Below are 59,559 nucleotides of genomic sequence, written 5' to 3' on the forward strand. Positions count from 1 at the left end.
CGTAAACCCAACAAGACAGTAAACACAGGCCCACTCGAATGGCTGGATGAAAAAACAGGTGGGATATCACAAACATTTTGCAAACTACAACAGACTTCTAGGCCAATTAAACATGGTTAGCTTTGAATAGGAGAGGAAATAGTTTTCTTTGCTGTTAAATGTCAAAAAAAAAAATTCCTTGAGGTATAAAAGCCCAGTTAATTCTTGGAAACTTGCTAAGATTAATCAACCCTGCATGAACTTTTAACCAAAACAAAACAACAAAAAATGTAGAAATATATAGGGGAATATCACTGGAAACACAGAAGCGGAAAAAAAGAGATTTAGAGTTATACAGTACTTAAATGAGTAAGAGCTTTTTCTCAAGATGACTTAACAAATCAGCATGGAAAACATTTTCTTGTTAATCTCAGCAGAATATGAAGTTGACAAAAAAAAGGGTTGTTTTGTTATTACTACACTTTTTAAAGTTCAAATGCTATAATGAGAAGCCAGGTTGAAATATTTTTTCACGGCAAAGCAAGTCTGCAACATTTAAATTTCAAACTGTTTTCTTTTTTTTTTTTTTCTTACGAAGCAAACTTAAATTTCAACACCTGAGAACTGTGATTTGCCTTCTGTGAAATTCATTAAGATGACTGCTTACCAAGGAGGAAATGCCAGTCTAAATTATTTGTCCCTTCTGCTTTAGTGTGACTTCATTTTAAAAGGGAAGAAATCACATTTGAAAGCCCTCAGAATAGCGAGCTACCCCAGAGTTCAGGCATGCCAAGTTTCCTGCACTGATGCATGTTTAGCTCCTTCGAAAGCCTTCATCACATAGCAAAGTCAATAGTGGCCATCAGGAAGTAAAGAAAACATTGGAGAAATTCAGTTAATCTATCCTAGTAGACGAGGTCATGACAGGACCACGTGCATAAATAGCAGAGGTATTATTTTCAGATGTAGATGTCCCAAGCAGGAATGGACCAGCTGGGCAACGGCTTCCTTCCAAGTCCCCTGAATAAATGGCAGCTTCTGGCTAGGGAGACTGTGGGCTGGGATGTCATCCTTTTCTATCAGGGTCAGCTCAAGGGAAAGTGGGAGCAAACCATCACACCAAAGACAAAAAGAAAATCTTTTCCACTACACCTGAAGGGCAGTGGTGCAGAGGAATGGGACAAATGAAGGGGAGAAGCTGCTTTTTTACTTGCATTTGCTTTCATTCTCATTGTCTTCTTTTGTCTGAAGAAGAGACATGTATAAGTACTCAGCCTGCAGTTTGCTGTGTGGCTTTTTCATACTGAGCTCAGATGGGCTCCTTCAGCCTGCGCACATGAGATCTGCCCGATTCCATGCACTTTAATTCCTTGACAGTGTAGGGATTAACCACCTAGTCTCTAAACCAAACAAATGCAGTCAGACCAATGTCCTGAAAGTTTTTCAGTGATTCTGTGGCATCTGACATTTTAAAGCATTTGGGCTTAGATTCCCTTCATACTCTGGACTTGCAGCAGCAACCTGCAACCAAAGCATTTCTGTTCCCTCGAAGCCGCTATTGCAAACACTTTTTGCACCGCTTGTCAGATGTGAAGAGAGGATGATATAATTGAGCCTGCTTTAAAAAAAAAATCAAACTGACATAATATTGCTAGTAACTTGACAGCTTTATGTAAAGCCTTCCCCAGAAAACCCAAGCTGATCACACTGCTGAAGACAAGCAGAGGTTAGGGACAAGGTTTAGGCTCTAGGACTCCTAGACTTAGCCTTTCAGAGGTTCAGCCATATTTAGCTTGCCCTTTGACATGAACCGGCCTTAAACAATAGCTTTGTGGGTATGCTAAATGGCCACGTCTTGCCAGTTGCTGCCAAATTAATGAGCCCATGTCATTTTTAGTTTACAGTTCAGTCATAAAGCAGCCAAGTGGAAAATGAGGCAGGGACCGTTAAGGAGTGTCACGCAAATTTTCAAAGAGTATAGTCCCTAATTCCCCACTGCCCCTTTCAGAAGTCTCTAATCATCGTTGTCTTTCCTCCCTTTGCTTTCTTCAGATCCTCTAAAGAACCCCTTCACTGTGCAAAAAAGGCTGGCCAGAGAAACTAGGTGCTGGTGGCTTAATGCAAGAGAGTCGAGGAAGAGTAAAATGCAACCTGCACTCATGATTTGCACAAAAACTAAAACAATCTGAGTGGTTACCTGAGCTCCCCAGCTCGCGGCAGGGGGACATGGGCACAGCAAAAGTGTTTCATAACTGGAGGGGACAGAAGCAAGGGAAGCTTTCATGTAAAAAAGGATTGTGTTAAAGGGAATCCTATCCAGAAAAATGCTCAGAGACAACACAGTGTAATTTTCCACTCCTTTACATCATTTACAGGCAGGAGAAACTTCCTCAATGAAACATAGCTTCCCACCCCCACTCTCAAAACTGTTTTCTTGGTCTGTGGTTTGATCAAAACCCCAAAACTCAGTTCAGAGTTGAAAAGCTTTCTGCTTCAACCCTTCAATGATACATGTCCTATGCAAGTGGCTTTACACCCTTTCAATCTGAAACCACACAAATCTTGCAAGTTTTCCAGTTCAACTTTGAAATTTTGAGCAGTGTTGCTTTTCCCCATCTCACTCAGCTCCCACCTGTGGTTTACCTCCTCCCGACTGCTGTACTGGCATATTTCCTCATTCTTAATCCTTCTTCTTCCATATCTTCTGTCTCTGTTTCTCAGTGGCTGTAGACCTCATCCTTCCACTCCACAGCCTGGTCTTCTACCTTGGAAATGTCTCTGCTCCTCTAAGTTTGGCTGTTGAATTTTCTTGTGTGTGGGCTCACCCAGATGCACAGGACTCTCTCCTTCACAAGTGTCAGGGATCAACGTTCACGTTATCCTCAGGCAGCCTCCCTGGTTCCCTATTCAACTCAAATTTGTCCTTGTTGTTTTTAAAGCCCGCCTCAGACATGCCTCAGGCTCTCTCATGCAGTTTGTCTCTTTCTGTTCCTCGTCTGGCTCTTCCTGATTGTCTAGCACTCTGTTTCCTGTGTCCCTCCAGGAGCTAAGTGTATTCCTTGAAAATTTTTCTAGGACTATTCATTTGAAAAAAAAAAGGTTTTACTTCATGCTGCATTCACACCCCTTTGGCTCAAGAGTTCAGAATGAATTTGCTAGCAGGAATACTTGCAGAAGCAGCAAATTCAAAGAATATATGTCAGAATATTCTCAGAATATGAATGCTGGGGCCCTAAATATGAGTATTTGCAAAGAAACACAATTCTAGGAGGTGCGTTCTTCCAATAGGGAAGCAGGGTGGTTGTCACATGACCTCCGTGCCCATCCAAAATTTGAAACACATTTCACATTTTAAACACAGAATTTTCTCACGGAACCTCTTGCAAACCATTTACAGGCCCTGGGTTAGATTGTGGTGCTCTAACACATGCCCTAAATAGAGAGCAATTCAAGGCCACACAGGAAGAACCAAAGAGATTGAGCCTGCCTAAGAAATATTCTTCACCAGGGCTGCTCCCTATGTGTGGAGGTGAACAGTTGGCATGAGCTGGTAGGAACAAGAATATTTAGGAGTACAGAAAAAGTTCTTCAGACTACGCTGTCTGTCTTGGGGTGTGCCTCAGGTCATCCTTCTCTTGATCTGAGCAAGCTTCCCCCAAAAGCAGCTATGGTCCTGTCCTCTCCTCCTGCTCCAGCCAGGAGCCCATCACAGCACCACACCCCTCTGAACCTGAGGAAACCTCTTCCAGTTCCCAGCCTAACCTTTTTCCTAGATGTTTCAGACTCTTGTGTCTTTCTGATAAGAATACCATTAAGCTGTCATTAAGCTATTTTTTCCTTCTTATATGCCAGCCCTTGTGGTTGCTTGAGCAGCAAACAGATCATCTCTCAGCCTTTGTTTTGCCGGGCTAAGCAAGCTGAGCGGTTCTAGTTTTCTTTTGCAAGATCAGTTCTCTGTTTCCCTAAGTGTGCTCCCAGTCAGCCTTACTTGGCCTCTGTTCCTGCTTGACTTCTTCTTCCTGAAAGACAGGTGCCCAGAAAGGCACATTTTATTTCAGGGACCTCACTAGTACCCAAGAGAGTAACAGTGGTCCCTTTTTTTTTAGGGGAAATGCCTCTTTTGACATAGACTATAACCACACTTGACTTACTTATTGCTATATCATGCCCATATCTATTTTCTATTCCTGTTATTTTCAACTGACAAGCTTAAATTTTATCACAAAATCCCTGTTACTTAGCAGTAAATACATGATCCTGCAATTTGCACTAATGACTGTTACCCTATTTCTATTACTTCAAACCCAAAGTAATTCTGCTTTTCTTGTCATATATTCTGGCTCACTACCATACCCCCTTCTTCTGTGTTGATAACAAATGTCATTAGCACACTCCCATGCTTGCTACCAAGTTATTATTGCTATCATTAATTAAATGCTTAAAAAAGTTTAGCTCAAGATTCATCCTTGAAGAGCTCTCTCAGTAACCTTCAGCCAGCCAGATGCTTCCCCTTTCCATATAACTCCTGTGGTTGTCTTGTTGTTCTTCCACTAGTTCCCATATCTTCTCCACATAAACTGGTAATTTCTTATATAATACCATGTGACATGCTTTACTGAAGTTGAGATAAAATAGATCACTCATTTCCCTTGTTTAGTAATGTAGTTATCAAGGAAAGTAATTATTTTAGTTTGGCATGTTTCACCTCTTTCTAACTCTAATCCTATTTTTCACTAATTTCCATCTGTGTAACTGTTCTTGTCTTAGAAATTTTTTGCAAAACTGGCATGCTGCTGAGATCAGATTAAAAGGACTAGTTTTCCAGATTACCACTTTCCTTTTTCCTAAAAAAAAATGTACTACATTTGCTATCCTCTAGGCAGATGCTACCAGATTTGATTTAACACATTTATTCAGGATCCCATCACCTGGAAGTGCAGTCTCACCTATCAGTTCCTTGGGGACTCAGGAAAAAGCTATCCCTTCCCAAAGCACCTTGTGCTCTCTGAATCTTGTTCCTCCTCGGAGATGGCAAATTTTCATGCTCATACCCTTATTCTTAATTGGCTGCCCTGCCCATACAAAAACAACCTTATGGAAAAGGAGGGAAAACTATTAGCTTTTCAGAGCACATTCAGACTATGTGAAGTCTCAACACCCCTTTCTCTTCAGCAATACCTGGTCTTATTTTTTTGTTCCTCCTTGCCTGCTTTCCTCCCCTTCCATTTCCTTTGGCATAGACTCAGCTTTGATCTCAGCAGTTTTCACCCCACCCCTGCACTGGTGGTGCTGGTACGTGCCTCTTTGCTGCCTCCCTTGGTCTTGCACAGGACCTCAAGCCCAATGTGCTAACCCCACTCAACAAAATGTGCCCTGACACCTGTACCCAGGCCATGTCTCCTCATCTCGCTGTTTTTTCAACCCTTTCAAACACCCTGGTGAAGTAGAGCATAACTCCTGTAAGCAGGTGCTCTACAAGAAAGGAGGAGGTATCTGCTGGTTTAACCCCATTGTACAGCTGTGGAGATGATCACAATCTTCCTTCAAGGGCTGCTTTCAAAGATACCATGAAAGAGCTTGCGAGCAACGGACAAACTTGAGAGAAATTGGGGTGCATGCATGAGCTATACCCCAAGAGAAGAAGGGAGACCAATAATTGGCATGAATAAAACAATAGTCACGTTACTCACTCTAGTCTGTACAAGGTCTTTCTCTCTCTTTCTCTTCCCCTTCCCCTTTCTCTCTGTTGTGGTTTAACCCCAGCCAGCAACTAAACACCATGCAGCCGCTCACTCACTCCCCCCCACCCAGTGGGATGGGGGAGAAAATCAGGAAAAGAAGCAAAACCCGTGGGTTGAGATAAGAACGGTTTAATAGAACAGAAAAGAAACTAATAATCATAATGATAACACTAATAAAATGACAACAGTAATAATGAAAGGATTGGAATGTACAAATGATGCGCAGTGCAATTGCTCACCACCCGCTGACCGACACCCAGCCAGTCCCCCAGCGGTGATTCCCCTCCCCCACCTCCCCGTTCCTATACTAGATGGGACGTCCCATGGTATGGAATACACCGTTGGCCAGTTTGGGTCAGGTGCCCTGGCTGTGTCCTGTGCCAACTTCTTGTGCCCCTCCAGCTTTCTCACTGGCTAGGCATGAGAAGCTGAAAAATCCTTGACTTTAGTCTAAACACTACTGAGCAACAACTGAAAACATCAGTGTTATCAACATTCTTTGCATACTGAACTCAAAACATAGCACTGTACCAGCTACTAGGAAGACAGTTAACTCTATCCCAGCTGAAACCAGGACACTCTCTCTCTCTCTCTTTTTTCTTTCAGCTCCTTATTTCTCCATCACTATTACTATTCACTGGATTTCCCTAGCGCTGTTAGAAAGCAGCTCAGAATGGCATCCCTGATGCTGCACTCTGAAGTCGTGGAGGTGTAAGGTACTGCTCCCCTACGTGGTGCAAGTTATCAGACCAAAGCCGGTACAGGCAAATGCTGGCACTGGTTTCAGCCACTCCTCTTCAGTCCAATGCAGGGAACAGTGGTGTCACTTGAATCCTTCACAGTAGTTATTTCTCCAAAATTATCATCATTCGTGGAGAGGAGTAGGGGCTAGGGAGGGCAGAGATGGACTGCTCAGAAAAGAGATAAAATTGGCCTCAGAGAGGTGTCCAGAACTGACCATGAAGATACTGCAATAGTATCCATACAAAATAACTTTGATATTATTTGGCATCAGAGAAATTTAAACCACTGCTGTGGTACCAGCTTTCTGTGTGCTGCTGCTGCTGCTCTGTGACCTACAGGGAAAAGCTCTTTCATCAGTGGTGTAGCTGGGCTTTGTAGGGGACCTGCCAAGGGGTGGGCACATGCTCTGTTTTGTTGCTCTTCCAGAGGGGCAATAACCTCCAGCACCAGAGCAGAGCAAGCAGCTGGGAGTTGTAACTCCTTAAACAGAGAGCAACAGTTGCCAGAGGAGAAAGAAAAAAAAAATACAAACCCCAAAACCACAGCCAGGTCTATGTTGTAAAATGCCTAGTGGAAGACTGACTTTCTTCATTTGAAGCCAAAGACCTTGCTCCCACTGATGATGTCATTCACAAGACAGGCCTGTTGCCCTGACCAAACACATCTTTCTGTGCAGTTGAATTTTAGACTAGTCACATATTCAGTAGGATGCAAATCTTGACTTAGAAAGTTACAGGTGGAGCTTTTAAAAGGCAAATACATTTCTAATGACAAAAGCTTATACTCAAAGTCACTGAAGAACTGTCTATTATATCGTATTTTCTCACTTAGTGGGTATTTTATCCCTCACCTTGTGCCCTTGACAACACTGCATAGCAGCTCTCTCATTGAACTCTATCCCAATTAGTTTCTTAGGACCTAGACTGGTGTGGTCGATTGGCTTGGCATCTACAGTCATTCAGCCATAACCTGAGCAGCTAGATTTGCTTTAATCCCATAAAAAGTAGGCAGGAATACAAATGTGCCAGATTATCAGCTGAGGCAAACTAGCTCTGCATCACTGGGTTCAGTGATGCTGTGTTGATTGAATCCATAGAAGCATTTGGCCTCAATATATCCTAGAGAAACAGTCTTTCAGAAAAATAATCAATGCAAAACAATGTTGTCTTTGGACGCCTGGAACTGCTGCAAGTTAGAATTATTGGAGTTCTTTGGTGTGATATTTAAGCAGCAGTGCTTGAATGCCAGGGAACTAGAGGCCAAAGAAACTATTCCAAGTTGGATTTGGTAAGCACGAGGTTTTGCTTTAAAGCACATTAGTCAGACAAGTTCAGTCAAAAGTCATATGTAGGATTATTAGCTCTTGTGCAGGGGTTTTCTCATTTGTGTTGGCTCTTCAGATGCTGTGGAAGCCTTACTGAGCAAAACACTGAACAGCTGAAGATGGTTGTGCTGGAGGCGGGGGTTTTTCCATGCCTTCCTCACTGTGCATCCGCTTGCTATTGGAATCCCACAAGAAACAAATTCCATTCTTACAATCATAGTTTTGGAAAAGCAGTTTAAAAAAAGGAAGGGAAAAATATTACGATGAAGCCTCCTTTTTCCAGCTTTCTTATTATTAGAGACAATGGACCCCGTGGTGTCTCATACAGTAAATAAGAGAAAGGACCCAGCAGTAATGAATAGAATAGTCATGCTAAAAGAATGTTTCTAACCCTAGGAGTCCAAACTGTGAAATGGTCACACAACCTTAACTCTGCCCCTCGAATATATTGTGAGAAAGCCCCTAATTAGCTGATTACTTATTAATCCTGTCACTGAAACACATTCATTAAATTAGTTAAAACATGATTGAAGCCAGAAAGAGCAGAGTTTGAAAGCCAACAGGTGGCCCTTATAAAACTAGGAGCTTGGGCTCATGGAAGTGTGGGCAACCTGCAGGGGCCAGACAGTTCAGGACCAGCAGAGGCTCCTCAACAGCATGCTGAGGCTCCCAGTGACGCAGGGACCCACAGTACTGGAGCAAGGAAAGGTCTAGAGCAACTACAAAACTTGAGGCTAATTGGACACTTTGAACACAGGGCAAGCTGTGATCAATGTAGCCTGGCAGATGAGCTACCTAGCTGAGTGCCTCGCAGATCTATCTGGCCCACATTAGGTCCTCCGCAGATAACCCAGTGGCAGGAGCTTCTCATGGGAGTATTGCCTTGTTCTCCTGTCCTTCCCTTAGCATCTGTTGTAAGATACGAAACTATATGGACTTTGGTCTGACTGGGTAAACCTTGTATTTTGTGTTCTCATTACTTTATCCCAAGTGCACCAGACAGGTTGGGTTGGGGCCTAACTCACTTCAAGTGTAGCAGATACGCTAGGAAAGGCAAGCTACGGCAGATCCCTCCTCCTGGGCAGTGAAAGCAAGAACAGCTAAATGCATCTTCCTGTCTCTAACACCACGGCTTTTTCTGCTCTTTTCATTTTATTTTCATACCTCATATCCCAAGTAATATCTGAAATCAAGTTCATGTTCACATCTGACTAAGTTATCTTTTAATTAACTTTTTTCTGGATTGGCCCAAGGCTGAGCTGCCATTCATAAACAATGCTGTCAGCACTCCTGTGGAAGGAAAGAGGGAACAAGTACCTCTCAGCTCAGACTCCCTCTCCCTCCCTTTCCTGCACAGGCAGTCTCAGCTTTCAGCTGCACTGGCCTCCTAAATGGCCTGTGGGTGTCTTCGGGAAGAAAGCCCAAGCAAACATTCTGAACATGGCTTAGGCACAGCAGCCCGTATGACTCTCTTCTGTACCATTCTCTGCTTCTGTATTCAGTTACAAGCATTATTTGGCACTGAAGCTAAAGGACTTGGAAGTTACCTCCATTGCATTAATTTTATTTCAAATCATGTGGCTCTAGAACTAGATTTATGCCTCCCACACATCAGTGTCTCTCAAGGCATACCTGAAGACAAAGCTACACTTCAAAGCCAAGTTAAAGGTGAATGTGAATACATAAGCATATGTGTTTTCCCTTTTTCCCCAACCTCCCCAGCTAACTGTGGTGACAAGGACAGCACCCTGATGACAGGTCAACATGCTGTCATGCAGTGGTTCAGAGCAGATCCTCTCACTAGATGGGAGACAGGGAGTGGGGCTGCACCGTTCAGTTACACCACCTGAAGCAAATCCTTCTGCCATCCCGAGGAGGGGAATCCAGCTCCCTTCACTCCCCTTGGTCTGAGGCTTAGACCTCTGGCTCACTTGGCTTTTTTTTAACCCACTCCCTAGCCAACTGATGATAGATATCAGAAAATTCTGAGCGAGCTGCCTTATGATTTCACAACATGCTGGCCAGTCTAACACAGAAATGGAGGCTGGAAGTGAACCTGTTGGAGTAAGCATCGATAAGAAATACAAAGTGAGAGAGAGAAAAGGTCTTCTTTCTCTGGTTTACAAAGGGCTTTTCTATTTTTTTAAAACAAAGTCACGAAAGAGAGCGACTGAAGGGAGTTGTTAGAAATGTGTATTTCATAAACATGAAAAAAAAATCCCCTTCTTCTCTGCTCACATTCTCTGTACTCACTAACCAGTAACCATACCTGGTTACAGACCTGAAATTACTGATTAGCATCTGGGACTTACAAAAATACACAATGCACAAACAAGACTGTCAGTGTATTCCAAGCAGAGAGATGTTAATGATTATCATGTTTATAGCTTGAGTTAAAATGAGAAAGCCATAAAGACAAACCTCGGATAAGGCAATGCACACATCCCAGTGAACTGTGAGTTTTCTACTGGGCACCTCCAATCTCGTTACTGAGTCACATAGACAAGCTGCTTACAGGAGTGGGTATATGACAAGGTAGTTTAACTTAGCAGTGGTCAGTGGCTGCAGCAGCACTAGCATAACTGCTTGCTTTGGTCAGCTGGTGATGTACTAGACCTCCCTCTTAGGTGTAATTCTAAAGAGGTGGGTTTTTTCCCTTCTGTTTACTCTAAAAATCCAACAGACCCTACCTAACAAGAACCGGACATCTCTAAATTACAGTATGCGGTTTGTATGCATGTTGGTGCAAACCATGTGTTTGCTTCAGCTATGTCATGCTGAATAGACAGGTCTTTCATCAACAGCATGAGAAACGGAAGAACCTGCCAAAGTCAGAAAGGGACCTTTGTCTTCAGATCCCAGACCTTTAGTGGTAACATGTGCCGTTGCCTCTAATACTGCAACTGGGGTACCCGTCTGCTCTGTAGCGTGTTGCCACAGGTGTAGTTTGTTGTTGTTTCTGACGTTTTACATATGCTCATCTAAACAACTGGACAAGTGTCTTTTTGTTTCACAAATGTTGTGAAGTCTGTTATTTTCCCTGCAGCTAGTGCTTTGTGTAGCAAGAACCTCATGCAAATCATTACTGAAATACAAACAAAGATCCCCAAAACCTAGCCTGATCACTCTTGCAGTCGCTGAAATTGGACTTGGAACTCAAGTCTTGGAACACAGAAGAGGTTGGAGGGTGTGAGATCCATTTCACCTGCTAGAAAAGAAAGCAATAGCCAGCGGAATGGTATCACTGCTGTTGCCTTAAAAATTATAGCTAACTGATTAGGATGAATGGTTACAGACAGCAAAAGAAAAGAGTGAAGAATAACTACAAACTTCTGATAAAAGCTGTAATTGTGTCACACTTTAGATAGAAATTAAGCCCTGTAGTATTTCTGCACACATTGACCTGTGTCTAGCAAAAGGATGAAAGTTCTAAACCCCGGTTTAGAAGTTTGAGAGGTCTCAGGACACTGCAGAAAGCCAACAACTGCTGCTGGAATATTCAGTCCTTTTCTGTGTGTCAAATCTTGAAAGGAAAAAAATACAAATAACATGGAGGTCAAATGGAATAAGCAAGCATAACTCTTCATTCAGTAAAGCTCTGCAAGATGAAAGAGCTGCCTTGCAAAAGCATGGATAATGAGATAGACGGAGTTATGATATTTTACAAGATGAGAAAACAATTATAGAAAATATTTTCTACTGCTGCTTATACCATCATAACTCTGAGAAACAGTAATTGACTGCATGCGAGCTATATGGGTCTGTGTATCACGTTTATGCTTTGCTAGTCAACACATTGCAGTGAATGGTTGGGTTTGATTAATTTGCTCATGTGTTTTTGCCATCAAACTACAAGTAAGGAATGCATTTTAAAATTACTGATATCTCTTAAACCTATAAAATATGTGCCACATGAAAACTGAGAAGAACTGTATCTGTAATTAGAGGACTCTCAATGGCATTGTATTATTTTGCTTTTGGCACAGCTGGGAACTGAAAATGTCTTCATTGGCAGAAGCATCTTAAGTCTCAAATGTGAAAGTGTTTTATTACCAATTAGTATTTTTCAGTTCCTAATTAACTAATGACTCTCCAAAAATAATCAGAGCAAGACAAATGCTGTCCCCATGTTACAAAATCAGCAGAGGTAGAAGAACAAGGATTGTACTTTACATACTTGTTCTTTTTTCTTGTGGTCTGATGACTAGACCATGACATCAAGCAACAGTCCAACAATTTCCAAGCGTGTGACTCCTAGCCACTTGCTAGGAGCTGGTGTGGGTTAGTGGAACATGCAGTTCTTGCTGTCTTTTTTGTTTTTGGCTGTCATCATTGCAGAGATAAATTTGGAGCTCTACAGAATCCAGCTTCACAGTCTCTTGGTGATTGTTAATAAGCAGGAATGGAGCCAGCTTTGGGGAGTGGACCCACCAGTGAATGCAGGGTGGCTAAATACCACAAAGTAAGGCCTGCCATAGGGAGAATGGGAAAATCAGCAAGGCAGGCATGAGAGATATACAGAGGAACCAAATTAGCCAATACGAAAGCAGTAAATTAGGAAACAAAGAAAAATAATTGCAAGAGAACATACAGAGAAATATCAAACATGCTACATTAGAAACAGCTACAACTACCTACTCTTCTAAAACAACTTTGTTTTGCAAATTAATGCGCTAATTACCACAGAAATGTTACACATCTATGATAGGGAGGGAGAATGTCCAGAACTTTATTGTTTAGATACATGAACATGAGCAGTGCAATACTGCATGAGCCCACAGGTTTTTATGGCTGAGAGAGGACTCTCTCTCTGCTTCTGGCTGGGGGAAAATATCAAGGAGAGGAGTATGAAAAGCCAGGCAAGGATAAAGTGATCCTCCTCTGGCATCCTTTATCTTCTGGTAGCCAGCATCCTGGGGATTTCCTGAGCCAAAAGTTGCATCTAAGTCATCATGAACAATCCTCTCTAGAACCATCACCACCTTGCTGGGTCTTTGGAGCCACTTACTGGGACTTTGTTCCTGCCAAATGTTTGCCACTGGATTATGCCTTCTGTGGAAGAGTCCTCAGTCTAGCTGGTACCTGAGTGCCATTATATTTTGCTCTGGATATTTAAAAAATCCCTGTGATCAGGTGATCTGTACATAATCTGGGGGAAAGCCCAGCTGCTTTATTTAAACAATTATTCAAGTAAAGGAAGTTTCACAGAAGGTTTTAACTTTCTCTGAAATATCAGATTCTTGGTTCTCCAAAGAAAAAGGTATGATTATGTCACTCTTCAGCAGATCCTGTGTTAATGGGTGTAAGTGTAGATTCTTGAAGATGGGCTGAAGCATTTCAGGAGATTTTAAGCCCAAAGTGATTATATTTCTTCTAGTTACAGGAGACTAAAACAAACAAACAAAAAAAACAACCCATGCTTTAATTAGGCTTCTTTTTATATCTGTGTAGAAAATCTGGACTGGGCAGATTTTTTTTCATTATAGCCTCCTAAGGAATGATTATTTCATGTTGTAGATTAGTCAAGTATAAAGTACTTATAGACGTATTATCCAGTTCAATGTGAATTATTGTTCATGCACTAAGAGAACTAAAGACATTTTAGTAAACAAATTTATGGAGAGTTGGAGGTGGTTTAATGTGCAATAGATTTATAGAGTTTGGATGAGGAAATCGTGTAAATCATGTTCTGTGCACAGGTAAAGCAAGTACTATATTCAGTGAGTTCACACAGTAAAACATTTTAATGTGTCAGTAAACTTAACTTTAACATTAAGCTGCAGAAATGGTATGGAATTATCAACATAAAGTATGCTTAAGGAAATTAATCATCTAGTGTAAAGTTTAGAAAGGAGAAAAATGTACAGTTGAAGACAAAACCCCTACTGCTTTGTACTGTGGATGACATTTGTAACTTCACTACATCTTCCCTCTTGCACCTAGAATATCAGAATATTTCTGAACCCATTTTATTCACTTAATGCATAGGAATTGTATTTTTTTTGCTAGTGATGCCATGCAAAGAGATGAAAGGAATTTCAGTACAAACCATCCCTTCTGTTTTCTCGGTTTGCTTAGAATTCCAACAAAATACTTTCTTCAGCCCGTAGCTGCATACATCTGGCTAAAGTCTGAATGATTTGTGTGCATGTGTGTGTACATGTGTGTGCATAAAAGTGCCCATGTGCACAAAAGCTGGTAGGAAAAACACCTCTGTAAAATAATAAACAGTATAATACCATCAGGTAAAGTTAATATTCATTTCTGAATATAGATAGCTGAAAACCAACACTTTGTGGCAAAAGCTGAAAGACCCTTTAAGTTTAATACAGCCCTAACTAAATATAAATTAGAAATTAAATATGAAATACCTTGTGTAGATGACTAAATCTGGATTTAGGTGTCCCACATTGATTAGGTAGCCTAATCAATGGAAACACTGCTATTAGCAACCTGTTCTGGTGCCCAGTGTATCTTGCCTTCTGTAGCTGACTTCTGGACTCCACCTTTGCAAAGCCTCTGCAAGCAAAATGGGTGCAGATGCTTAATAATGCTGACTAGACTCTTCTGTGGGGATAAGAGCAATCTATACATCACCCTTTATTAAACCCTCACAAAATCAGGTTATTGTTACTAACAAGAGATACTGTATTGTGAAAACTATTTACATCTCTGTTTCACAGTTAACAGAAGAAGATACAAGGTGTGTGCTGAAATTATAATGCATATTGTCAGTTGTTTTTTGATGCTGGCATGGCAGAGTAGTGGAAAGATTATAATCAAGCAATCAGGATCCTTCACTGAGATCTGTGTGGCTATTGCCATCTGCCCTGTGGGGAAGCAGAAAGGGTGAGATTTTGAAACTGAGTCAATAACAAACAAAATGGTAGAGGTGACTTCCTAGGGAGTCCATCTTATGACCAGTTAAACAAGGCAAGCCTGAAACAGAAAAGTCACCCTGACTAGGAAGGTCATTCAGACACCAGGATGCCTCAGGATGACCTTCAGCAAAATGGGAACATGGGGCAGAAAAAGGACAGCAGAAAAAACACCCAGGAAAAGGCTACGGTATTACCGCGGGCAAGGGATGCTCTTGGGACTCAGGACCCTGAGATCCCCTTTGGTGACCCAGTTTCCATCACCTCCTCTCTCCAGATATTTTCCAAATTGTGACATATTTCTGTTGCTCTACAACTCAAAATGGAAGATAGCTAACTCACTGGCAGTGACTCCAGAGAAAAGAAATTCTAGCACTAACAGCACTAATGCTGTTTAGACTTCTGATCTCATTAAATTGGGCTCCTTTTGATATCTCCTGTTGTCTGGAAGATGACCCAACACAATTCCAAATTTATAAATGTTATTGCCAAGCGATTCTAGTAAATATATATTCACACACACTCTCTTTTTTTTTATACATATATATATACACATATGCTTAGAAAACACTTAAAGTTGGTGTAAACATATACAGAGTATACCCAAGTGACAATATACTCAGTAACAATCGACCACAGGTGTTTATAAATACCTGTGCTCTCTGAATCAGTCTCCCTGTCTGTATCGGTCTGTCACTCTATCTGTGGAGCTAGAGCCTCTCTGAAGGAATTATGGAAGACGCCCTGCAAGACAAATAATTATCAAAGCAATCTGACTGAGCAAAACCGTTTAACTGATGGCAAGCTGCTTCACACTGGGCTACATTATGTTTTACCAATCAAATGCCTCAGTGGTTAAAATGAATTCATTGAGCTCCACATGGATTAAACAGGCTAGAGTGCATTCATCCTCTCCTTACGCAAAAGGAGAAGATTTGGTTCAAATGTTGATTTGCAACATGTCAGGAAATGTTTTCTTCAGTTAAGTAATCTCATTTTAAAGTGAGTTCTGTGCCAGAAAAACAAACAGTTCAACTTTTCCACACATGCGCAGCACTTACATGCAGGGTACAATCTTATGATTTCTGGGAGGCTGCTCTTGAAAGCCAAGTAATTTATATTTATAACAGGATCAAAGCTACAGAAGTATTAGGCAAATTCTGCTTTCCGTTGCATCTGTATACATCTATCATAGCCAATGCATTTCCAGCAGATGTACACTGATTTACTGATCATAACAGAGACTCTAATGCAAACCCATGTATTTCACATTGGAGCTCTTTAGTGAAGATGAATCAGTCCATAGACTTTTCTTCACACAACCTTCATTATTTATAATCCTTATATGCAGCTTAATTCCTCACAGAAGGTTTTTTTCCTCAGATCAGAAACTAATTGACTGGAATAAAAATAATCATATAATGATTACTAAAAATAATAACAAACGTGTCTTCCCTAGTCTTTACTAAGGAGATCAGAGATACAAGATACTCACACTCCTAAAATGGATCAGAGCAAAACAAGAACACCACCACTGGCCAACAAAAGAAAGCTACAGAAAAATAAGTGTGCTATCTGGTTTTATCACAGCTTCAAGCCCAATGACTGGGGGTTGACTACATGCATCCCAAAGTCAATGTAGTTACAGCAAAGATGGTTTTTGGCCTTGTGACAGGGAGTTTGGCTGAAACTAGGACATAGGTAAACTGGACCTAATGAAAATATTTTCACAGACCTTTGTGATGGCATAGCTGACCAAGAATTATGAATGATTACTGCCATTATCCCATCTGAGAGCCCAAGCAGTGCACTGTTATGCTGCATGCCAGATCTCCTGTGAACTTGAGGGTAGGGCAGCCTTGCTTCTCTCTGCAGCTTTGCTCACCCAGCTGCAGTAGCTGGCATGCAGGGGAAGGAGGCTGGGCTCATCGCTCTGCTGTGACACACACAGCAGTGGAACAACACCCTGGGAGTGTGACCCTGAAGGTGGAGGGAACCCTGGGAGTGAGGGAGCCTGCACAAACATATTTTCCAGGTCATCATTTGGCCCCTTGATCTAATTTTTAGAATGCACAAGCTAAGGCTTGATGGTTGGGGTTTTTTTGGAGGGGGTTAACACATATGAAGTAGCAAGTGAATCAGCACTTTGTTTCGTATTTTCTCCAAATAAAAACATCAGTTATTTTCTGTTACTTATAATGAAAAGAACAAAATAAACAATTAAAAAAAAATGCAGCCAGCCTAAGTATCTACCATATCTATTGATTTGCCCTTGCTGTCACTCAGGGGGAAAAAATGCCAGAGAAACTGATCATCTATCAGGTGCTAGATACCCCACCAAGCAAATCAAATAAGCTCTGTTGGAAGCTTTAGAAGCTGGTGGTCTAATCCATCCCCTACCGCTCTGAGCAGGAACTCAAACATGCTGCAGAGTTAATGCCGAGGAAGGCTTATGACACACCATAATTCCCCACTGCTGGTCTTACACCATCATCCTTGGTGTGATTCCACTGAGGCCAAACATCCTGGCAGAACATTACGCATCAGCTGATGCTCTGATTCAAGGGCTTCATCCATACCCATTCCGTAAACCCAGCCCAGGAAACAGGCTCAGACATGGTCCCTGACCCATACATGTGTTGATACCAGCCTCACAATGCCTTGTGGCACACAGTCAGTGTCCTCTAGGAAAAAGCCTGAAGGTGTTGCCCATATGGATGAAGATATATAGTTGCCAGCACTGACCGGCTGTGGAAGTTCAGGATTTCCTCCCATCTTTTCCAGTCCTGGAATTTGTACAGATGCTTAAATGTGAGCAGGTATTGAAACACTTTGGACATGAAGCAAATTTGAATTCAAGTGCAGCAAAAGGTTTGCATTCATATGACAAGCTAGATGTAGTGAAGCAGCCAAGGATCCTGCAAGAATGAACACAAGTATTAATAAGAGCATCTAATCAATCAAGTTATGACTTAATATACAATTACTTAATCACAAAATTACAATGGATTTTTAAATGAAGGTTAAAAAATAGTTTTTAAAAGAGTTTTAGATTTTCCAGACACTGTGGAATCTTTGAATTTTAAAGAGACCTTCTTCATGGGAAAAGGAACCAGCCCCTGCTGGCTACTGGATTCAAGTTGGTACCACTGCCCTGCACAGGTAATCTGTCTGAAGTAACACCTGTCCTTGATTCTGCTTTGCCTTCTACCAGAGGAGGCTGAGCAAAGTCAGTACATTTTCTTCTTGCCTGTGACTGGCTGTTTGGCTGGGGGTAAAGCCTCATTTTCCCCTCTGTGCATAGGGCTTAATTTGCTCTAACCTTTTCAACAGAGATGTTGCAAAGACTAAGTGCTGTTTTGTGCACCATCACACAAGATCTGGGTAGGATCCATTAAGCAGCTGACGGTGAATAGCACAGGTAGCAGTGCAGATAAGGCAAGGCTGGCTGCCCCCTAGCAACCTCTTTCCCTATCAAACTTTGATGTTTTGTTCCAGACAAGCTGTTGGCTGCAGAATGTACAGTCCTCTAAAGTTCAACACATACACACACATACACTTTCCATTTCATTTGCAACGCTGACGCCCTTTTCCTACAGTCTGCAGATACTGGGATTTGTTTCAGTGGTTTTAACTGGGCCACTGCTTGTTCTCAGTATCCTGTTGCTTCGATCATGGGTTTCCAGCTCTCCTCGAGTAAATTGTATCCTCCAAGGTGGATTTTCCCCTTTCCTGTGCTGGGCCAAAGCATCCAAGTGACCTTTGATTTTTTTCTTCTTCTCTCTCCTTTTTTTCCCTTTGGCCTTTTTTTTGTTTTGTTTTGTTTTGTTTCTGACTCACCATATGTGAGATAATTGTGCCCACAGGAATTCCTTTCAGAGTGCCTAAGCACAAAAGAAAAACACCCGGCCAGCTCTTTTTCTGGAGCAGTACAAACATTTCCTTAAACCTAAGTGTCTCAGGAGGCGCATTGACAGAAAGCTCCTTTCACCCAGAAAACTCGCTCTGTGCTGAGCTGCTGGTGAACCCTCAGCCGCCTCCTGCATTTTGACGTCACTGATGGAGCGAAAGTTTTGCCAATAAAAGCAGTCACGTTCTTTGATTCCAGCTTTATGACAATGGAAAGGAGGCCACAGTCAATCATGTTGTGGTGGGATTTATTAATGGAAAAGGGCAGTAGGAGCCAGTAACTTTGGCAGCTCTGCTCCTTTGACTGCTGTCACCCTGCATTGCGCTTGGTGGATGGAGAGCTGCAGGGTCTCCTCTGCAGTGACAGACTTCCCATGCAAATAAGCTCCCCAGTAAGAAGCCCTGGACTAACATTAGGAATTTACACAGCTTGGGGAGGGCAAAGCAGATCTTAAAATCACCCATGTGATTTGATGGCCATGAGGAACCATGCTAAGAAAATATCCCTGTACTCTGAACTCATCTTATTAAGGGAATAAAACTGATTTCTTCTTTGAGCTTTCCTACCCTGGGGACTGAACTGCTAACCTCTTGGTTTTAATAGATGAGTTACGTCCCTGGACAATGAAACACAAATTTTAGTCCTATCTTCAGCAGTTTCCAAGAAAATGAATTGTACCCTCTCCCCAGCACAGCTGCACTTCAGGATGTTTCTGTCCATCACTGCACTAACAAGAGATGGGGTTACCAGGTAGCTTATCAGTAGGTCATTTTTCCCAGGTTCAGCACAGTTGTGCGGTGAGGAAAAGGGCTTTTGAGTATGAATCCCACTTCATGGAAAAGGCAGCTAGGTGTTGCCCTTCCTCTGCTTTGTCACTATCACTGCTAGCAAATGCCTGGAGACAAATCAAAGTAAAGAACAAGACAGGCCAGAGCTTGGCTGGCAGGAAATAAAGAAGGGCGAAATACCAATTTGTTGGGAAAGAAGCTGGTAGAGTGGCTAAGTGGCTCCTTCTTGCTTCAGCAAGCAAGTCTCAGAACAGGCGACAGCGCAGAAGCCCAGGGAGTTCCTTTCCTCTCCACTTTGGGATGCAAAGCTCAGAACTGGGCACTCTCAGTGCAGTCAGCAGTCACCCAAGTTGGCCAGTTGTTCACAGAACTTTGGTGGACACCAGCAAGGAGGCAAGCACATAAACTACATCCTGAGCAGTACACTCCCAAAAGCACCTCCCAAGGAGGCTGTAGCCATAGAGGATATGAAGTTCCTGCACAGAAGACTTTTGCAGCACAGTCTAAGATAATGTCAATAAAAAACTGAATAAGCACAGCTCTGTAGGAGCCCATGCTTTAGGGCACACTTTGGGTGTGATGGTTTTATTGCTGTTTTTATAAAAAAGGAAAGATTTCATTTGAGCTAAGCATCTCCAGCATTTGCAGTTGTAGAAAACAGATTTCAGAAGAATTCTTGCAAAGAGACTGTACAGATAGGAAAACAACAATTTATTCCTCTCTTTGTCTGAGAAGGAATAAAACATCTCTCTCCCTGAAATCATAGCACTTTAGGTAACTAAATCTTTTTGGAAGTGCATAGAAAACCAACCACATTGAAGTATGATTTATTAATTGGCATTTGGGGGGGGCGAGGGTGCTAAATGTCCAGGGATTTGGAATTTTTATGACATGGAGCCAGATTCATACAGGTAAGTTTGATATATGTCGGTTTTATTGGGGGGGGGGCGGCGGGGCAGTGTATAAATGCTAATGTTCCCAATATGCCATTCAAGTTATTTATTGCAACTCGAGACCGGAATTTATAGAGTGCTATTAAAATGTCTTGGTTGTGTTGGATCTTGATTGCAGCTGGATTCGCCTTTATTTTTATATTATTTTTTATAGGATGAGGAAGAATGTGGCTGTGCATCCCAGCACGTGAGCAAGTTTATCAAATACGAAGCAGCAGCCGGAACAACAGGAAATCTCATGAGAGCCCAACTCCTGGTTGGCAGAAGCACGTTAACCTCTCATTCATGTCACTTGGTTTAATATTCCAACTTTGCAGTAAAAGCGTCTTCCCCGAGCCCGGGTTCATAAAAGTGTTAGTGGTCTTTGATGTTCCCAGCAGAGGATAGTAAGGAAAACACAGCCCTGAATAGCTCACATTGATTGCAGCAAATACAGAGCAGGAGGGTCAGCGCCATTTCCCAGCCCAGAGCCAGTGTTGTAGAACTGAGCAGCTATTCATAGCCACTGGACCCTCTCCAAGCCGTGAGTGTAAATTTACTTGTATCATCTCTGCAGAGAGGAATTGTGGTCCCCAGTGCCTCCCGCTTGATTCGGATAGACTGTTTATTTGTTTAGTCCTGTAATGATATTATCCACAGGGCTAGAGCCACACAGGGAGGATTAGGAATTCCTGGAGGAGAAGCCATGTGTTTATTACCATGACAGCCCCGTGTGACACAAGCCAACAGTTACTTCTATTTGTTCTTACCCTCTCTGAAAACCTGGAGCTTGCAGCCGAGGGTGTAGGATCGATCTCTCAAAGGCACAAGGCGAAGAGGCTCTTACAGGGAAAGTGGTGGGGTTAGCATGCTGGAAACTCCTTCCCCGGCTAACTGCGAACAGCTCTATCTCAGCGTGCTTTCAGATGTAAATGAGGGGAGGGGGGACATCAGCGACTGAAGTATTTCCAACAGTTGTAACACTCCCAAACCTGTGCGCTTAACCTGCCCTTCGAGAACATTTAATAAGCCATGCAACTGAGATTTTAGCCTTTTCTAAAAGAAGCCCCGCGTTTCTAAAACAATAAAGTACCGGCACAAAAAGCTCTTGCAGGTACGTGCACAAGCCCAGCGAAAGGGGAAGAGGGGCCAAGGGGGAAGCAGCAGCTTTTTTCCTCCCCCCCCTTTTTTTTTTCCTTTTATTTCCTATTTTAATAAATATTTAATCATGGAAAGGGAGGGAAAGGCCAAAAGTAACAAAAAACTGTAGGTTGTTTAGATTGCTTGGGAACTCCCTCTTTGCAGCTGACCATTGCTACATGTAGGTTAATTTCCACATGGAGCTGGAGAAACTCTATCCCCGGTTTGTGAAGTATGGGTCAGCCGAAGCATGTTAATCTGTTTAGCATGTGTGCTTCGTGGAGGTGCCAGACCACCACCATGCAAGAGCAGAAGCAGCAGCAGCCATGGTCCTTGGAGGTAGTTAATAAAGACTTTAAGGGAAATAAGTTTACAAAGGTTTCAGTTCGTGCACCGTGCCAGCTTTGGACATTTCAAGCTTCCAGCCCTGCGGACCAGAAAGCTGAGTATTCTCTGGGCTGTTTTTAGCAGCCCTAGAAGGGAGAGAGCCGGTGCCGCAGCCTGCGCGGCCGGCGGCATAGGGGGGGCAGCCCTGGTGCTTCTTCTCCCCGGGGACAGGGGGTAGCGGCACCAGCCAAGCCCCTCCCCCCAACACTCCGGGGGCACCCCGAATCACCCGTGGCCCCGCACACGCCGCATCTTCACCGCTTTGGGCAGCCTGAGCTGTTGTCGGGACCTCGGTTTTAATCTGCGCCCTTCCCGATGCAAGAGGCTGGGAGCCTCGTGCGAGCCGCTAAATGAGAAAATAGCAAATAAAACTTTATGACTCTATTCCTATAGCCCCACACAATGCAGACTAATCAACGTCTCGTCTCTGGCTCGGGGATGAGCTGCGAGGCATGTGGCGCTCGGGCTGACTCTCCGCTTCTCTCTCATCATTTTTTTATTTTCTTTTGAAATGCTAGACACTTGTTAGAGCATTTTTAAATAATCAAAATATTTGCTGATGAGTATTTATTTTGACAAGGGTTTCGATTTGGCTTTCGACTTCCCGTTCAACTATATAGACTGCAGTATTAATTTACTATAAAACCAAATGTGGTTGAGATTATTCTGCCTCAGCTCTGGATTTCAGTCATTTGGGAGAAGTTTCTCTGGTAGATGAAATGAACAGTCACAAGCACATCTCTTTCCATTTTCCGTCGTGCTTCGCCATGTGTTCCTCAGAGCCAAAGGAAGCTGAGCATCGCTCGAGAGGAAAAAATGCCCCGCGAACAGATACATCCCCTGGTCGTATCCAGAAAACGAGGACATCCAGGCAGTCCCGTGGTGTCCCCAGCCTGGCCGTGTTTAAGGCAAAACGGCCAAGCGAGCGCTGCGCTTAGAGAATCAGTAAAAACCACGAATTTGGGGGGGGGGGGGAGCAAGCACCGGGAACGACACCCCCCCCCCCCCTTATCCCCTGGTTTGGGCAATCTTCACCCAGCAAGGCTTTTTCTTTCCTCCAGGCCTGGGCGCTCGTTTCTGTTCTTTAAAGCGTTGTCGGCGATAAGATCGCGACGAAGGGGCCGGGCCCGGGAGAAGCCGCGATAAAACTGCAGCTGCCTGAGGAAACGTCCCCCCAGGAATAAGCACATGCACGATTTCCCTTGTTCCTCCTTCGCTAGCAGGAGACAGCGGCAGCTGCGGCTGCGGTCACCCTCACGCCTTCGCTGGCACCGGCTCTGCGCTGGGCAGGGGTCGGGCTCCTCTCGGCCGCGCCAGCTCCCTCTGAGCAAACGAGCTCAGCACCAAAAGAGCCCCTTTTTCGGTTTCCTGCCCTTTCGTGACATCTGCACTGGGTTACTTTCCCCCGCAAAGTTTTTTTTTTTACATTTTGGCCTTTGGGTTGGTTGGTCGGTCGGTCTGGGGTTTGTTGGTTTGGTTTGTTTGTTTGTCTGTCTGTCTGTCTGTTTGTTTTACAACCTTGCACATATTTTTTTCAGCTCGCTTTTTTCTTAATGATGAAGGAATTGGCCAGGACCTAAACCGTGTGCTGGCACTCCTTGCCGCTCACTCTTACCTGTACTGATGGAAGATATTTTCCATCATCTTGAACAGGGAGGTGGCTCATGACTTAAGGTCACTGCTGAAAGCAGCCTAACATGCCAGTAAAACACACTGACACTGAACATCGCGTGTCCTTAGGCCGAGGTGTGCGGGCCGAAGGTCTCAACTATTTCAGAACAGGATTTCCCTCCCAGTTTACTCTTGCGGGGCCAACACACGCACACACATAGATGTTTAAAGCTTTTACTGGAAAAAGTAATGTGTGTACGAAGTAAAAAGTTTCCAGTACCCAACTGCGCCCTGCTCTAGTTTCTCCCTTGAAACCTTTCACGAAGTGTTATTTCCATGGGGGTGGGGGGGCGGTATCCCGGGATTAGCACCGTCCCTTAGCGTGAGAAGTCTGTTTCCACCTAGGGCGTTTAATGCTCTGAGGGACCCTCGGAAAGCAGTCCTGTCCTCCTCGAGGGGAAGAGGATATTTCCCCTCAGCCATGCCATTGCTCCTGCCCCGAGCAGGCCCCCTCTGTCCCCATCAGCCGGGCACGGCGCACCGGCGGGGGGGGGAGGAGAATGGGGGCGACACCCTGTCAGTTCAAGCCATCAGAACCCTCTTTTTTTGTTTTAATGACCTACAGCCTATTTTCTTTCCCTGAAGGATCCAGTCAGAGCTATTCCATTTGAAGCACTGGCTGTACAGCCTGACGGCAGGCCAAGTGAGAGTCCAGCGAGAGGAAGTTTAACAATGAGTTTCGGGGAAATGTGTGTATTCTTTGCTTGAAATGTGCTCCTGGTCAGAAATCCGGGCATAGCCCACCCGGCAGCTCTGCTCCCGAGCATCTCTGCTTCTTTTGGAGCAAAGCACTATCACTTTCACTTCGGTCAGCAATACCACATCAGGAAAATGAGGTGGCACCTGCACTGGCTCATGCGTAATCGCGATAGTTTAATGACGTCTGACTAGCAGACCCGTTATTTCCGACAGCCTGGTCTTTTAGAAGACCAGAAGCGTGGCAGGGTTGCGCGAAGACACCAGGCTGGCTTTCCAGCGATTAGGGAAGCTCAGCCGCCTTCACGCAGCCTGAGCCCCCGCCTGCGCCGGCTCTGCCGCTGCGGCGGCTGGGGGGGGGGGGGTGCTGCGTGGACGGGGAAGGTCCCCGTCACGCCAACCCGCACGGAGGGGCAAACACCCGGCGACGAGGGCTTCTTCGTGCCGCTGCACAGCGGGTGCTGGCTCGGGGGGAGTCGCAGGGGGGCCCGGCTCTCCCCTCACGCCAAGGGCGAGGGCGCCGTGGGCACCGCCGCCCAGGCGGGAAGGGCGAGGGGAAAGGGGGGCGAAGCCGCTTAGCGTTTAGAACGGTAATCCCGCGAAGGTATGGGGAGGCTCCCTGCGAAGTTCACGGGGAGCACTGGTGTGTTTCAGAGGGGAGCTGGGGGGGCCAGCGCCGGGTTGTCCCCCGCCGCCAGTGCAGAAGGGAGACGAGGGGAGCCCGGCTCCGGCGGAGAGGCGGTGGCGGCGGGGATATCCACAACCCTGGGCTTTCGGCATAGCCCGGCAGTTCCGAAACTTCCAGTGGGAGCACCCGCGCGGTAACCGTCCCGCCGGGACGCCCCGCTTCCAGGCGAGCAAGGCTGTCTGGAAACCTGTGCGGGGGGGGGGGGGGGGAAGAAAAGACCAAAACCAAACTACACCACACCAAACCAAAACCCACCCACAAGATCAGGACGCGAAATTAGGGTTTCGCAGGAGGCAGGGCGGGCCGGCATCACTGCCTGCCTGCCGCGCATACAGGCTCCGCCCGGGCGCTGCGGGCCGGTCCCACCGTCCTCGGCTTTGCCCGCCGCGGGCAGAGAGCTTCGGTGGCGGGGCGCCGCGGGGCCTCCTCCCTCGGCCGCCGTGCGGCACGCATGGACACGCGTGGGAGCAGGCGTGGGGCTCCCGCCGCGCTGCCAGCACCAGGCCCCGGAGCACTTGCCGCGGGTCCTGCGCGTCTCGTAGGGCAAGCGACATTAGGAAATAAAACACCCCGGGCCGATAAAATCCCCCAGCGCGACGCGGAGCAGGCTTCCCGCTTTAGAAGCTCTCCCCGTGTAAAGAGGTATTTGGGTTGTCTCCGAAATAATAAATCCCAACAGCAGACAATAAAATTTACTATCACAGGAGTAACAGAAGCCTAAAATATTCCGAACATGTTCCTTGAACAAATAACATAATCCCTGGCACACTGGAACACATGGTTTGCTTCAAACATGTTTCATTTTGTCATCGCATTGAGTGTACAGTATTTCTCTTTGGGTGCAAGAGTGATTGATATCTTTGGAAGAATTGTTTGCAAGAACATGAAAGTTGCCAAAGCAAACACGTTGGAGGGAAGTGTGCAGAAGGGGGAGCAGAAGTATTTGGAGTAGATCTGGGTTTGGGGAGTTCACACAGAGGTGAGACAGCTAGAAGTAGAACAAATAAAAACATTCTGCACACTTCATCTAAATAAATTATATACAAAATTTGCCCTTTTGTAGCCGGTAACAGTACAGTTACCACGCTTCCCTCATGCCCCTATAGAATGTGGGCTGGAAGCCAACTTTCTTCAGCTAATGATTTGTAACTTTTGCTCCACTTGAATGAATCTATTAATATTTAGATCTCTCCAATTCCGCTCCATACGAGCTGTCACCATTGTTAAACAAAATAATTTATTTACCTTCTGTTGTACGTGTCCAGCAGTGGCTTGCGTGGCTCGATGATGTACGTTAATAGGTTTTTCTTACGCTCCACTGCACCGGCCAAAGGCAAAACTTCACATATTTTGACCTTTCTTTCCAAAAAAATAATGTTTGACAAAACTCATTAGATCGCGCAAACTTTGGGGTGTTAATTTAATAACTTCCATTCCTGAAGGACAAATATTTATTTTAATTCCCCTTTTATCTATTTCTGCCATCAACATCTGGGGAAAGCCGTTGCTCTGGCTGGTTGAGATGGCCAGATCAGAGGGGACTTTGGCGGGAGATGGCGAGGAGTCCGTGGTTTCAGACACGTATTTCCGAGGCAAAACCCCTCACTTGGGCAGATCTCCCTCCCTCCGAAAAAACTCCCCTTAGGAAAGCCCCTGACCCTCCGCTCCCCACTTTCACGGCAGCAGCGGCCCCCGGGGCCCTGGGAAGGCCCCTTTCCCAGTGGGGTGGAGGGTGGGGTGGGGGGGCCTCCTGCATCAACCCACTGACCAGACACTTTCTGGAAAGAAAAAAAAAAGCCCACAGCTCCGTACATCCCGGAGAGTTCCCGCTTACCCGGGAATGAAATTCCACGGCCGGGGCAGGGGTCGGCTCTGACCCTGCGTCCCCCCTGCCCGGGATTTTCGCCGAGGACTGGATTTCAGAGAGGCTTAACCCATCTTCTCTTCCTGCCCTCAGCTTCCCCCGCCCCCAAAACATACAATACCCCATTTCTTGCCTTACTGCCAAGCCCGGGGTGATGGGCACAACTGCACAAAGGGACCCGCCGGGCAAGGGTACGGCCAGGACTCGCAGGAGTAGAGGAGCGGATGGGTGCCGGGGCACAGGTTTCAGCTAAACCTCTCAACCCGGAGCTCTGACCCTATGTTCATTCATGCTACTTGCAGAAATTCCCTATTTGGATTTAAAAAAAAAAAAAAAAAAAAAGAAGAAGAAAAATTCCCAGTGCTAACAAGGGAACTTGCAGTATAACGCCTACCAGGAAAACAATGTGAAACACGTAAAATGTAGACAAACAGCTCAGCAACCTGCTGATTGCAACGGACTACCAGGCACACAGCTGCAGCTGCCCCTGGGTCTGCACAAGGAGCATCCTCAGCCCTCGTCTGCTTGTTTTCCAAAAGAGAGAGGTCACCAGCATCAGGGCTTCCCCTGGGGCTCCAGAAGTGCAGATACTGGCCCTGGGAAGATCCTGCACTCTCTAAAATTAAGAAAACTAAAACAGAGTACAACTCAGCAAACTCCCAGTCACCCCTCACGCTGTGCTTTGATCCTTGCAGGCCGGGCACCCTCTCCTGACTGTCTCTTGGGCACCTCCGGAGCTGCGTTTCGTGGTGAAGGGCCCCAGAAGCTGTCCGTGGTGGAGGGGAGCAGGCAGGGGCACAGCCCATGAGCAGGGACAAGGGACAAGCCCGCCTTTTGGGAGGGGGTGGCCTCCCTCCTGATATCCTCAGCAGCCCGGCCGGCAGCTCCTGCTCGTCCCCCGGGGCCAAACCCCCTCCCTGGCGATGGGGGCTACCCTGTTCGCTCCCCGAGGTGGCCCCTGAGGGTGCCCTTCGCCGCAGAGGACCCCGGCGGAGCAAGGGTGAAATCCTCCGGGAGCATTTAACGGAAAGATGCTCTCTCTGGCAGCCGAGCAGATCTATCCTCTGAGCTGGGCTCGCTTTTGAAGAGGGAAAGGAAAAAAAGAAAAAAAAAAAAAGGAAAGTGGATTCTATGACCCTAAGGGAAATATTTGATTGGTTTTGTCCTTCGGATTCGTTCTGCTGAGTTCACCGGAATTAGACGAGATACAGCGTGAGCAGCTCCCCGCCTGGCCGAGGGCAGAGGACAGCGCGCCTGGAAGAGCGCGGCAGACCTGGGACACGGCGGGGGCCGCCCCCCTTCCCACCTGCCTGCTCGCCCGGGGCTCAGAGCCAGTCCTTCCCCCACCGGCAACGCCGCCTGATTGCTGGGGCCAAGAGGAGCACGCTGAACAGGCCCTCCCAATTCTCTCCCGTTCCCCTCCCCAGCAGAGAGAGGGTCTCTGGAGAAAGTGACTCTGGAAGCTTGGAAGAAAAGGGAAGATGCCACTTGGCTGGCCGTGCTTGCCGCTCCCGTAGGTCTTTCTCCCACGAGATCCCACCCGCCAGGGGCTCAAAGGGGCCTCTCCTGGGGGAAGGCGGGGAGAACGGGACGCAGGTACTTTCCCCTGGCAGGTACGACTGTTACTCCAGAAGGGCCCATGCAGTCGTTCTAAAAAAAAAAAAAAGAATTTTAAAAAAATCCTATCCCAGCTTTACCCCACTCTGCTGGCACGTGGTGCGCTGCAGTCACCAAAGACTCCGGGGTGAAATCCGCACCGCCAGTCCCTCCGACCCCCCCCCCCCCGACGGCACCGACGGGGCCGCAGGGCGCCCCCCCGTTCTTTGCCGGCACAAGGAGGGCGCGGCCCGCCGGGTGAGCGCCGTCTTCGGCACCGACTGTCGGGAGCTCGCCGCCTGCCAAGTCTTGAGTGCGAGCTCTTTTCAGGCACTTCTGGTCATATCTAGCCCGTAAATTAAAGCATCTGGGTGTAGCAGGCTGGTGTTAATGAAGAGAACATTTTCCTCCTTCCTTCCCCCGTCAGCACCAATCTTTTATTCGCGTTTATGAGGACGAAAACCCCTCTATCGTACGGGGAAGAAGCCGCGCCGCAGATTCGGGAGGTGCTCACACACGGCAGTGCTCCGCCGGGGCTGGCCCCCCCCGGGAGCGGGGCACCCTGAGGGCCCCCCGCGACCCCGCCCGCGGCCCGGGGGCCGTGGGGCAGGAAACCCGGGTCCGAGCTGCTCCGGGGGCTGCAAACGCGTGCGTGCCTGTTTGGGTGCGCGGGGGTGTTCCCAGCGCCGAGCTGGAGGCACAGGGCACCCCGGGGGGAGATTTCCCGGCCGCTTTTCCCTCACCCCGCCCGCCGGCCCGTTGGAAATTGCCGCTCCTCCTGGGCTTCCCGCAGGCAGCGTTTTGGGGGGCAGGAGCTGCCCCCCCCACCGGTGGGTGACCTTTCCCCACCCACCCTCGGCCCCTTTTGTACCCCGCCGGTGCTTTCCGATCCAGGCCGGCGCGGCACAGCGGGGACGACAGCGAGGCAAGGAGGCGAGCAGGGCTCCGCACCTGCGCACCCACCGCGGCCGCGGGGCCGCTGGGCGAGGGGAGGAGGACGGCGGCCTTTTCTCCTTCCCCGAGCTCCCTCCTCGCTGGCAGCAGGCAGAGGAGCAGGAGCTGGGAGCCCAATCCAGACCCCCCTCCCCCATCGCTCCGCCGGGGTCGGGAGCATCCCGGCCGCTGAGAGACCCCGAGGGCGGAGAGCCTGGGCCTGCGAGCAGGAAAGCCAGAGACGAACAAAACTTAACGCCTGGGGAGAAAGACTTGGACCTAGCGCCATTTTTCTGCCCTCCGTTTTTATAGCTGCGTTATCTCTTTCTCTCCCCCCCCCCTTTTTTTTTCTCCGCTCTTTCTCTTTTCGAGGTGGGGGCGGGGTGGTGGTGGAGGGAAGTAATTCTGCTGAACAGAAAAGCCGGGCCCGGGAAGGAGTTTCTTTTGACTGCTCAGGGTGATCTATCCAGGCCCTCTAATTAGAGAGGGATCCAGGGTGGCATGAGTTTCCAAACATTTTAATCGAGCTTTAAGCAGAGCTCTTTTCAATGGCAGGAGATAAATGTAGCAACTGTTACCATCCCCCTGAATGGCCACCTCCCATGGCGGGCATTCAGCCTTCCTTTCACAAGCCCTAAGCAGTTTAGTCTATGGACCCAGCAACACTCCACATATCTTCTAATTAGTCTAATTAGAAAGGTGGATTGATAGATGCAAGGAAGACAGAGTTAAGTTAGGAAGATGCTCAATGCTGCCAATCTGCGCCGGGGAGCGGATTATTCCCTGTGGGAGGAAAAAAAATAAGGGAAAATAAAAAAAAGAAAAAGGAGGAAAGAAGAAAGAGAGAGAGAGGGAGAATCCCGGAACCCGACACGAAGGACAAGCCCGAGGAATCCGAGGGCCAGGAGCTGCTGTCTCTTAATGGAGGGGGACACGTAACTGAGGTGCCTTTCCTGGCCGGGTTTTCCCCCAGTGGGTTTGGCTGTCTGCCGTCCCGGGCTGGAAGCGCTCCCCGCGGCGCGGCACAGCCCCGCGCCAGGCCGCGCCGTCGGGGCACCGCTCTGGCCCCCGCCGGCTAGCCGCTGGGACGGGGGGCCCCGCGGTCACACACGCATGGAGGGGAAGGAAGACAAAGGGGAGGGCGCCGAGAAGCGGCTTGCTTCCTGGGTCCCCACCTCGGCCCGGGGAGCCGGCACCCGCGGAGAACCCGTCGAGGCTGCGTTTGTGCAGGGGTGCGCGATAGGGGTCTGGTTGGGGTGCAGGGGCAGGCGGGGGGCTGAGGAGGCTCTCCGCCCCACATTCCAGCCTACCACCGCCTCCTCGCAGGGAGGAAGGTGTGGAGGGAAGCAGCGCGGGTGGCTGGAGGAAGGCTGAACCTTTAATTGGGCGATAAATCAGGGAGGGGAGCATGGGGCAGTGAGCGCAGGTGTCAAAACAGAGGAAAAGTCGGTCGGCCAGCACGGCAGAGCAGGGCACGGCCTCCTCGCCCCCTCCCCCCGCTAATGTCACCCTGGTAAGTCTCCCGCCCGCAGACGGGACGGGGAAGGGGGGGAGGCGGACAAGGCAGGGCCAGCGGATCGCGAGTCCCTCCGGGCCACGGTGGGGAACTGGGCCGTGCGTGGGCTCCTTCTCCTCGCCACGTCCCGGGCGAGCGTGTCCACCGGTGGCCTTCCCCCTTCTCTTTCTTCCGCCAGGCCGGCACGAAAACCCGCGGGAGAAGTATGGCGGAGGGAAAGGTCCTCACGTCTCATATGGGCACCCTGCGGCAACTGAGCCCCAGGTCCCCTTCCCGCCCGCTCTCCTTGCTCCTTCCCCCCCGCCCCCCGCCCACCCCCACCTGCCTGCAAGTGCGGGGGCACTTGCTCGCTCTCTGGCAGATTGGGATTACGGACCAAATTGTAAGCGATTTCAAATTCAATACTTCGCTTGGGAAAAGGGGGGGTGGGGGGTGGAATTAAGACCCAGCCTGACAAAGTCCCTGATCAAACTGCTGGGGAAAGGGGATTCGTAGACAAAAGGAAACAACGGAAGTCTCGTTAGATCATTTTTCTGGACATTGTTTATGGTCTGAAGGGATCAATCGTTTCAAAATGTTACCAGTAAAAATGATCCTGTGTGGAATGCAGCTAATCCTTTTAGGTTCCTGTCAACTGTTTCCACTCAAGGAATCCGATTTTTCAAATCAAAGATGCAGAACTCAATTGCCGAGGGATTTATAGCGCCGGCACCGGGCTCCCGGCCTGCCGACCCTCCCCCCCCCGGCCCCCAGCGCCCCATGGTGTCTCCAAACGCCCCGCGTGGGTGCCGAAGGCAGGACAGGGCTGGGCCGCGGGTTATCCGTGTCGGGGCTGGTTATGAACCCAGGGCGCTCCCTCGACGGCAGCTGTGGTCTGCTCTGCCGGCGGGCGGCCGGGTGCCCAGTGCAGCCCAGGTAGGGCGGCAGCCTACCTGGGGCCGGGAGGAGGCACGGAGCAGCCGGTCCCCTCCAGCCGGGCTCCCCGCAGCTTCCCCGGCTCTGCCCCGGCGCGGCCACGGAGATTTGCGCCGCTCACCCGGGCGAACGGCGTCGTCTCGCAGCCTCAGGCGCAGCAGCAGCAGCAGCTCCGGGGCTGGGTGCAAAATCCCTTGTGGGAGCTCTGGGTTTGGCTTGTCCCCCGCGTTAGCAAGTTGTTGCGGGCTTCCTCTGGATGGGGAGGAGGCTGGCGGGGAAGGGAGTCAGTCGGATAAAAGCAGAGATATCCACGTCGCTTATCGGTAGCTCCGCTCCGGTGCGTGGGCCGGGGACCTGCCTCGGGGGCGGGCGGGCGGGACCGGGGTCTCCCCCGAAAAACATGTCCCGGTCTGAACACCCGGGGAAGAGCCATCGCGAGGGGAGTCGTGCTGAAAGCGATCTAAAGAGATTAATTTCCAGAGAAGGGCCGCCCTTTGGCTTCTCGTACAGGAGCGGGAGGCAGAGGGGAGGAGGTCTGCGGTTTGGTGTTAGCGGGGCCGCCGGCTGCCGAGCGCTTGCGGGACAGTACGAGGACACACACACTCGTGTGCGCTGCCCCAGGCGCAGCGCCGTCTGCGCGGAGAAAGGCAAGCTAAGGACTTCCAGGAAGGCGGGGAGGATATTTGACAGAACCCGCCGAGCTGCCCCAGGCGGGATTTTGTGCAATCAAAGGCAAGCTGGAACGGACAGTATAAATTATCTGCCACGGTCCGTAATTTCCCACCCCATACACTTTCGGGCAAGCCAGTCACCTGACGTACCTACCTCTCCTCGCCCCGCGCTGCACAATTTTTTTTTTTTCACCTATGGTTCCTTTAATCGTGAACCATTGATCCGAAGAGACTGCCTTCCTTTACCCCTCCCTTCGTGCAGCCGTCAGGTGGAATTTCACCGTATACACGTATATTAGAAAGCTATCAGTTTCGTCTAGTGGTTGCTGAATAAGCAGACATGACAGTGTTTATTTTACGAAAAGAAAACCCGAGGAAGACACCTAATTTATCTTGATTGTGTGTATTTAACGTATTTCGTGTATACAGGTGTGCAAGCGCTCTCCCGTAATGGAAGTTGAGAAGCAGACCCACGTCCAGCGCGGTAAGAAGGGCCGTACTCCCGGGTTCTGCAAGGACTTCCCGAAGCGTGGGCATTTGCCAGAGCGACCACCGCCGTGCTAGAGGTGCGCGGGCGCGGGTCGGTGGCAGCACCGGGCCCCGGGCACACAGGCCTGAACGTACACACGCGTTTCGATGCACGCAGATGTTTTTCTGTTGCGCGGAGGGGCGAGAAATACCTTCGGATTAATCGTGGATAAGGCTTTCTCAGACTCAGACAACGAATTAATGCAACAACTGAAATCTCTATTTATCCTTTTGCTTCCAAGATAAATTGTATAATTTATCATCTAAATATGGGGCCCCGCAGACTTCTGCGTGCCGTTTTGCTCCATCAACGAAAGGGAAACTTAGAATCAATTCAACAGGTCTCTTGTGGTTTGGTGAAAGGGCAAGTTTAATTATTTTGATTAAAAAAGCCAACACAACTTTCCCTCTGAATCCAGCTCAGCGATATCGTTTCTGAATTTGGCTAGACACTGCATTTAAAAAAGAAATAAATTTTAAAAGTCTTCCGTACAGTTCAGTCCATATTTTTTTCTACTTTCTGGGCACTCCGGGGCCTAGCCGGTGGGTCTTCCCTTTCCTCCGAGGCGCAGACCGCCGCTGGAGCCCCGCTGCGCCTCGCCGCGGCAGCCCGCGGAGCCAGAGCCCTCCACTGAAGGCACATCTTCGTACGAGGCGCATCTTCCGCGGGGTTCCCGCGGTGATTCCCGCCGAGCCGCCACCGGGTCCCTCCCCGCTCCTACGGGCAGTCGCGGCGCGGAGCACCGCCGCGGCCACGGAGGCTCTGCCCCGCTGCGCAGCCGGGCACAGCCCGCGGTGCCACCCGTGCTGCTGCAGCCGGGCGGGCCGAGAGTTTTGCCGCGGGGCTCCCTACGCGCCCACCCCGCCCCCCCCCCCCCCAACTCCGCAGCCTTTGCCTCTCCTCTTTTGGGTCGCGCCGGGAGCTGCGCGGTGAGCCGGGCCGGGCGGCGAGGCGGGGGGGGGGGGGCGGCGAGTCTGCGAGGCCGGCAGCCCGCAGCACCCCTCCGGGCGAGGACCGGCGGTGGGGCATGGCGCTTTTCTGCAAGAGAAAAACGGGCACAAGGAGTTTACCGATTTGGGGCTCTCCTGCAGGTCTCCGCCTCCCCCCAAATCGGTGGGGACCCATCTGTGCAGAGAGGCAGCGAGCACATTTGCTGCCGCAGCGTGGATCCGAAGGCAGCTCGTTACCGTCGGGAGTGCCATTTTCCTGCACACACTTACACACATACACACACTTATGCACGAATCTTCCCTCCGCATCACTGTCGCACTTTGCTGCGCGGGGAAGGGGCAGCGAGCGGAGAGCCCACGGCGGCTGCTCGACGTGGCTCTCACGGTGGGGGTTGCGGAGGGGAAAGGACTTAACGGAGAAGGGCGGAGGAGCCCTGCAGTCACCTGCCGCAGGTCACCGGGGACGTGCGGGTGAGGGGCGGCGGAGGCGGAGGGCGAGCGGACACCTACCTGCTCGGGAGGCGCGCGGCTGCGGGCACACGGCGGCCGGTCCCCGCGTCCCGCCGATGTGTGCGGCCCGCGGCCGCGCCGAAAGGGGAGCGGGAGAAACTTCGCTGCCGATGGGGGAGCCGCTGGTAACAAGCTGGAAAACTGATCTGCTTTGGTTAGCAAGTCCCAGAGCAGGGAGCGTTTGGCCACGATCATGATTTCCGTGACTTCTGTCAAACACGGTATTATCAGAGACTGCGCAAGTACTTACTGCAAGGAATGAGGGAAAGCACTACATACGGAGCGGAGCCTCCGGGCCGTGCCAAGGGTCTGTTAAAACAGATCCACTTTCTAACAGATCCCCCGCACAGGCCTCAGCCTCGGCGGGGGCGACCGTGCACTCTGCCCTCGGCACCGGCGCTGCAGGAAGTGCAGCAGCTGAGAGCAGGTGAGGCCCTCACCCCCCCCCCTTTCACCCTCCAGACTCGGGGACGGCCCTGGGTACTTGAGACCAGCCTGCAAGCACGGAGGGTGCAGCAGCCGACGCTCTGCTGCCCCCAGGGGTGCCTCTCGCTGCACCGGAAAAATAACCGTGAGCAAATGCATGGCCCGAAGGAGCTGCGGATGGGGAAGGTTTGGGAGGAGACGAGCTTCAGGGCCGGGAAGCCGCGCACGGGGGGCCCGGCCGGACCCCCGGGCTGGGCTGCCCGCCGCGGCCCACGCCGGTGCCGGCAGAGCCGGCGCGATGTCGGGCCCATCTGCGCAAGGCGGGGGGAGCACTTCGGCGGGAAGGCCGCAGTGTGCGGACGTGCAAACTAATCAGCTTCGAAACGGGGGAGGGAAGGGGAAGCTTCTTTTATAGGGGATGTGGGAAGGGACCTAACACAGTCCTGCTTGGGCGAAACGTTATACAAGATGCTTAAAAAGAAATAATTAAAAAAACCTCCTAATTACAAATATATAAATCACCCAACAGAAAGAAAGAAATATGTGGAAGGAAACGTTTCTGGATGGAGACACTGTGTGTGGCATAAAAAGCGATTGAATACATAAGGGCTTCATTAAATTCCCAATAGATAACATTTGGCTAAATCTATCCCTAGATTAAAACTCTGCATAATAGCACCATAAACTAAAAAGTTTCTTTTTGTGTGGTCCTTCTGGAGGAACTGATTGAAACATTAGCCCCCTCATAGAGCAATCCCCTCCCAATTCAGCTCCAGTAATTCATCTCTCAACCCTACGGGGATATGATGAGAAAAGGAGACGGGTTAATGAGTCCACACTTTGTAGCTAGGAGGAGGAGAAGGAGGCGACACCATCCTGTTTGTCCCACCAGCTTGTTTTTTAGGGCCGAGCCTGTTTTGGTGGAATTGTTCGTCCGGGCTCCGTCCCTGCGAGAACTACACGTCCCCTCTGTTCGCCTTGAAAGCCGGGGGGGGGGGGGAACGGAGGGCCATTTGCATGCGAATGGGGCGCTGAGGCCCGGCGGTGCTGCGAGCCCGTCAAAGGGCTGCGGGGCCGCCGCCTTTTCTGGCGGCACCTGCTCCGGTGCAGCGGTGCGGGGAGCCGGGACCGCCGAGGCCGGGCGGCTACCCCGCGGACTCGGAGAAAGCAAGCGAAGGGGTCTTCCGCCAGCATCACAGACCCCCTCCCCGACCCCTTTCCTCAGCCCTTAAAAAAAAAAAAAAAAAAGCTCCACCGCGTGTAGCAATTTGCTCCTCCTGCCGGCTTCCCTGCCAGCTCCCAGGTGAAGGCCCTGTCCGCGCAGGATGCAGACGACCGGCGTAAAGCGTGGAAGGAGCGAGTGCCCGAGCAGTTTCCTCGCCATGTCCCTCTGAGGACGGTTTTCCCCTGAGGGGACCCGAGAGAAGGGCGGCGGGCTGGCTCGCAGAGGAAGTCGCCCGGCTCCCCTGGGTTTGCTGCGGAGAAGCCAAGAGAAACAAACACCGGGGCGCCGGCACCTGCTCGTCCCATCTCACTGGCCGGGGACAGCGCCAGGACGCGCTTGGCCCTTCGCACCGGGCCGCTGCCCCAGCGGCCAGAAGCCGGACCGACCGCAAGCAGCATCCCTCCTCGAGGAGCCCGGCACCGCCGCGCTCACGGCTACAGCCGCCTTCTCCCTCCACGCAAAACCTTTCCCTGCTTGATTTTAGCCGCGGCTCCGAGGGGCCCCTAAGCCAGGCTCGGTACCCCGCGCTGGGGCGCGGCGGCCCAGCGCATCTACCCCGGCCGGGCCCGGGGAAAGCGAGTTAATCGGTCCCTCGGGAAAGGGATGCGCCTTGCCCGAAGGGTACGTACGCCGTGCCTCTGGGATCTTTTCTCTTTCTAAAAAGAAATTAAACGGGACTCTACTTCCTTGTCCTCTGAGGGACGTGGGACACGCAAAGAAGCCCTCCAGCTGCAGACTGCAATTGGAGCCCAGCAGAGATCTTGGGTCCAGTCTTTCCTCTGATTGAAAATCATTAATTTAACCCTGAATTGCTACAAACAAACCAGAAAAGCATCACTTTTCTATCCACGAAAATACTTAAAACCGAGGCGACGAGGTACTTCGATATGTAAAAGCACGTAACCACACGACCTTCCCCATCTCACTCCAAAGAGCACTAAAAGGCATCCCTCCTATTTTTTTCCCTTTTTTTTTACGAAAACTCACGTAATTTATCCCTGAATCTACTAAATTGTTATAAATACAGTCGTACTTGAAAAGTGCCTCCCTCATTTGAAAAACGCATGAAATTCCTAGTCCACAACAAGCAACCACATGCCTACTCTTAAAACCTGTGATTCTCTTTTCATGCCTAAGCTCTGAATATTTGAGGCAGGCTTTTTGGTTAAAAAAAATAATTTTAGTCTATGAAACAGGTATCTATCAACCTCATGCACGTTAAGACAGTAATTCAGAATCAGGAAGGCTGCTTTCACGGTTTGTTTCATACTTACGTATCGTTACTTCAATAGCTCATGCACTTAGCTCATCATACGAGGATATTCCAATGCTCATTTTATACTATATGTATCGAAAAGTAGATACACATGTCTCTACTATCATCACAGAAACATAAGTGTCTAGAGCAAGTCTCTCTGAAGTTCAGTACGTGCCCCTTACTAGTAGTATTTTCCTTTGGGCCTCTTGGAAACCAAAATGTGATGCAGTTGTGATTTAGACAACACCCAAAAGCATAAAAATAGTTTAAACCTGGATTTTTAATCAATCCCCTGATTGGTGCCTTACAGAACTGGGCTTTACTCCCGCGAGAGAGACCTATTTCTATTTATTCCCTCTTTTGTCCTTGCTCTTTCTTTCGCGCGCGCGCGTGCGCGCGTGTGTGTGTGTATGTCTTTCATTCTCTGCTAGGGTTAGCAATGGTTTGACTGAAAAGATCATATTCTGATCTTCCTCGCGGTCAAATCCAGACATAACAAATTTCAAGCTGTAAAATTCTTTGGCTATTGTGCTATTAATCCCGAAGAAAAAAATATCAGTGTCCCAAAGAAGGGAGAAGTATTAAGGAGGGAAGGGTCCGAAGCCAATTGTTTGGCTGGGCTCCTTTGGTCTTTGGGTTTGTTTTTTTCTTTTTTTTTTGTTTTAAAATTAAAGATTTTATTTTTGAAAATGTGTAAAAATTTTACATTAAAATGGTACAATAATACTTGCCAGTAATTTTTAACAATATTCCTCATAAAGAATACGCATAAAGTACAAAATAAAAAACTCCGTAAGTCTATTATAATACAAAACACAGGTTAAAATAAGAAATGATAATCTTGACTTTCTTCTGTGTAAACATGTTAATCTTTTCTCTTCTTTTATAAAAGTACATGAGACAAGTGTACTAAAATGAAAAAGTATTGCTTTGCTGTCCTCCCTCAAGCCTTTTTTTTTTTTCCTGTACATTACTGTTTTCAAGCTCCTAGACCTGAGAATCTCTGAACTTTAACGGTTTAGAGACTTTATTTATCACCATTATTTTTTTTTCTGTTTAGGGAGTAAAGAGTAACTTTCCAATAGCATGACCGCCTGCCCGTGCAGCATCTAGACCTGGCTTTGCAGAAATACGGGTCCCGGGTGTCCCGCCGGTCGCGGCGGAATCCCCCCGAGCAACACCGCGCGATCCCCACGCAAAGCCCACAGCCGTCCGCCAGGCATCCGAGCAGCGGAGGAAGGAGATACCCCAGATCCTACCTTCGGAAAGACTCCCAAAACCCTTAACAGTTAGAGATCCGGGCCGCGAAGCCGGGGGCGGCGGGCAGGGCGGCGGCGGGAGGCAGGCCGCCCCCGGCGCTCCCCAGCGAGCGGGCCAGCCCCGGCGCCGCGGCCGACTGCGAGGCGCAGCTGCTGCCCGCGCCGGGCCCGGGCCCGGGCCCGGGGCCGGGGCCGGGGCCGGGGCCGGGCCCGGGCCCCCCCCCGATGATGCTCTCGATGGAGAAAGGCGAGCGGGCCAGCGCCGCGCCGCTGCCGGGCTTGGCGGCGTGCAGCGAGGCCGCCAGCGCCGGGCCCAGCGGGTGCGCGTAGCCGAAGGGCGTCCGTGCCAGCTCCGCCGCCGGCAGCAAGGGGCCCGGCGGCGCGGCGGCGGCGGCAGCGGCGGCGGCGGCGGCGGCGGCGGCGGCGGCGGCGGCGGGGGGCAGCGTCGCGCCGGGGGCGCTGCCGGGGGCGGCAGGGGGCTGGCGGGGCGGCGGGGAGGGGTGGTGGAAGGCGAAGAGGGCGGAGTGGGGGTGGTAGGGCTGGAGCTGGAGGCCGTAGCCGCAGCCGTAGGGTCCGTAGGCGCAGGGCGGCTGCTGCGGGGGCTGGGGCGGGGGCTGCGGGAGGAAGGCGGCGGGGTCCACGGCGCGCAGCAGCAGCTCGGGAGCCGGGAGCTGCTGCCGCTTGAAGCGCTTTCGGCGGCGCAGGAAGCTCCCGTTGTCGAACATGTCGGCGGACTCGGGGTCCAGCGTCCAGTAGTTGCCCTTGCCGGGGTTGCCGGGCTCCCGGGGGATCTTGACGAAGCAGTCGTTGAGGGAGAGGTTGTGGCGGATGCTGTTCTGCCAGGCGGGGAACTTCTCCCGGTAGTAGGGGAAGCGCCCGCTGATGAACTCGCAGATCTCGCTCAGCGTCAGCCGCTTCTTGGGGCTCTGCAGGATGGCCATGGTGATGAGGGCGATGTAGGAGTAGGGCGGCTTCACCAGGCTGTTCTTGCCGCCGCCCGCCCCGCCACCGCCACCGCCGCCGCCGCCTCCGCCCGCCCCGCCGCCCGTCGTCGCCTTCTGCGGGCCGCCCCGCGAGGGGGGCCGAGAGCCGCCGGCACCGTCCCCGCCGCCCGCCCCGCCGCCGCCGCCGCCGCCGCCGCCGCCGCCGCCGCCGCCGCCGCCGCCTCCGCCGCGCACGGGAGACCGCGGCAGCAGGGTGTCGTCGTGGAGGTCGCCCACATCCTCCTCGTCGTCTTCCTCCTCCTCCTCGTCCTCGTCCTCGTCCTCGTCCTCCTCCTCCTCCTCCTCCTCGGCGTAGGAACGGCGGCGGCGGGGCTGCGGCTCCTCGTCGTCCCCCTCGTCGTCCTCCTCGCCCACCACATCGATGTCGGTCTCCTCAGCCAGCGCCGATGCCTCGGACATCTCCGAGCTCAGGGTCATGGCGCGGCGGCGGGGCAGCGCATCGGTGGCGGCCGGCGCGGCGCGGCGGGCGGGCGGGCGCCCTCCCCGCCGCCGCCAGGCCCCCGCGCCGCTCCGCGGAGAGCCGCCCCGCCGCCGCCGCCGCCGCCGCCGCCGCGGGCAGGCGGGCCGCTCCGAGCCGCGCCGGCCCCCAGCGCCGCCGCCGCGCCGCGGGAGCGCTCCCGCCGCCCGCTCGGAGGCGGCGGCGGCGGCTGTTTTGGGTTTTGTTTCGGGGTATTTTTTGCTGCTTTTTGGATTTCTCTCGCGCTCTCGCCCTCTCTCCTTTTTCCCCCCTCCCCTCCCCCTTTTGGGGGGGTCTTTGGGTTTGGGTTTTTTTTTTGGTCGGGGTCGGGGCCGAGGGGGCGGGGGGGCTGTGCCGCCGCGCCTGGAAGTCGGTTCCCCCTTCTTTCTCCTCACCTCAGCCCCCAGACATTAATGGATGCGGGGCAGGAGGCAGCGCGCCTAGTCCTGGGAGGAGGAGAGGGGAGGAGGCTGGCGAGGAGGGAGGGCGGAGCGGGCGGCTTGCCGGCCCTTAGGAAAGACGATGAAAAGGCTGGGGCCAAGTCCCAGGGAGGGCGGCCTTCCTCCCCGCCTTATAGCGAGGGGGCCATCACATGGCTCCCAGCGTCAGAGCGCGGCGGGGCGAGCGGCGGCCCCGGCCGGCGCTGTGTCTGACCCCCCCCCCCCCCCACAGGCGGGGCGCCTCGCCGCCCGCCCCGGTCCCCCGCCCTCGCCCCGCCAGGAGGGGCTCTGGGGGTGCCGCGGGGCGACCGGGGCCGTCTTTAGTGGAAAAGGAGGGAAGTAAAGAATGCCCCCCACACACATCCCGGGGGGGCGGGGGGTGAGTGCAAGTCTGTCCCAAAGTGCTGGAGCATCTTCCCAGGAGCCGTCCAGAGGGTGCCGGGAGCTCTGCGTCTTCCTGGGCTGCCCCCAGGGACGGAATCTTGCTTCCCGTGGGAAGGAGGGGAGGGGAAAAAAAAAACCCAAACCCCAAAAACAGGCCGGAGAGGGAGGTGGTGAGTTAATATACTTCAGACTAATGTCCGCGGGATGATTTAGAGACATCTCCCCTCCGCCTTCGTCTTCTCCCCCCAGAGTTTGATTAATTTAAGAATGAAATCAAGTATCTCTCGATGTCGGCCTCGCAAGCTCTCAGAGAACCGCCTCCAGAGCACACCGCTAATCTCACAGTTTATTTGTAAGGCTATTGTTTGTGAAGGGAGAGAAGCAGCTCCCCCCATCATGGGAAACACTAACAGAGAATTAGCGTTACGTCTTTCGTATGCAAAGGAACGTATGCAAACGCGAATTCTGCTCCAAGTGTAGGAGCAACACCCCCGAGAAAGCGACACAAAGGATTGCTTCCTAATTAAGTCCCACTGTTTCAGGTGATACATGCGAGGACAGCAGAAGAGCAGGGACCCCCTTTATGCGAGGGCTGGCAAGGGAAGAAAAAACCCCAAACTTGGACATAAATAAAATCACCGTGGTCTTAAAAAGAAAAGCTTTGAAAATTCCCATCGCTTCCAGTTCTGGCCGGATAACCCACGATCAGGATCCGATTGGGATGGGAGGAGGAGGAGAGAATTTCGTACTCCGGCAGAAATCGTCGTGAGAAGGGCGGACTGATGCCTAGCGTCCTTACTGCTCAAATCTCGCTTCTCAAACAACTCACACATACCATTTTCTTGAAATACGTTTTCGATATATTGCCCTAATCCAAAACTACAAGCCACTTTGTTTCAAACCCAGTTCCATGGATTTACAACATAATCCTTTCTACTATTTCTAAATAATCCTATTTACATTTTGTTCACTAGTAAGGCGCCTGCAGGAGAATACCACCAAAAGTTACAAAAGAGAAGAAAAAGAAAAAAGAAAAAAAAAAGAACCCCCAAACACAGTAATTGACTACTATTTTTTCCTGTAGGAAGATTGATAATGTCACTCGAGATTTACAGTTCACAGGAAGTAAAATCCCTCTTTGAATTAGTTTTGGGCAAGTTACTAGAAGGAAGGCAGAAAGAGGACTTTTCCTCTCCGAGAGGTTTCTCCTCTTTACAAAGAGCTAATATTTTTCCTTTTTACTCCCTTTTTGTTCCTTTTATTCTTGCTCTTCTCCTGGTACTTTCTGATGTGCCTGAACTTTTAAAACCACCTTAAAAACAAAACCCACGCTCTTCAATAGGCAGAACGGTGGAGTTTAAAAATTTATGGGGAAGAACCGCTGTAGTGACAAACCAGAAGTGCCGCGGTCCCCTGCTAACACCCAGGCAGGACGCACTGGTGTTTCACGGAGCGTGTGACACCGGCAGCTTTTCGGCAGCACCGGCTCCCCAGGAGCACCGCGGCCCCGGCGTGCCGGGAGGGCCCCGGCTAGGGCGCGGGTCCTCCTCGACCTGGCCGGCCGGGGTGGCCTCGGGGAGGCCGGGGCCCCCCCGGCTGACTTGGGCAATATTGCAAGCCCTCGTCTCTCGCCGCCTGGGCGGGGGTGGGGGGTGGGCGGGGGCTGAGGGGCTTGCTTATTGGGGGTCAGCTGAGCCAGCCCCCAGCGCTGACAGTTAAGACCTGGTGTTACTGCAGTGCCTGGCGACCGCGACTGGTCGTCTTTGTCGCAACGTCCGCTCGCTCCCGTCGCCACCCGGCAGGTGCCTTCTCGAAAGGGCAAGAGAGGAAAGAAGGAAGGCGAACAGCGGCGGCACAGCCGTCAGCGGCGTTTCCCCAGGCGGGACCCCGGGGCCGCAGGGTTTGCCCTGTCCCCCGCCCCGCGGCCGGCCCCGCTCCCGCTCCCGCTCCCCCCCCGCTCCCCCCTTTCCGCTCCGCTGCTGGCGGTGCCCTGTGCGGGCGGGGGATGCCACCTACCGGCAAGGAGCGCTGGGCCGAGGCGGCTCCGCTGACTGCGAGACGCCGTGTGCCGGGGCCGGGTGCCCGGCGTGGGCCCCCTGCCCAAAGCGGGCAGGGCAGGGGAGGACCCCTCCGGGGACGGAGCGGGACCCCGAGACCATAAGGAAAAGCAGCGGTTTGGGGGGACCTGGGAAACCCTCCTTCGTGGAAAGGCTGGAACTTCCCCGACCGCCTTCCCGCCACTCCCCGCTACGGGGCTCTGCCGCCCCGCACTCCTCCTCGAGGCAGCAGGGCTGCCCCTCTCTTGAGGCACGCACCCACCCGCGAAAGGGCCACCCCGGGCCCAGGGCCTCGGGGGCTGTCCTCCGTGATTTCCTGCTGCTTGTGAATGATGTAATATAACATGCATCTAAACCCATGGTAGCACAGAAGCGAGATGTGAAATGCAGGTACGCAGGCAGGGTTTATCTTTTTATTGCTTGAGCTTATTAATAATCATTAGAAATTTTAATTATATATTACACACACAACTGCTGCACGCGTATACAGAACACCCCGCATTTTGTCAATGCGGTGCATGCATGCGATGAAAGCGCTCTGGTAATCCATACAAGCAGTTCTCATGGCTCCTGCTCTTCACCAGAGCCCGGCAGCAAGGCTGGGCCCCTGGCATCCACAGCTCCTGCAGGGCAGCAAGGACATAGCCTTGTCCCTCAGACCCAAACCTGAGAAAGTGTTGGGTACTTTGGCAGCTCTCTGCTGCTGCAGGTGGCCAGAACAGGGGCATCCTGGCTCAGACAGTGTGCCTAGGGACACTGGGCAGGAGCTGGACTGGGTGGGCCTACCATTGCTTCCCTTTGATGTCTACCTTGTTGTGGGGGACAGTGTCCCATGGGACCCCCACATCAACCCAGGCCACACACCCCTCTACAGCTGGGGAGCCTGTGCCCAAGCAGGGCACCCAGGAGCCCACACTGGGACAGGGGATAAACGAACCTACAGACCCTCCCTGGCCCTTTATTCAAAACCAAAGAGCACCCTGAGCACCATTTAGGGCATTTTCAAACAGCCACACTGGCACACTGGCTGAGGTGCTCTGGGTTTTGTGGAGCTGACCCTGACCATGCAGAAGGATGCCAGAGCCTTCTTCATCACCACACGGGTCAGGTGCCTGGTGGCGGTGAGCACCCCTGGGTGATTTGTTGAGTGTTTTGCTAGGTGCACCCTGTGGAAAGCAAGGTAGAGCCTGGCCACCAGCTACACATGCTGGAGCCAAAGAGCCTTCCCCAGGCCTCCTGCACCTTGCAAGACTCCAACACCAAAGGCTGCACTTCTTTTGGTGTAGCCTCGTACATCTCCATGCCCAGACCCGAGTCTTACCTGCAGAACTGGACTTTCTGTTACTGAAGTAAAACCATTTCTTGAGTAATTTATGCTTTCTGTCAATGTAGTTCCTTGGGCCAAAGATTGGACTGGATTCTGAGCTGCTTGTGTTACGGAAAGAATAAATCCTCCAGTAATGACCTTGCAACAGGATGGTGGCATCCGTGACAGGGACCATTGCAGCGATAGCTGCAGTCTCCAATGCTCTGTGTCACAGTGACCACCATTTTAACTCCACTCTTCTGTGGGTTTATCCCCCTCTTCCCTTGCCATGTAGTTTTGGGGGAAGGTAACACTTCCCTTAAGCCTTCTGCAGAGGCTGGGATTACAAGCAGTGTCTGTGTGACCAGGCCAAAAAGCAACGCATTGGTGAGGGGTGGCAGCAGTCACCTGCAAAGCTGAAGAAAAATCTGGGGCTTCCTGCCATGCCTACTGCTGAAAAAGAGTTTGTCACCCTTGGACATGATGCTAATTCCCCGCCCGCCCCCCTGCCCCAGCCCCCCTTGTAAAACTTTGTTTTTTTCTTCTTGACCCAGTTCATGGTTGGTTTTTTTCTTTCTTTTTTTTTTTTTTTTCTTTCCCCTCTTTGTTCTATAATCCTTGCAGGGCATATACATTTGCTGTGACAGGTGAAAGTCACTTCCTTTAAGGCCCTTTTGGGCCTTTAATTTCTGTAAAATGTGATTAAATGTTCTCAGGACCCTTCTGCATGTCTCATCTAATGGAACACAAGGAGATTTTGTACCAGGTTAGACCAGGACTCGTCCAGCAGCATAAGCTGACTTCAACATCAGGCGATACCAGATGTTTAGGGAAGAATATAGGAAGAGGACAAGTGTGTAAAATTGATTCTTAGCTGCCAGAAATCTAGGTTTCAGGGTTTTTTTAAAGTCAGAGATAACATCTGAATTTAATAGCCTGTGATGGAATTTCTTCTGTGAATTTGCCCAGTCACTTTTGGAAATAATGTACATTTACACCACTGAACATGTTCTGCGGTGAAATGTTCCCCAGCTCTAACCATGCGTGGTGTAAAGTGTCTCTTTTTGTTTGCTTTAAGCCAGTCACCTGCTCATTTAATCCGATGTGCTCTCATTTTTGTACTAGAAGAGGCAAGCAACAACTTGTTAACCACCCTCTCTCTCCCTGCTCATGACTTTGTAGATTTTATCATAATTTTTTTCATTGGTCAGCTCTTTTTCAGGCTGAGGGTTTCTGCTTCAGAATCACTGGATTAGAATGGAAGTAATTCTGTACCCCTGACAATCCTTGACATCCTCTCCACCTTTTCTCGTTCAGCTCAGGCTGATTACTATTGCAATAATCCCTCAGAACAGCACGTGATGCCTAAATTTGCTTTTCCTGTTTTCATTTCAACTTATTATTTCTACTCTTTTAAGCCAATGTCTATTCCCAATGCTAGTCAAGGGATATCTAACTTTCAACATGGAGCACTGGCCATCAGAGCTGATACAGCAGGGTACTCATCACATGAACACATCATGTTTGTTTAAGTTATGTTTGATTTCATGACTCCACTGACTATTGAAAGCCTTTCTAACATTCTCCACATAAGTCCCGAATTCTTTGTTGTAGACAAGGTCTGGCAAATTAGAAGGGAGATCCCATAATTAATGTCTCAGATATTTGAGATATTTTCCATTTAATTCTGTAGCGATGCAAGTAAGCCCCGAAGGACTATGAACCCATTCACAAATACAATGAATATTGGCAGACATGCTCTTCATCCACTTAGAAATCCTTGGGGATAAGCTATACTGTGATCAAAGACAGAGAAGATTGATTTTTCCATCTAAAACTAAGTGGGTGGTGGGTTCCTGCCAGGGCTTGAGCAGAAATAACAGCTAGCTGCTGCAGAAGGAGAAAGGCCCTCGCCCTGTCCAGCCTCACCACCTCTGGCCACCTGCACTCACCACTTACCTCCCACCGAACAGCAAGGTGGACCAGGAGGCTTAGAAAGCCAAAGGCAGAATCCAGAATAAATCGCACCTTCACAGCTGCCAAGACGCTAGTCAAAGGTGGCACATTGACAGCTACATATCTAAAGAAGGGCAAATTTACTCCTGATTCATCCTGGGCTAAGTGTGCCATCCTTGGATGGGACTATGCTGATTTTGGGTCACGTCTTAACAATGTTTCTGACTTGTAACTAATTGTCTTAGCAAGGTAAAAAAAAACTGTGATCATGGCTTAAATGATCAAGTTCTCTTGAACTCTGTGTATAGGATGTCTACAGGAATAATCTGTTTGTTTGAGTCTCTGACATTGGTGCATAATTTTAAGGTACCATCTTTTTCACACACAGCCAGTGAGGAATATGATGACTTCTGACTTTTACCTATTCTCTAGCAAGATCTTCACTGTTAACTAACACAAAAGCCTTTCTAGGTGAGCCTTTCCCAGTCCGATTAACATGAAATCCCAAGTATTCGGCAAAGCCTGTTTTGTTCAGTGAAGGCAGGGGATTCTTCACGTAGCACTTCTCTGACTACTCTCTAGTCAGCCTCTGTGGGGTGTTATAAACAGAGAAAGGCATCCCACAGCTCATGAAAGGCTTGTGATGTGGCTTGAAGCCCAGGTATTTTAGGTTGCTGAGTTTGAGAGTTACAGGCTTGGTGAGAAAAGGACACTGCTGGGGAGTGCTCTCTCTTTCTTGACACGGAAGTCTGTTACGGATTACTCCATACAACTCACTGACACGTGGTACAACACTGTAATATATGAGATGGAAACAGCACTGCACTTAAGTTCAATCTTCCTGGGCTCCCATTCAATGTTTATATATTTAGTATCTCTTAAAAAGTCAAGAATTCTTCTGTGAGTCTTATGTCTAGACTTCTGGAGAGGGTTTCTTTTCCGCTCATATCTCTCAGAACACTTTTTCTCCTGTACTCCATAATGCCGCTTCTCTCCTCCATTAAATTCCTAATATATACACATATTTTTCCAAATAAGTTAGCGCTTTTCCCCTTATGTCCTGGAGCATCTACATTAGGAATGATAATATTATTATTCCCTGTCGTGCCCTGCTGATGTGCCATACACTTCTGTTTTCTTGAGTGCTGAATACGGCATTCTTTTGAACAAATGTTTCCTAATGAGATTTTGAATATCAGAACATTTGAATATTTGAATATCAGGTTTCCTTCACTGCCTGAAAATACATTGTGTTCTTTGCGGTCGCTGGCAATCAGGACAAACATTACTTCACTGTAGCCTGATCACTTATGTTTATGACCTGTGATTCGTTTCCTGAATATGATGCTAACTCAACACCTCTTCTCAACGTACCCTGTTATTACTTATGCAGCACTGGTCATGTCTTTCACAAGCGCTTTTCCACTGGCATTTTGACAGCAAATGTTGTCATTCTTCTGCCTTTAAACTCTCACATAATTTAGAAGGCAATTTTCCTGAATAACCAGATTAATGGTCTTTTTCCACTCCTGTGCTGCTTCTCTGCAGCTAATGAACTTTGCTTTAGCAATCTATACTCTTTGACGGTTTTGAGATCCTAACTTTCACCCTTTTTCATAACTGAAAAGATGCTTACTGAGCTCAGGCTCCATTTCAGTGCTGCAGGCTTTGGATCTGTTTCATTTCTCAGTGGAAGTTCTTCAGCTACAACTAAATCCAGGTTTAGGTTTATGTTTCCCATTATGCAATTACACAAAAAGGACTGAGAAAACAAGCCAATACTATTTTAGCATTCTAAAATATTTTTTCTCTGATGCAAAGTTTGTTTTTTGATGGTCTGCTGTTTGATCCAGGAAATGTAACCAAATCTTACAGAGTCCCTTGAACTGCAGTTCTTGAACTGCTTCAGTTGATTCCTGATACAACTCAGTGATGTGGTTTTCAGCATAATTTGTCTTTGAAATCTCACATGAGGGAATATGAGATCATACCTCCAGCCCAGTTAATCCTAGGCTGACAGCTGGGACGGCACTTTCTACAGCTTCTATCTTGGAATAATCTTTCTGTGACTCATTTTCACTTCAGTATTTCAGCCTCTTAAAACATTTTGCATGTTTGTAATCACCAGTTGGCCTAGTAATTCTGAAATCTTTCTTATATATTAATGGCAGACTGTGAGAAATCTGAAGCCGAAGTATTTATTGCTTTTACTTTCAACAGCCTGAAGTGATTCAGATTTGGTTGGATTGGGTTTGTTTTGTTTTGTTTTGTTTCTCTCCCCCCCCGCCCCCCATCTTGGCTCTATTCCCTTTTGCTGCAGGTACATTGCCAATTTCATCTTGCAATAAATTTATAAATTTTCTTTTTAGTTCAGAACAAACTCTGTCCTCCCCAAATCCCTCCCCAGATTCCCCCTCCCCCGAATGTGTTTTGTTACGGATGTTTGACCACCCTCTAATTTTCGGCTGTGATGTTAGTCTGCTGGGAGGCACAGGTTGCCCTTCTGCAGCCCCTTTCGAACCGCCGCCTCCCTGGGACCTTCTATCGCCACCAGGTGGAGCGGTGAGCACGTGTAGCACTGGTGGGAACGCCAGGCTGGAAGGTGGGAAGCACCCCCCCCCGTCTGCTCCTGCAGCCCGCTGCGCAGCACCGGTCCAGAGCCTGCAAAGACTGCTTAGCTTGCTGCATGGTGAGAACAGCCTCTAGAGCCGGGCATGCGAGTGCCCAGTAACCGTGAGGTTAGTCCCACCAGACCCCTCAGAGAGAGCGAATTGAAACACGTCAGTAAACCTGCGGAGGACCGAAATCGTGGACCGTGAACGCTATCTGCCCTGAGGAACACAGGCTGAGGAGCAGGGTTTACAAGTACTCAAATGCAGCAGCGACTGCTTGATTTAGGGCCTTGGAGGCGTGCGTTTGGTTCTCAGAGCAGGATTCAGATCACACAAAACCAGCCAGTAGAGGAAAAGGGCACATAAAGACCTCAGCGATGGGAAGAAAACACTGCCACGGGAGAAAAGCTCTGGGAGAACCAGGGAGCGCAAGCAGAGCGTGTTGAACGCCCAGCAGAAAGCAGTTGCCCACGGGAGCCCGGCAGCACCAGAGAGGATGCGAAGCCACAGCGAAAGAACACCTGAGGTGCGAGGAGAGTAGGAGGGGACGGTGGTGACAGAGCGCCTTGCGGAAAAGAAGGAAACCTCAGCGGTTTGGCTCCAACAAGGAGGGCCGGGTGGCAGGGTTCCACCCCGGGCGCCGCGCCGGGGAGCCCCTGCGGTGCAGTACGGCCCGGGACCGGCCGCGGGGGCAAAGGGGGCAGAACCACGGGGCGGGGGGCGCTGAGCTGGGAGAAGAGAAATCACGGCCACGGGGAGGCGGTTTGCGCCACACCACCCAGAAAGTAAACACCTCTCCTACATCTTTTCTAGGGGGAAGAGGAATTCAAGAGATAACGCCAGATGGGGGACGGGGCGGCCTCGTCCCGGGCCCCTTCCCGCGGCGGCCCCGCCCCTCTCCGAGGAGGCTCCGCCCCGCCCCGCCGGAGGGGCGCCCCCTGCCGACCCGAGCAGCGGCGCATGCGCTGGGCGGGGGGGGGTTGTGCCTTTTTGCTGTCCGCCATCTCGGTCCTCTCCGCGTGCTGCAGCCGGTCCCGCGCACAGCCCGCACGTCTCCGTTCTCTGTCTGCTCCGCCACCGCTTCTGCTCCGCGAAGGTACGACGGAGGCGGTGGCGGGGGAGGGGGGGGGCGGCTGGGAGGAGGTTGTTGCGCGGCCGAGGGCTGCGGGTCGGTGGGCGGCGGTGGCGGCGGTTGGGGGAAGGGAAGGCGGTTGCGGGCCGCGCCTGAGGGGAGCCTCGCCTCGCCTCGCCTCAGCGGCGCCGCGCGCGAGCAGACTCCTTCCCGCCACTGTGGCGGGGCGGGGGCGGCCGGCGGCCGGGGAGGGTGCGTGTAGGTGTGTGGTGAGGGGTGGCGGGGGAGCCCCGTGCGCCCACCTGCCCTGCGGCCGGGCCCGCCGTCGGGCGCTTCCTGACCCGCCTGCCATGGGTGCGCTTGTTGCTTTCGCAGATGAAAGAAACCATGATGAACCAAGAAAAGCTCGCCAAGCTGCAGGCCCAAGTACGCATCGGTGGCAAGGTAGGAGCCGCCTCTCCACCCTGCCCTCGGGACTGCGTGTCCCTACACGCACACCAGGCCTAGCACGAGGGGCCCTGAAAAGTAGGGTGGGGAGCAGCCTTAAGTACTCTCAGCTTGGCTTGACTGGCCTCAGGGGAAGCTGTGCTGCTGCAGGGATCTCTAGAGTCACTGCTTCTACGGAACTATGTAGTAGCTGAGCCTCCAGCCTTTTCTCTTTGGGTTTGTTACCAGACGTTACCGCAGACTTGCAGCCTGTATTCTTGTGTGGGCTATTTTAGAAGGCATGTAGGATTTGAAGTAAGTAGTCCTTACAGCACGTGAGCTCAGGTGTAGTTTTCATAACAGATTATAGAGGGTTATGTTCCAAACTGTCATCAGAAATCTTTAAGATGCCCGTGGATGTTTTCTTTTGCCTTTTAGAACAAAGTTGGACATTATGTTCTTGTCATACTCTTGTAATTATAGATGCACATGCTCAAAGGCCTTTTTATTTTGTTATGACATCTGAATATAGATAGCTGTGTGATTACTTAACAATCTGAAGGTTAAAAAGTATGTTTAATATAGTTGTATGGTAGTAAACATTTTAATTACAGTGTTAGTTCTAAGGCAAGAATTCGTTAGTAATTTTTTTTTATACCTGAGGAAGAGTACACATAATATTTTAGAATACAAACTATTCAACAGAACTCTTGTTGACCGTTTTTCCAGGAGCTTTCATTCCTATGTTGAATTTTTTTTGCCTTTAGCTGGACATTTAGGCAGCCTTAAATCAGTGTTAATGTAGTAATTAACTGGCTTGGTGATTTTGTATATTCTTTGTATGGGTTACTGGTTAAGCAGAGAAATGCTGTATTATATTGATGATCGTGTGCTTGTTACCAGCATGTGTTTATTGACTATAAAGGCTTTTAATGTTTGTCATGTAAGAGCATGCATTCAGATTACAGCTTTTACAGCTTTCTGGTCAGTGTAGGTCTTTTGGAGACATTAAGCAAAGCTTAGAATATGCTCATGGTACTGTCATTCAGTTTCAAAATTGACCTATGAAATACTTTGAATGCCTGAACTTGACTTTTAATTTGTTTTATAATTGGAAATTATTATTGGTATTCTTCATGGCATTGTTACCGTATAAGTTGAGATGGGTGTGGAGGAGGCAAAGGGGGAAGAGTCACTTCTTGTGAGAAAAGGTTGCACATTGCCTCTGCTGGAAGATTTTCATGAAGTTGCAACGCTGCAGATCTTACAAATAAGCTAAATATGATGTTTAGGTAGAGGGCTGTTGTAGTACTTTATGTGAAACTTGAGATTTTTGTGTAGAATATAGCTACAGCTAAATGTCATGGCTCTTCTTCCAAACCCTTTTAGAGGAGTGGCAGGTGAGTCTGTAGTATTCCATTGGTGGCCTGCTGTACCCACTCCTCTTTATTATAGAGGTAGAGGGGTGTTCATGCTGTTCAGCATGTCTCGGCATGTTGAGGATTGAATTTGCTTAGTAAAAACCTGTGAACTTCAGAAGCTTAAATCTGTGGAGATGAAAGCAAGAGCTGTTCATTTAAATTAAACTCAGATTGTCTGAGGTTTGATATCTGTTTAATATGGGTAAAAAGGAGGTACATGTTCCTACATAGCCTTTGATTCAAGAAATCATTTTTTGAAATTTACTGAGAGGTGTTTTGTCCAGAGAGACTTAATGTATGCCTTACATGGCTTAGTTCTTGGGTAGTCAAAGTACTAAAATAAAGACATTTCTGTTATTTTAGTAGTTTTTCAAATAGCTGTGTGTGCCAGCCTGATAGTAGCAGGGAATGAATATCAAGCTTTCTAGACAAATGACTAAACTTTTGAGCTGTAGTCTTCCAAGTGTTTGTTAATGACAAATTCACATGAAAACTTTCCTCATTGTTTGTAACTGGATTATGTTAGAGGTGTTAGTGTCCAGCCAGCTTTCTGAGTTTTACCAGTTAACTCAAAAGGTATTGCAGCTATTTATATGGCCAGGCAGCAACACATTTTCTTATTGCTAGCATGTGGCAGGTGGGCAGCTGGAAGGAGGAGGGCTTAGATTAGTAGTTACAGTGTGTCAAAAAGGAGCTTAGTTTCACCTATTCCTAGACAATTTATGTCAGATTTTACTGAAGCCTTGTGACTGTGCAAGGAAGTATAGAATGACTTTCTGCTTTTTCGTAGGTATAGATATCTTCTAATAGGGGACGGTTATTTCCCTGGAGAAATCTAGAGCTCTCTGTCTGTAGGGGAACTTACCTTTGCTTGTTCTGCTTTGTCAACAGGGGGGGGTCTGGAATACTATATAGAAGTATTTTTTTAAAATATATTTATAAAATATTTTGGGAAAATAAGTGTTCTTTGAACATGTAAGTCCATCAGATGGGAGATGTCTATTTGGAATAAAAATTGAATATTTTGAGTTTTCTCATGTTCATTTGTTAGTGATGTGTTGATAACTTTATGGCCTCTGACTGTTACCAAAATTTGGCTACAATTTAAGAAAGGTGATCTAAGGAAAAATTCATATGCTTCAGAAATTACCTAAAACTGTGCTTATTCATCAGTTTTATGCCTATGATAACAGCAAGGGTAAACTTGCAATTTTTCTTTTCTAAGATGCTGCAGAATCCCTGTAAGAATTGTGGAATAAATGTTCTCTGGTGCATTCCTTCCTAAAACCTCATGCTTCTCACAGACATGCAAAGCTTGCCTTTTAGCAAGGGAAAGACTGCTGCAGTGCAGTTGGAGGGGTGGGGTCACGTGCACTCTTAACACAGAAGTAGAACTTTCTATGTTAAGTTGTAGATGGCTGCAGAGTAGTTATACAGCCCTGGGGATTAGAGTTTGTGAATAACTACTTAACTATTAATTTGTAACTTTTTTTTTTTTGCAAAGGGTACTGCCCGTAGAAAGAAGAAGGTTGTCCACAGAACAGCTACAGCAGATGACAAGAAACTTCAGTTTTCATTGAAGAAGCTAGGAGTCAACAATATTTCTGGAATTGAAGAGGTAATTCCTTGAAAGGAAAAAATACTTTTCTGTATAGAAATAGAAAATGTATCAAAATCAATTTCCTGTTAAGTAACATCCTAAACTTGTCTGTAAATTATCAGTAGGTCTTTATTGAGCTTTAAGAACTTCAATTTCCTGTTAAATTGAAAAATCTTGCTAAACTGCTTCAAATACTGGATTTTTCTTCTTGCAGGTAAACATGTTTACCAACCAAGGAACAGTCATTCACTTCAATAACCCTAAAGTTCAGGCATCTCTGGCTGCTAACACTTTCACTGTCACCGGCCATGCTGAGACAAAGCAGCTGACAGAAATGCTTCCTAGCATCTTAAACCAGCTCGGAGCTGACAGTCTGACCAGCCTGAGGAGATTGGCAGAAGCCCTCCCCAAGCAACGTAAGTTGAAACTTGAACGTGTTTCATCCTGGCAGCTGACATGAGACTTTTTTGTATAGCAGCAGTGAAATTCAGTGCACTCTTGCTATCTGCAAGCGTATTATAAAATGCTTATAAAGAAATGGAACTCTTAGATCTTATTTATAGCTCAAGTCCAGTGACAAATATAACCAAATAAAGCAGAGGCACCTGTTAGTGTATCTTGCAGCTGGTCTAAGACTGGAAAGCTGTAGCCAGACTTGATTTTGTGGTAGTTTACTTCTTGATGTGGCTACCATGTTTTGACATACCTTGTTCGTTAAAGCTAGGTGGGTGAGTTACTCTGGAAGAGTTACATAAACTTCAGGTGTGTCTGTTTTGACATTTTGAATAGAAACATAAGTAGTGGGGAAAGGGACTTGTGGACAGGCATATTGCAACTTCTTTGCTGCCTCACAGGTTTGGTGAAGGTATTTCTTGCATGGACTTTTTGATAGCTAGGAGGGAATTATACAGTATTCATAAAGAAGTAATGTTATAATTTCTGTGTGTGTAGAACACTGTAGAGAACAGGACTGGTATGAGCATTAAGCTAGATACACCAACTTCTTATTCCACTCTTAAATTAGTAAGAGAACAGGAACACTTGTTCTTCTTAAAACTGTGTGGGAAAAGTACAGGAGGGACTTAAGTTATGTGGTGTTTGGAAAAGGTGCTGCTGCTACAGACTGGGAATTAGAGTGAAAGATAGGCTTGTTGACACGGGAAACATTCCTTGTGTCCTGCACGTATCGTCTTCCTACTTTTCTGAAATATCTTAAGCCCATTCCTTCCAAGGTACAGAACATCGTAAACATAGAGCAAATAGGAGAAGTGTATAATTGTGTCCAGTTTCTGATAGTTCTGAACTTGATTGTTACATTTTTTCTTCCTGCGCTTTGCTGCCAACATGGCAGCATGTTTCCATTCCTGAAGTTGATGATACTTCCCTCCTGTCAACTTCCCACTGAAAAAATCCTGCTAGAAGTAGTCTTGAGGAGGTGGGGTAAACTGCTGCTTTCCCCATGGAGCTCAGGTCCTTCCTTGTTAATGTCACCTGTGTGGCTTTCCTGTGGTAGTAGTAGGGCTTGAAAGAAAAAAAAACCCCAAACTTTAAGGATTTAAAATGATCCTCACAGATCTCTCTTCTCATAACAAGGTGGGTATATTCTGGATAAGCTAAATAGTGCAGTTTTAATATTGGGGAAGCTTGTTTAAAGTGCTTGCTTTGTATGACCTTGTAAATGGCTATTCCTTTCCACTTTGGGTGGATGCCTTTGCACAGAACTTTCCATTCAGCATTGTCTGCTAGATTTGGAAGCCTGACATCAAAGAGTGAAGGTCTGTGATGATTGCATTTGCAGGTGCTAAAGTAAACTTAGTCTGGTCTTGGGGATGAGAGAGAATGCAGACAATTTAGGAGGAAATAACATGGTTTGCTTTTAAAGTGTTATATTTGACACTAAGATGCACTTAAGCTGCAACAGCTTTCTGCTGTTAAAAAACAAAAGGAGGGTTAGCGGTGACCTTGTCCCAAGCCCTTTCAGATCAAAGTTTATGCATTCATCTGTTTTGGTTCACTAGAAATCAGGCTACAGGTCTAGTATGAACCCATCTCTTTCCTCATGCTTATCTTGAAAACAGAAAGATTAATTAGGATAAAACTGAGGTGGTGGAGAGCATGAGACAGCTTACCCTTGGTAGTACAGCTAAGTATAGCAGTAAAAGTAGTGGCACAGTCACCCAGGGACTGAGATACCTATTCTTAGCTTTATACTGCTGCAGATGCTCATTGGTCTGCTACGGTGGACCTGCTTAAGTCTCACTAGCTCTGGCAAACACAATGGGAATGGTTAAAAAATTACTGACTCAGCAGAGATGTGAACCAGAACACATGGTTACCTCAGCCACCTAAGTGTAAAATTGTGCATCCAGTTCCATATTCCTCTGACTTTGCCGGGGAACAATAGTGTCTTTAAAGTATGTCCTTGTTTTGGCTGGGATAGAGTTAATTTTCTTTCTAGTAGCTGCTATAGTGTTATGTTTTGTGTTCAGTATGAGAAGAATGTTGGTAAGTAGTGTTTAGACGAAGTCAAGGATTTTTCAGCTTCTCATGCCCAGCCAGCAAGAAGGCTGGAGGGGCACAAAAAGTTGAGAGGGGACACAGCCAGGGCAGCTGACCCAAACTGGCCAGAGGGGTATTCCATACCATGTGATGTCATGCCTACTGTATAAATTGGGGGGAGTTGGGGGGGGGTGTTGCTGCTTGGGAACTAACTGGGCATCAGTCAGTGAGTGGTGAGCAATTGCATTGTACATCACTTGTTTTGTATATTCTAATCCTTTTATTAGTATTGTCATTTTATTATTATTATTATTGTTATTAGTTTCTTCTTTTCTGTTCTATTAAACTGTTCTTACCTCAACCCACAAGTTTTACCTTTTTCCTTTCAATTCTCTCCCCAGTCCCACTGGGTGGGGGGCATGTGAGTGAGCAGCTGTGTGGTGCTTAGTTGCTGGCTGGGGTTAAACCACAGCTAACTACCTCTAGTCATGTGTGTCTGCCTGCAGCTTCACAATTAGACCTTAGTTTTCCTTGAAGGTCTAGGATCATAAGATCCTTTCTTTTCCTTAAAACTTGGTGATGTAAAATATGTAAACCTTGACAAGCCAAGGTCAATGAACCAAGCTGCTTTTAAGAGAAATTGGTAGAACCAGTCTCTGCACTTGTAGCTGAAAATGATTACCATGTAGGGCACTCAGTATACCTAGATACAAGATGATGACTCGTGGGCTGGTTTAGCATGTGTCTTCTGACTTCCCAGCTCGGCTGTTTGAGCATTATTGGTAACAAAGGGAATGTGAACTTCCTAGGTTAGTTCAAGATTTTTATTCAGCAAGGGAAGTGGGTAAAGCATTGCTGTTTAGCTCAGAATCTTTGATAATGTTTTCAAAAAACACAAAGCAAAACAACTAATCGAGGTGCCTGTGGTGAGCTTGATTGATGCTTTTGAACTACTCTCTTGCAGCTGTGGATGGAAAAGCACCACTTGCTACTGGTGAAGATGATGATGATGAAGTTCCAGGTAAGAACAGGCATGCAATGGAGGAAAAGGAAACAAATTTTGCTGAGAGATAACACATGTAGCATAAGATTGGGCCAAGGGTGGTAAGAGTATTGACTAGTCACTTGCTGTGACAGAATTTCTGTGGGCAGATTATTTCATTGTTTTCAAACACCATGAGAGATTTACTGGTTTGAGCTAGAATTTTTGTTCTGTGTAGAGGTAATAGCTATGGCTAAGATAATTATTTAATATTCAATAAGAAGGGTGGGAAGAAACTGCCTTCTCAGTATCACTTTGACCAGTTTTGGGTATAGTGGAGTTAAATGCGCTTAGAATTGTGCTTTATAGTGAACCATCCAAAACTTGCTTGGTTGAGCAAGAAGAACGAACCATGAAGCTCTTGAGTTATTTGGTCTGTATTTTATAAGCTAAAAGGTTTTTTTATGTTGTAAGCACTTGATATGAAGTAGAACTTTGGAAAAAAAACAAACCAAAACATTTGGTAAAGCGGAAGTGGGTCAAACTTTAATTTCAACATTCTTCTTTTTCCTAGATCTTGTTGAAAACTTTGATGAAGCTTCAAAGAATGAAGCAAACTGAACTAAGTGTCACTTTCTGAATAAAGTTGAAACTTGAAAAAGCTATGTGGAGCTGCTATTCTACATTTTCGACTGCTTTGATTTATTCTTATTTCCTGATGAGATCTCAAGACCTGTGATACTTGGAAACTCCTTGAACCTGCAGCTCTTTAGTTACTGCTTGTACACACTATTATTTTTGTGGCCTGATTGAAAAAACCTATGCTTTGAAATAAGTAAGATTGCTAACGAATCTCTGCCTAGACACGATTTTTGAGTAACTTGTATACAAGCAAAACCTCATCTTTAATGACCTTTGGCATACAATAAAAATATTAAAGAAACTCTGGTGTTGCTTCTTGTCAGAAAAGCAGGAAAAAAATTGGCCATAAATATTAAACAATCATAAAAGGTCTTGCTTTTCTACAGAGCATCTTCCTTTTGCTCCGTTAGAGAACTGGCTTCTAAAAAAAATCTTCTGTGCATAATGGAGCATTTTGGACTTAATTGGTGAATTCCCAGTATTTGCAGGTCAGAGCTACCTACAGTGTAAGTCACTTTGTAATCTACTGAATGTAAGTTGTCGATCTGTATTCTAGAAATAATTATTGGTGGTTTAACATAAAATGCGCAAGTTGAGAGCGAGCTTTGCTTGGCCTTGAAGATCAGCGGTAAGCTGTTGGCATCTTGGGAGATCTAGATACTAATGTTAGATTTTTATCTTCACAGAGTGTGAAGGGTTTCCAGGGTTTAACTATTTAATGAGTTAAATAATACTTTCCCAGTATTTTAATTTTACTTACCTGAAAATGTCAATTATGTGGGGGAATGAAGTATAGGAAGGGGAAGAAGCCTTCATAGAATCGATAATGGCTCTTAAGTCTGTATTTAGCATCTTGAGATCTATTAACTAATAATAATATTTGGATGTTTCAGGAATATGTTCTTCCTATTGCTTTTGTGTGTTCCAGAGAAGAAGAGACCTTGTTTTTTGGGGCACAAGGAAGACTTTTTAAGTTCCAGACCTTTGCATAGCTGAAGCTTCCAGGAGTGAGGGCTAAACTTCATCTTTGGAAGTCTTTGGTGTTAACGATGGATCAGATCGCTTCCACAACAGAAGCTAAGCTAGGCTAGAAGAGCACTCAACTATTAGCCTTCTAAGGTTGTCTCTAGAGCAAATACTTCTGGAAGTGGAAATTCATCCTGACTTGTGCAGGATAAAATTCAGGGTAAAACTTTGCTATTGCCATAACAAATTTCTCCTTGTGTCTGGGAAAAGGTGGGGCATTGTCTGACTTGCCAAGCATGTTTGTCATGGTGTAAGTCATTGCTGTTGGGAAGCAGTGGAGGAACTTGTTCAAGCTGTACAGCGCTTGTGGTTTGAGATAAGACAGCAGTCTGATGTGATCAGGACATGGCTGAAGTCAGGTGCAAGAACTGACAGTAACAATTTCAGTTTACTTGTCTTAGTTTGCAAGTACTTTATCAGTAAATTACACTGTTAGCATTGAATTAATTAAAGTGCATTCACTGAATTGTGGCAATAAGGTAGGAAAACTGAACTATGCAAATTTGAGTTTGGAAGTGAGGATGGTCACTTTAAGCTAATGGCCCTGTAAAAGGTAAAACCCAAATTCTACACAGTTGTTTACCCCACATCCTATGACCTGTCAAGTCAATAAATGCATGCTGATTTTTTTTGAGAAATAATAAAAGTCTTGCCCATCCTGTGATTCAAATATGTAAGACCTCAGAAATAACTTCCTTGAAGCCACTGTAGCCCTTGCTTATGAGATGTTTCATACTGGTTTCTGTGTCATGAAATGACTTAGTGTATTGCTTAGATGATCTAGACCATGTTAGCCTTTTCCCCACTAACAGACATACTTGCTGCTTAAAAAATAAGATCCTTGCTAAAACAGTATCTTTGAAATGCAAAATAATGCTAATCCAGTGATATGCAGCCATGTGACATGTCTCTCTGTGGAAGTCTATGTGATAGGTACGCTCCCAATCAGGAAATACTGGCATATCTGCATTCCCAAACTGTGACTGTGGAACAAGATACAATCAAAATGTGTTCTTGATTATAGCAGATTCTAAATGGAAGTAGTTCTTTTGTTGGAAGTTTATAGTAGTCTTCAAGTCTAACACTTAAGTGCTCAGTCCTGGACTCAGTGCTGTGATTATTTTCTCTTCATAAGGAGTTTGGTT

The 59,559-nt window shown here is 48.4% G+C and overlaps 2 protein-coding genes across 2 annotated transcripts; one reads left to right on the forward strand and one right to left on the reverse strand.

Annotated features, from left to right (window-relative positions):
- Nucleotides 1–36,045: 36,045 nt before the first annotated feature.
- On the reverse strand, nucleotides 36,046–40,059 carry FOXD1 (forkhead box D1). The gene has a single exon (XM_052778982.1). It carries the CDS (start codon nucleotides 39,949–39,951, stop codon nucleotides 38,554–38,556), a length of 1,398 nt encoding a protein of 465 aa, XP_052634942.1. The 5' UTR covers nucleotides 39,952–40,059; the 3' UTR covers nucleotides 36,046–38,553.
- A 9,615-nt stretch (nucleotides 40,060–49,674) lies between these two features.
- On the forward strand, nucleotides 49,675–57,689 carry BTF3 (basic transcription factor 3). The gene is made up of 6 exons (XM_052778260.1): nucleotides 49,675–49,842; nucleotides 50,194–50,262; nucleotides 53,170–53,283; nucleotides 53,480–53,681; nucleotides 56,729–56,785; nucleotides 57,321–57,689. Exons 2-6 carry the CDS (start codon nucleotides 50,194–50,196, stop codon nucleotides 57,365–57,367), a joined length of 489 nt encoding a protein of 162 aa, XP_052634220.1. The 5' UTR covers nucleotides 49,675–49,842; the 3' UTR covers nucleotides 57,368–57,689.
- Nucleotides 57,690–59,559: the final 1,870 nt, after the last annotated feature.

This window comes from Harpia harpyja, chromosome Z (assembly GCF_026419915.1).
Source record: "Harpia harpyja isolate bHarHar1 chromosome Z, bHarHar1 primary haplotype, whole genome shotgun sequence".
NCBI classification, from domain to species: Eukaryota; Metazoa; Chordata; class Aves; order Accipitriformes; family Accipitridae; genus Harpia; species Harpia harpyja.

Coding starts and splice junctions, on each gene's coding strand:
- FOXD1 (XM_052778982.1), bottom strand. CDS start 39,951: ATGACCCTGAGCTCGGAGATGTCCGAGGCATCGGCGCTGGCTGAGGAG.
- BTF3 (XM_052778260.1), top strand. CDS start 50,194: ATGAAAGAAACCATGATGAACCAAGAAAAGCTCGCCAAGCTGCAGGCC. Junction 53,284..53,479: donor ATATTTCTGGAATTGAAGAG/GTAATTCCTTGA, acceptor TTCTTCTTGCAG/GTAAACATGTTTACCAACCA. Junction 56,786..57,320: donor TGATGATGATGAAGTTCCAG/GTAAGAACAGGC, acceptor TCTTTTTCCTAG/ATCTTGTTGAAAACTTTGAT.